The sequence below is a fragment of the Lynx rufus genome, unplaced genomic scaffold, assembly GCF_022079265.1.
Source record: "Lynx rufus isolate CCGP_SWC_20201006 ecotype Redwood Valley unplaced genomic scaffold, mLynRuf1.p SCAF_21, whole genome shotgun sequence".
In the NCBI taxonomy this organism is placed as follows: domain Eukaryota; kingdom Metazoa; phylum Chordata; class Mammalia; order Carnivora; family Felidae; genus Lynx; species Lynx rufus.
The window spans coordinates 26,478,358-26,548,880 of NW_025814836.1; the positions used below are offsets into that span (position 1 = coordinate 26,478,358).

Below are 70,523 nucleotides of genomic sequence, written 5' to 3' on the forward strand. Positions count from 1 at the left end.
CCCGAAAGAGGCCACCGGTCCCCCCGGGCCAGGTCTCCTCTCCAAGGTGATTGGAGCCAAAGGCCAGAGCTCAGTTCTCAAGGAAGGCCCAAGAGTCGAGTCGTAAAGCCCAGGGCCCGCGTCCCCGACACCTGTGTCTCCTCCTTCTGTCCTTGGCCTCCGCGAGGACCCCGCCTGCAGCTGACATTCATTCTGCCCTGCTGACGAACAGAGGACGGCCTCACATCTGGGCTCCTTGCCACGGCCCCCCACTGCCATTCCCACCGCTGCCCACGTTTTCACGGCCCTTCCCCCGCACTCGCTTCTGGAAGGCCTGAGCCTCCACCTTGGGTCACCGGCCCTGCTCCAGGCTGCTGCACCACAGGCAGAACTCCCCGCTCACCTGATAGGCAGATAGGGCCCAGAGAAGTCGATACAGCCCTACAGCACACCAGCAGATGGCCTGAGACCACGCTGGTAACAGGTGTCACAGAGTCAAGGCTCAAATGCCCTCCAGGGTGTCCTCGTTTCTTGAACGCATCGAATCTCCATTCTATAATCAGAAAGGACAATTTTCACCTCTTCCCAAGATGCGTTCAGCAGACAGCCACTGAACGGCAGCCGGGCTGCGTCCTCAGGAGTTTTCGAAGGGAGAATGACAGGGCAGGGAGGGGTCAGAGGCTGCCACGTTGTCGTGGAGTGGGGTTTAGGATACGTCTCTCCCTGGGAGATTTGGGAGCACAGAAGCAGGCACAGACCCCACACCGTCAGGTCAGAGGAGCCCTGGGCTCGTGGGTTGATTCCGAAGGTCAGAAGAGCTGGAAGGCGGGCCTGTCTGAACCGAGGGACTGAGTGCACCGCGGAACGGGGCTGGAAACAGGATGCCTTCAGGAGGCACCAGTCGATACGTGGAGATCGTATCTGAGACCCCCGGTGCCTTCCCTCCCGACACCATCACTGTGCTCCCCATCACCCAGCCGAGCACCCGCAACTAACCCCGACTCCTGCTTTTCCTTATTTCTACTTTTTTTTATTTCTAATTTTTTTAACGTGTATTCGTTTTCAAGAGATGGAGAAACAGAGCATGAGCGGGGGAGGAACAGAGAGAGAGAGACACGGAATCCAAAGCAGGCTCCGGGCTCTGAGCCGTCAGCGCAGAGCCCGACGCGGGGCTCGGACCCACGAACCGCGAGATCGTGACCTGAGCCGAAGTCGGACGCTTCACCGACGGAGCCCCCCGGGGTGCCCCACCTTAATTCTACTTTTAAGTCAAGTCTCGCCAGTGTGTGTTCTGAACAGCTCTCAGGCACAGTGACTTCTCTCGGTTCCCTTTGCCGCTTCCTGGCCGAGGCTCCCCTACCATGGGGCCAGGGTACCCCCAGAGTCTCCTGGCTTCCCTACCTTCCTCTGCCCCAAGCATATCCTCCCCCACAGACACAGAAACTCAGCCTTTACGCCGTGTACGTAACACTCCTCCGAGAGTCCACATAAGCTACCCGGTAAAACCCAAACCTATGAGCTGGGGACGTAAGACCTCCGTTCTCGGGCCCCTGTGCCCCCTGCAGCCCCACTAGATACCCCTGCCCAGGCCCGCTCCCCCGAGCATACTACTCCTCACCTCCAGGATGTTGCACGGCTCCCTCCCCTCCACGCCACCCAGTTTCTTTACCTCATCCTTTCACCCATCGCCTGGGCATCACCTTTCTAAATCCCCCCTTGGCACCCCTGGTCCCCCACCCCCACCCCGCCGCCCCACCAGTGTGATCTGGGCCGCGTGAGACCCGCTGTGCACTCCCAATGCCGCGGCCTCCATACCCACCCACCCCACCGGGTTGTCAGTATGTTGAGGGCAAGAACTAGGCGTTCTTCCCCTCTGTGTCCCCGTACCTAACTCAGTGGCTGGCACACAGGGAGAACTCAGACTTCTCTGAGCGAATTAAATAGTGGGGCCGGTGTCTGAACGATCGGTGCTTTCGGTGGTGAAAATAGCGAGCGCAGGGGAGCAGCTGGAATGAGGGCGGTTTGCATGAGGCGGTTTGGAGCTTCCGGGGGAGCGCGGAGGGGAGAGGTGTCTGGTGGGCACGTGGACGCAGGGACTGGAGGTCAGGAGCGAGACGGGGGCTGGGGGACAGCCATCCGACCATCATCAGTGTATAGACGGCAGTCAAAGCCAAGGGCTCAGGTGGAAAATAACCTAGAAATTCCACCCCAGGGGCGGGGGAGCCGTGGAATGGACGAGGCACACAACAGCCAGGCAGGAAAGACACTGAAGAAAGAGACGGAAACATTTTAGAAGTTCCAGCACAGAAGCCAAGGGGAAGGGAGGGTCCATTCTGCATCTTACTTAATCTTCACTGGTTTTGGGTCCGAACAAACAAACCCCGGGAACCTCTGGCAAATTCACTTGGCCTCCCTTCGTTCCCGGAGGCCCCTGGAGTTGAACAGCTGCCATTTCTAGGGTGCTAAGGAGGGGACCTGGGGGGCGGGGAGGGACGGCAGATGGACACAAACGGACTGAAGATCAGGTCAGCCATTCAAGCGATTTCCCAAAACCTAGCGCTCACTTGTGCAGCCCACAGTCCATTTCCCATAAGTTGAAATCCCCGTTCGACTTGAGCGGAAATATAATCCATGTGTTCATGATTCATTTGCACTTTATGTAACCAAATGTTGGGCTGTCGCCGCTTGATGTCCAAGAGACCACGTGGAGACGCTTTGCAGCCAGAAGTCGTGCGTTGCCAAGGGACGAGAAGGGGACGGGGTTTGGCCCGCCTCGTCCGTGATCGAAGGCCACCGGCAAGGGATGAATCGGTGTGGTGCGAAGGCGGAGACATCCAATCCGCCAGCTGTGACATCGGATCCACGTTCTGTGTCCCGGCCGCAGGCGTCTGATCTAAACAAGCCACATCAACGAGCAGGCAATGGCCGGAGACAGGGTCTTCCTTATGTAACTATTTGCCTACCGTTGCACAGTTAGATCCTTCCCAGCTTTGACATTATAAATAAAGCTAGAACAAAAATCGTCACCCATCCAGTGTTGCCCACATCCCCTGCTTCCCTAGAGTGAGTTTCCAGAAATAGAATTACTGGGTCAAAGGGGATACGCAGGTTGTTAAGTTGCGTATCAGAAGAAATACATCGGGGCGCCTGGGTGGCCTCAGTTGGTTAACTGGCCAACTCTTGATTTCAGCTCAGGTCATGATCTCATGGTTCGTGAGTTCGAGCCCCATGTCGGGCTCTGTGCTCACTGTGTGGAGCCTGCTTCAGATCCTGTCTCCCTCCTTCTGGCCCTCTCCCGCTTGTCCATTCTCTCTCTCTCTCTCTCTCTCTCTCTCAAAAATAAATAGACATTTAAAAAATTGAAAAACTACATTAAATTCCTCTTTTACCGGCAGTGAATGAACTTGTCTTTCTCACCATACCTTCCCAAGCACGGTACACGATCAATGAAATAACCCAGGGAAATACAAGGAAGCTATTATAAGTCGCCTTTTCAAAGACCGTTTTACGCAGGACAGGAGCTATTAATGACAGATATAAAACTGTGTCACTGAATACCAATTGTCTACAAGTATAAACTCAATTTTATTTGAATTATGACGTGGGTGAGATGTACTCTCTACCAGTCAGAATGGCAATTTTGGAGAGAAGTTAACCCTCAAATCTCAGCACGTAACCCCAAAGAAGTTTCTTCCTCATCCCACAGAGTCTGATGCTCCTCTTCAAGGCAGCACGTAGGGCACCAGACCGTCCCTTTCTTGTGCCCCCACCATCACGATGTGTCCCCTCCAGAGCTCCACGACGGGGACGAGACAGCATGGGGGACCAGACAGGGGCCTTTCAGTGTCTCAGGTTGAAGTGATGCGTGTCATTTCTACTCGTGACTTACTGTCTACACCGCCCCCCCCCCCAACCAGGCCCAACCTCAAGGCAGCTAGAAAGAGCACATGATATTCAGTGAGCACCCAATGTCCCCGTGTCGGGTCACTGACACCCCTTGCTGCCCTCTTTTCCCCACAAACAAAACACTCCCACTCCGTGGACGACAACCCACGGTCCCATCCAACCTCAGCGCCCGGCTCGGGAGATCAGAATCTCTGGCCGATGCATCAGGTCGACTGTGGCTCCTCCTGGTCCAGAGGCCTATCTTTCTAGAACAAGCATCAGCAGGCTTCTCCTTATAGGGCCAGAGAGTCAGTATGTCAGGCTTGTGGGCCGAAAGGTCTCTGCTGCAGACACTCAGGCCTGTCCCACACACCCGGTACTCAGTGATGCTGCAGCGACACAGCAATACCCAGAAAGAGTCCCTTTCAGAGCAGAGAAAACTAGGAGACCCCCAGTAATCACTGGTCCACAGAAATTCTGAAATCCTACCGGGCGGCCGCTGGGAAGCCTTCCAACCTGAGGACGGAGAACGTTCCGGGATTAGCCCTTCATTCTGCTTTGGGGAGGGCACTGCCTTATTCACTGCTCTCCAAGGACACATTCTGGAAGGTTCTTCCTCTTCCTCTGCTCCCTCGGCCTCATCCGAGGCGGGCTTTGGAAAGCACGTCCCCCACGGGGGCCGCAAAGACGCCCCAGCCTGCGCGCCGCCCGTGGACGGCGGGGGTCTCGGGGCAGCCAGAGAGTTAACGGTCTCCAAGAATCGCAGGCTTTTGTAAGGAAGGTTCTTTCTTTCTGGCAGTACAACTCTGAAACTCAGGGGTAGTTTCAAGTCCAGGAACCACACCCAATGTTCTTTCAAGACTTGGTTCCCAGATCGGCCTTATTCCTTCATCCCCGGCCCCTAAGCCTCTTCCCTCCGTGCGTGCGAGAGTGGCTGCTCTAAGGCAATAGGGAGGGAAGGGGAGGGAGAGTTTCAACAGGTGTTAGAGCCTCACCCTGAATCTGAGCTCCGCCCTGGTTCCGACTGGGCACCACCCGGGCACCGCACCCTCAATCTGACATTTCCCTTTGGACCCTCAAGGTCTCGCCTCATCCAGTTTCTTACTTTATGGCCGAGAGGCAGTTAGTTTTTTCCGATCTCCTTCATTCCCTCGCATTGCTATGGGAAATCAGTCCCTTCGGGAGGCCACGTCTCCCCAGTCGCACCTTGCTAAGCGGCCAGGGACAACCGGCTGGGACCAGCGGACCCCGTCCCAACCCAACCTCCTCCCCTGAATCTGCGAGCCCATCGGGAGCCCAGGCACCTTCCAGGTCACCGCAGGCAACCGGTCTCACCGGCATCTGACCACCGCGGGCCGGGGCCGCTGGTCTCCTCGCGTGTGGAGGGCCACGTGTCTCTGAATCTTGTTACAACAGCATCTCAGTTCCGCTACTGATTGCTTTCTTTCTTTCTTTCTTTCTTTCTTTCTTTCTTTCTTTCTTTTTTAATGTTTATTTATTTTTGAGACAGAGAGACAGGGGGAGTGTGAGCGGGGGAGGGGCAGAGAGAGAGGGAGACACGGAATCCGAAGCACAGAGCCCGACGCGGGCAAGGAGGGAAACTGCAGCCCACGCTTCTGGTCCCAGAGGACAATGGACGTGAGGGGAGACGGGCCAGGAAAGGGGGGAGGGGGCTGATAGGTTGGTCTTGAGGTTTGAGGGAAGATGAGGAAAGTAATTTTGCCCGGTTCATGCGGGACTCCTCCCGCGTCTGGCCATCGGGAAGTCACGGTCCGCACGGCCCAGAGGAAACCCCATCAGTGTGAACGGGAGCTGTCTCCGGACTAGGGACATGGTCCTCGAGCTTAGTGGTAATGAGCTGTTTCCCATTCCCTTGTGCTACGCCACCCAGAAGTTCCAATGTCCTGGGGCGCCCGGGGGGCTCAGTCGGTCGGGCGTCCGACTTCGGCTCAGGTCACGATCTCACGGTTCGTGGGTTCGAGCCCCGCGTCGGGCTCTGTGCTGATGGCTCAGAGTCTGGAGCCCGCTTCGGATTCTGTGTCTCCCTCTCTCTGCCCCTCCTCCACTCACACTCTGTCTCTCTCGCGCTCTCTCTCTCTCTCTCTCGATCTGTCTCTCAGAAATAAACATTAAAAAATATTGTTTTAATTAAAAAAAAAGAAAGTTCCAATGTCTGGAAAAGGACAAGCAGAAGTTGGCTGGTAGCCTGTACCTGACGATGCCAGGAGAGCCACAGCTCTGTCGAGATCCGAGCTGACGCTGGGCCAGCCAGCGAGGACCGTGACGTCCTGACCAGGCCAGCAGAGACACCAGATCACTAATCACTGTGGCCTCACACTCCCATCGCCCATATCCGCAGGATGTCGGCGGGGAGGGGGGCGTCACCCCTCATCGGTCGCCAGCCCAGGAGGACCAGGTCCCCGGGGTAGGGCTCAGCGACGATCTAACAGGGCAGCTCGCCGAGGCAAGGACATCCAGTCACACCCTCTTGGTCCCTGCTGTCAGGCACACCTGGGGAGCCCCCGTGCACCCCAGATGCCCTCGCGGGGGTAAGGAAAGACGGTGGGGGCAAACCAGAGATCAACAATTTTACCAAAGGGGACTATTTGAATCGTTGCGTTAGAATAAGAATCCAGGGTTGGAGGCCAACTGACGAGCCCCTTCCTTGCCAGCCCTTTACGGGAAGGTAGGACTTGGTGAAGAAAATCACAGAAGCTGCGAAGTTCTCCAAACTGTACCACCGAGGCACCGCTCTCGGAATCCCCATGGCCAGGAGCCCACGTTAAAGGTAGGCATCGCAGCCGGTGGTCCGAAGGGAGCACGGAGCGAGCGGGCTGCGGGAGGAGTCACTCGTGGGGAGCAAGCGTTCCCTGTTCTGTCTGGTGCACGTGCGTGGGGCCAGCACCAAGTGCAAGTCCGAAAGGAACACGCCGGCCAGGGTCCATCTGCCTGACTCTTGTGTCCCCAATACCTGGGCCACAGCCAGGGCCTCGATGAACGAGTGAGTGAGTCAATGAACAAGCCTCAAAATGAAACCATTTCGTTGAAACAGCCGTTTCGTCCCCAACTTGTCTTTTCTTTTCTTTTTAATATTTATTTTGAGAGAGCGTGCAAGCAGGAGAGAGGAGAGAAACGGAGAGAGAGAGAGAGAGAGAATCCCAAGCAGAAGGAGGCTCCAAGCTCCAAGCTGTCAGCACAGAGCCTGACGCGGGGCTCGAACCCATGAAACGTGGGATCATGACCTGAGCTCAAGTCGGACGCTTAACCGACGGAGCCACCCAGGCGCCCACACTTCATTTTAAAGTGCCCTCCCCCGGTCCACGCTGACTTCCGCAGACATGGGACACACAGCCCCGCCGTCCTGGACTCGAGGCTACTGGCCCAGCCCCGAGCCCCCGTTTCCCCTGAGTATGATAATCCACAAACACCGAAGAGGAGGCGGGGGGCTGGCCCCGGCCCTCAACACCAGCCTCAGTTACAGATTCCTCCGAGGTCCTGGTGCAAGCGTCCGGCTCAGTGGGCACACCCCAGGGAGCCCTCCTGGCCCCAGATGGCGCCCGGCCAAACCCGAAGGGCTCGTTCAGCCACTCAGCAAACACGTGCTGAGCCTCAGCTAAATACCGGGCACGGGGATGCTCTCCAGGGACACCGCCGTGACGGCTCATGGTGTCCCCTCGCTAGACCGGAGAGTTACCCTGGAGTCCTGGATTGGGTGCCAGGCAGGGGAGGGGCCCCTGGGGAGGGGGGCACTGAGGAGAAAGCACCCGCCTGCTTTGAGGGTAACGAGAGACAGCCACCCTGGGATAGGCCTACACTCCCAGAGTCCGAGGGACTCGAAGCATCCACGGCGGCCTGCGGGCCAGATGGAAACCACGCACGAAAACGGGGTGCGGGGTCACTTTGGCGGGGGTCCCAGAAGAGCACGCAGACCTCGGCAGGCAGAGCCCAGAAGAAAGGGGGGCTGATTGGGGGCTGAGAGTGAGCCTCGGTGGGAGGAGGGACACGTTTCCTTCAGCAGCAGCGTCCCGGTGAGTCCCCGGGAGTGGGGGGGTCCCCCAAAGGTCTCAGCAGAAACCCCAAGGCAGACGGATCCAAGGCGGAGAACCCGGGAGCTGTCTCCCTGCAGTGGCTCTCAGGGAGGGACTGTCCCTCGATAAAGAGGAGGAGAGGACCCCCCAGGAAGTCCCGCCAGCAGAGAGCGGGCAGGGATTGGGTGTGACAAGGGAAAGTAACACTGTGCCCGCCCGACTGAGTCTGCGTTCGAGCGGTCAGCGGTCGAAGGCCACTTTCCCCGCCCAAGGGAGCCTCGGAGTCTTCCCCCAGGGGACAGGAGGGAGGTAGCCCGCAGGACAGGATGAAGGGAAGGAGGAAGGCCCATGCCGGGGCTTGGGCTACGTGTGAAAGCAGAGGAGAGGCAGGTACGAGGGGCAAAGGAGAGGAAGACAGAGGCAGAGCCAGGCAGACAGGAGCTTACGTCCTGTAAGGGGGTGGGAGGGGGCAGGAGACCGTGAATGGGGGGATCTGACCACGGGTCAGCACCCCAACTACCCGATGGGCCTTTCCCCTCGCGGCACGGGCTGTCCCGTCCTGCCCACCGTCCCTGTGTGTCCCCACCGCGAGCACCCTAGGCTCCCTCCCCACCTGCTGCACGCGGGGCCAGGAAAGCCGGGAAGCCGATGCCCGGAGCAGCTGCCCTCAGTCGGTGGCAGGTGGGCGTGCGGGACCGTGCTCGCCCCCGGGGGGGTCCCTGAGGCTCCCCCCGTCTCCCAGGTCCCTCAGTGGGAGGGAGTCCCGGTGGCCCTCCGTGTCCATCACCTGCTGACTCAGAGGCACTCGACCGACTTGCCGCTCCCCCGGCTTCCCAGCCCCGCGGATGCACGCACGTCAGATGAATGCTCGCGCTCACATCTTTGTCGCAGGCTCTGCTTCCTGAGGAACCCACACTCGGGCACGCCCCGCGCCCACGCCTGTCCTAGGAGTAGGGGTGGGGGCTCCGCGGCCCCTCCCGCCCACCCAGGCCACCCCTGTCCTCTGTCGAACGTCCCTGACACGTAGCCTCGTCCCTTCTGGGGAAGAGGGGAAGGATGCGGAGCCAAGAGGGCTGTCCCGCCTCCCTCCCAGCGCTCCCCCCCCAGCTCAGGGGATCCCCTCAGCCCCCCAGCAAGCCGGGCAGCGTCCTGGTGTGGCTGCTCCCCGGCCCTGGGGCTTCAGCTCAAGGGTGGTGACGCTTCCTGCCCGTCTGCTCGGGAGCACATTCAGGAGACATGAGCAGATGCTCGGCCCGTGTTCAACCCTGCTCACGTCAGCCAACAATAACACAGTGCAGAGACGTTGCAGGGAGGGGGGAAGGGAGGAGGCTCCTGCCCAGCAGCTGGGGACAGCTTCAGGACACTCCGTGCCCACTCCCTCTGGGGGAGGGAGTGCCCGCCGTAAGGTGGGGCCGGGAGCACCCGGGGCCAGCGTTCTGGGCTGGAGCCCTGGCTCGGTCAGCCTGCTGCTCTCGGCTCCCAGACGGAGCCCGCAACCCCAGTGCCGGGCCCCCCGACGGCCCTATGGGGCCCGGAGGGGCTGCAGGAACTGGGGGTCTTTTCAGAAAGTCACTGGGACCCAAGTGACTGGCCCCCTCACGGATACAGGGGGCCACCTCTAACGCCCGCTCCACTGGACCGGACACACTCCCAGTCTTGCTGGGCACAGAGCTCTAGAAAGTCCCTGCCCGCCCCCCCCCCAACCCCCGCAGGGCTGGTGCCCAAGACGAAGCCCACCCGGCATCCGGTGTGCAGGTGCAACAGGTGACCGAGCTCCCAGGGCTGGGCCTTCTCAGAGGGCGGCTGCCCGTGGTCCCACCACGGGCTCCCGGTGCCTTCCAGTCCTCCTCCGTGGCCCCTGCCACTGCACCCCGCTGCCCGGGACTGGACAGCTACAGAGCGGAGAGGTTCCCCTCACGGCCTCGCCCCTACTCATGCCGCCGCACCCCGCAGGCTCGGTTCTCCTGCCCCCCTCGCCCACGGCACGTCTAAAGCAGGTCTGAACGTAGAACTTAGACACACAGCCGTGGTCGCTCCCCACGTACACCGCGGTCTGTACGGATCGATTTCCAATCTTCCGGGTTTACGTCGAGCCAACAAAACCGCACGGAGGGCTTCCTGCCTGGGAGGCCGTCCAGCTTCCTGGTTACGTGCTCTGGTCCTGGGTCTGGGGCCCCCTGCTCAGCTGCTGGACGTTGAGTCAACCGTTGCGTGTCTCCGTTCCCCCCTCTGTCAAGTGCTCATGACGGGGCCCGTCTCAGGGGCTGCGTGTGGGAGACCGAGCGGCTGATACGCGAGAACGTGCTTGGAGGGGCGCCTGGGGGCTCAGCTTGGGTTCAGTTCACGTCACGATCTCACCGCTCGTGGGTTCCAGTCCCGCGTCGGGCTCTGTGCTGACAGCGTGGAGCCTGCTTGGGATTCTCTCTCTCCCTCCGTCTCTCTCTCTGCCCCTGCCCCGCTCTCTGTGTCTCAAAATAAATAAATAAACTCTTTAGAAAATGAGGCATGTGCCCACGCAGCTTCTGTCTGAAGAGCTCACAGCCGCGTGGGAGATGCGAACCAGTCAGCAGCAATGCCAGACGGCGCACGAGACGGCGGGGATGCCCAGGGCACGGTGGTCAGTGTCGTCGTTACGGGCGGAATGCGGCCCCGAGCCTGGGCGCCTGGCACGCACCGGGTCACCTGAGGTGCACGGCAGGCCCCGGGGACGGCTGATGGGGGGCCCTTCTTTACCCCAGGGGCAGGCAGAGGCTCATGCTGACTTCCAAGGCCACCCGGGCGAGCGGTGACCAGCGTCCACACCGGAGCCGGGCCCAGAACCACTCCTGCTCCTGCCTTTCCCACGTGCATGTAACCTGGGGGGCGGCTGGGAGAGGAAGTCCAGGGGCCCCAGAACTGGGCGAGGCTGAGAAGTAGCAGCCAGGCCTTGGGTCGGCTCCCGCGTCAGGCTGCCGTCACTCGGGGCCGTTTCCGGAGTCCGCGGGCCTGGAGAGAACCCCAGACTTCAGAGGGAATGTCTGCCCGGGGTCCCGGAGGGGCTGGGCTTGGCCCCGGGTCGGGGGTGGGGGGGGGGGTGCAGGTGCCCGGGACGCCGCGGGGGAGGAAATGAACGGATACTCCGGCCACGGCCACGGGGTTTTTACGCTTTTTCCTCTCTTAAAATTACACGTTTAAAACTGGAATCTCCCTGGTGTTTCGAGATGAGGCTCGGGGTTGAGCAACGGCCCGGGGTTGAGCAACGGCCCGGCCTTGACTTGTTTGCGGTTTCCACATTGACACCTGGTGGCCATTCCGGAGAACTGCAGGCGGGGACGGGGGCTTTTCCAGGAAACCGACCCCCAGCCTCCTCCGGTGGGGGGGGAGGGTAATCCCTGTTACCTCCACTCCAGGGGCAGGGGCGGGGTGAGACTGACCAGCCCAGACCTGTCCTCGGTCACAGCACCCAGCCCTCGTCCTCCCCGCGGCCCGGGGCGCGTCCCTTCTCTGCTCTGGGCCCCCTCCCTCCCCCGTCAGAGGTCCAGGCGAGGCCGAACCAGCTGGGACCCCTGAGGCCACTGTCGCTCACTGCCTTCCGGTTGGAGGGAGACAAGTCGGCACCCCAGCCTTCAGAGGAACACAGTCTGCGGTGCTTGGCGGACCCTCGCGGGGTTTCTTCCACGAGCGCCAGGTCAAGCCCTGGGCCTGGTGTTTCTGCCGGGGTGTCTGTGCGTCCCCGTGAAGGACACTTTGCGCAGCGGGCAGGCGCGTCGCCTGTCCTACCACATGGTGTCCCCTCAGGGACCCCACTAATGCAGCCAGGCTCTCCTCACGCGAACTGAGTTAATGCTGAATTATTACCGCGTCTACGATGACGCTAAATGGTTATTCTTACCAATAAAGCGGCCACGTCCCTTTTTCAAATGCTCCGAGTGGTACCAAAGGACACTGTGTGAAGTTACTGATGGAGAAAGCAATGGTTTCTGCTTTGGGGTTTTTTTTTTTGCCTTTGGTGAAGGGACAGCAGAAAAAAATTACTTCGTCTGCTAAACCCGTTAGAGGGCCGGCTCTGCCCTCCCCACGTTCGGGCCTTTGGAGACTCTCGGGACTGTGACTACAGACTCAGAAATCCCCTGGTCTTTGGTCTCCCCACACCGCTCCCTCTGGGTCAGCCTTCCTTTCTCGTCCGTCCCTCTCCTGCCCAGAGTCTCGCAGCGACCCCTCACCGCCCGCCGAGGGAAACGCAAACTTGCACACCCTGCCTGTCCCTGTCCCTGTCTTCTGTCCCTCTGCCCCTCTCTGGCTCCGCGTCCCAGCCACAGGCGGCTGCCGTCAGCTTGCCAAACACAGCCCGCGTTTCCCCAGGGCAGGCGCTCCGGCCGACGCAGGGCCAGCTCGGCACCGGGTGTGGGGTGCGAGCGGGAAGGAAGTGGGGTCCGGTCCCAGGTTGGAACCGAGCGGGGTGATGGAGACAAAATCACTTCCTGGCTTGGACGCCCCCCCTGACTCCCACACGAAGGACGAGGGGAGACGGGGGAGGCTTGCGCACACACGCACACACACACGCACACGCACACACACACGCTCACACGTGCGGAGCACCTGCTCTCTCGTAACCAGGCTGCTCCAGAGTCACAGGTGATACACCGATTCCCCGAAAGGTGGCAAGTGGCCGGTCCCAGCCCTGGGGCTTGCTGGACTTCTCCGTGCTCCCCGTGCCAGGAAGTCAAAGGTACTACTCAGTCCTGAAGTTGTATTTGCTACCAATTACTAAGCTCGGTTCCCGCGGGGCCGACCCCCCAACAGAGGACCGCACTGCGGCTGGGATGTGTCTACATCCACGGAAAACCCGCCTCCACTCGGGGTCACACACCCCAGGCACCTCTCCTGCCCGCCCTCCTGTGCTCTGAATCTCGGGGATGGGCCCCTGTCCAAACCTGGGCTCTGCCTTCTCGTCCTCTCTTGGCCTTAATCCACCCAAGTATGGAGTCCTCTCTCTCTCACTCTCTCTCTCCTTCTCTGTCTCCCTCCCCCCCTCCACCCTGGACATCTCTCTCACCCATCCTCCCTCCCCAGGCCTCCTGACACCTGCCTTAGTTCAGAGCCTCATCTCTCCCCCCAGGACCCCTCTCCCTCCCTGCTGCTTCCATAATCTTTCTAAAGCAAAATCATGCCACTTTCCTCCTCAAAACTCTTTCAAAAGCGGACCGTCGCCTTTGAGCTGCAATTCGACTTCAACAATTTGACACGCACAGCCACCAGTGATACTCAAAATAGTTAATGACCTGCCCCGTTTTCCCTGAAAATCACGGGGCACCAAGCAAACAAAACAGACTCCAGCCACAGTGTCCTGAAGGCCCCTTGCTGGGCCAGACGAGAACCCTTCCTTCAGTTGAGGGGGGGGTGTAGTGAAGTGCAGGGGTCCCCTCCCCCCCCCAGGGAGACGCCGGGGTTGCCGGGGGCACCTGTTAAGCATCAGCTCCATACATGGCCCGGCCCGCAGGAGCCACCTCTTGCCAAGTCCCTGCCTCTCAGCAAAGCGACAAAAGCTGCAACCCAGGCGCACGGAATGCCACCCTCCCCCCACCCCCGGCCCTGGAATGCTCCGTGTCCTTTCCAGCTCAGATGGCATCTGGTCCCCAGGCGCCAGTGACCTCCCCACTCTTCCAGGGCCGGCCGGGCCGGAGCGCTCTGCGCAGAGGCTGGTCTCCTGCCTCCCTCGCTGCAGGATCTCGTGCCGTTTTCACTGTGTCCACCGCCCCAACAACAGAGGCGGCACACCGGGTGTGGCCCACAACCACTGAGCCAGCGAGCGGTGGGGCTGGGGGAGCCTGGGGGCCAAGACTCAGGGCAACGACGCTAAGCAGCAGCCGTGAGCCCGCGGCTCGTCCCGTGTAAAACCCCCACGTAGGCACCGAGCACACAGCCGCCTTCTCCACCTGCTACTGTGAACCTGCACAGGAAGTTCTGAGTTACACACACACACACACACACACACACACAATTTGTGTTTCTAAATTTTACACATGCCTATTAAACTCCTATGTACACTTTTTAATTTTTTTAACATTTATTCATTTTTGAAAGAAAGAGACAGAGCATGAGAAGGGGAGGGGCCGAGAGATGGAGAGACACAGAATCCGAAGCAGGCTCCAGGCTCCGAGCTGTCAGCACAGGGCCCGACGCAGGGCTCAAACCCACGGACCGAGAGATCCTGACCTGAGCCGAAGTCGGATGCTCAACCGACTGAGCCACCCAGGCGCCCCTAAACTCTTACGTACGTTTAAAAACTAACATTTTGAACATTAGAAAACACATGTTAATGCACTTTAAAGAGTAAGAAAATGATAGGCATAGAAGTTCTAAGCTTTTCTTTCCACATCTCAATGGGCCGTGTTGTGTGTCCCACACTGGAAGCCACCGCTGAGGTGCTGTGTGCCTTTCGGACACTATAACTACATCCAGAACAAGAGGTCACTCTGCACAGAAAAGTCTAGGTGTCCACCAAAGCCCAGATCAGATGCTGTAGATTACTCATACAGCTGGAAGCTACCTTTAAAGGCACACAGGGTGTCTTCTATAGAAAAAAAATAGCTTTGGGGCACCTGGGGGGCTCAGTCGGTTCAGCATCCGACTTCGGCTCAGGTCACATCTCACGGTTTGTGAGTTCGAGCCCCACATTAGGATATGTGCTGGCAGCTCGGAGCCCGGAACCTGCTTCGGATTCTGTGTCTCCCTCTCTCTCTCTCTGCCCCTCTCCTGCTCACGCTCTGTCTCTCTGTCTTTCAAAAGTAAATAAACACACACAAAAATTTTTAATACATAAAAAAATAAATACAGTAGGCTTTGAGCTAAAAGGCAGCCTATGGAATGGGAGAAGATACTTGCAAACGACATATCGGATAAATGGTTAGTATCCAGAATCTATAAAAAACTTATCAAACTCCACACCAAAAAAACAAAACAATCCAGTGAAGAAATGGGCAGAAGACATGAACACACGCTTTTCCAAAGAAGACATCCACATGGCCAACTGACACGTGAAAAGATGCTCCACATCTCTCATCCTCAGAGAAATACAAATCAAAACCACAATGAGATACCACCTCACACCTGTCAGAATGGCTCACATGAACAACTCGGGCAACAACGGATGTTGGCGAGGATGCGGAGAGAGAGGATCTCTTTTGCACTGCTGGTGGGAATGCAAACTGGTGCAGCCGTTCTGGAAAACAGTAGGGAGGTTCCTCAAAAAATTAAAAATAGAACTACCCTATGACCCAGCAATGGCACGACTAGGTATTTATCCAAAGGCTACAAAAATGCTGATTCGGAGGGGCACACGCTCCCCAATGTTGACCGCAGCTCTATCGACGATAGCCGAATTATGGAAGGAGCCCAAATGTCCATCGACTGATAAATGGATAAAAAAGATGTGGTATATATATAACTATATGAAATACTACTCGGCAATCAAAAAGAATGAAATCTTGTCATTTACAACAACGTGGCTGGAACCAGAGGGTATCACGCTAAGCGGAGTAAGTCAGAGAAAGATAGGTATCACATGACGTCACTCATACGTGGAATTTAAGAAACACAACAGGTGAACACAGGGGAAGGGAAGGAAAACTAAGATAAAAACAGAGAGGGAGGCAAATCATCAGAGACTTCAATACAGAGGACACACTGAGGGCTGCGGCAGGGGAGGTGGTGGGGGGATGGGCTAGACGGGTGATGGGCACTGAGGAGGGCACCTGTTGGGATGAGCACTGGGTGTTTTATGGAAGTGACGAAATCACTAAGTTCTACTCCTGAAATCATTATTGCGCTATATGCTAACTAACTTGGATTTAAATAAAATTTTTTAAAAAGTAAGTTAATTTAAAAACCAAAATGAGTGTGGGGCGCCTGGGGGGCTCAGTCGGTGCAGCGTCCGACTTCGGCTCAGGTCGTGATCTCGCGGTCCGTGAGTTCGAGCCCCGCGTCGGGCTCCGTGCTGACGGCTCGGAGCCTGGAGCCCGCTTCGGATTCTGCGTCTCCCTCTCTCTCTCCCCTGCTCACACTCTGTGTGTGTGTGTGTCTCTCTCTCTCTCAAAAGTAAATACACGCTAAAAAAAATTATGATAAACACTAAAACCTTTTTTTAAATAAAATAAATACATAATGATAAAAATAAAAAGAGGGAAGCACCGCTCCCTCGCACTCCTCCTCACGCAGTGGGTCTCAACCTTGGCTGCATTAAATCAGTTTCCGGGCTGGGGCCCAGGCACCAGTCATTGCCAGAGCTCTCCAGGTACAGCCGCGGACGGGAACCACCACCCTGACTCCCAAAGCACTCGCTGGCAAAGGCCTCCCTAAAGAGTGTCAACCCACATCGGCTTGAAGGAGCGTCTATGTGAAACACGTCTACACCACCTGTGGCTTCCTGTCTGCCTCTTGGTAGATTTACGTGGGAGACAGCCTCCCGACTCATCGCTACCCACAGGGCTGGGGGAGTCTTCGTCCCATTAAAACACCCCACACGTCACGGGCCCTCCACGAAGGGTGAGGAGACGAGCAAACACGCGGAAGGCAACACGTTTATTTCATCAGGAACTTACTGATCGCACGGGCGCCGCGACTAAAGTGCCCGTTTCAAAGAGTAAAGGGGTTCTGCGGTTTGAAACTCATGACACCACAGCGTGACCAGGCAGGTAGAGGTCCTGACCACCCCGCCCCCCGCCCCCGAGTCAGAGGTAGAAATGAAAATACAAGGGGGAAAGCATTCATTTCCAAGGTAAGGCCACGGCTCACAGCTCCACACTGTTGATTTCTTAGTACGTTGTTTGGTGGGGCCGGTGTTGGGGGTGGGGGGGGGGCGGCGGGTGACAAAGATCCCGTGTGGTTCTGATAGCTTTATCGCACACACATAGCTTTCAAAGGGAACACACTGTCCTCGTAGAAGCTGCCACTACATGGGATCTACAGTTCTTCAGGAACTAGTGAGCAACAAAGAGTATCATCCGTCACCTTCAAATGCCACCTAGGAGCCATCTCCCCAGAGCCAGTTTCTTTCTGTGGCCCAGACCCCCACCGCTAATTCAAGAAATCTTCACACAGCCTTTGTTTTAATAGAGTGTTCAGGGACTTCTACGCCTTACTGAAAAATGGCTTGGGGCACGGCCAAGATCATCGATTTCTAGCAAAGCTACGTTTTTCCAGAACGCACCTGGAGTCACTGCGCCCCGGGGTCCGTGGCCTGCTCCAGGGCTGGGGGGTCCTCGGCCGGTGGCTTGGGCAGGTCCAACATGGCGGACGAGTCTTTCCTGGGATTCCCGGTCACCAACATCCAATGGTTGCTCGGCTTTTCGACTCTGTGTGAATCCAGATGTGTGTGGACGGCCACCTCAGCTTCCTTCCCGAAATAGGTACTGGGGCAAGAGAGAAGGGACACGGGTTGGAAACGGGGGGTAACGGCCCTGGGTAAGCTGTCCACATCATCTTCAACAGCCTCTGCTCGGGGCTGCCTCTACAATGCGTCTTTGCTGGATGTTTGACCTGCTCGGGCAACGCCGAAGCGCCTGGGGTCCCATTATCGCTAAAATCCTCTTGTCAAAGGGGCGCCTGGTGGTTCAGGGCCCAACTCTTGGTTTCGGCTCAGGTCATGATCTCCCGGTTCGTGGGTTTGAGCCCCGCGTCGGGCTCTGTGCCGGCCGTGCGGGGCCTGCTTGGGATTCTCTGTCTCCCTCTCTCTCTGCCCCTTCCCAACGTGTGCTGTCTCTGTCTCTCTCGAAATCAGCAAATAAACTTGAAAACAAAATCCTCTTGTCAGGGAAAAGCTTGTGGGACACAAGGGGCTCCGGTAGGATTTGCCACGCCACCAAGTAAGTCCTTGGTGACAATATTTCATCATCGAAGGACTTCTTGCGTGGGGGGGGGCACCCTCCCCCAGCTGCCTCGCTCAGAGGCACAACCTCCACGCCCATCGTGGATGCGAAACCCTGCAGCAAAGTTCCTTCCGTACCTCAAGAAAAGATGCCTGTGGACTGCCAGCCCCCGATTCGTGCGGCAGTGATAGATGAGGATCTTTGCATTTGCCTTTAAAGAGGAAGAGACAGTGCTGTTTGCATTATGCATTAAGGCCTCCGATTCCTGAAAAGCAAAAATTTGGAAACATACTATATATTCATTTGAATTTCATTTAAAAAAAAAAAAAAAGAAGAAGAGAGGGATTGGGATGGAATAACCTAGAAGCCAAAGCGTACTGGATCAACTTCACACGTCGTTGCAGGTGCACCCACAGCAGAATGTCGTAGGGCATTCAGAGCCACGTGGGAGCAGACCTTCCCCCAACGCGAGAAATAATCAGGGGTGTTTTTAAGTGGAGAAGAAAAGGATACTCCTGATGTTCTACTGGGAAAAAAAGTAAATGAAAACAAAAAGCAGGCGTGGGCAAAGAAATCATAAATGACAGTGGCTTCCTCTGAGAGGTGGAACTTCGCTGGTTATGTTCGTGTTACTCGTTGTGCTTCTCTGATTTCTCCTTGAGGGAGCATATATTATGTTTAGAATCAGAAAAAAATAAATAAATAAATAATGTTATCATTTCAAACTCCTGGCCGCTGTAAGCTGAACGCTGTGGAGGGAGACCCGAGCGGCCCCTGACCCCCGGGGGGACGGGCCCGGCACCCACAGCAGGGCCCTCGCGCTCCCGCGGGACGTCGCCGGCCGCGGGGTGCCCATGTCAGACCAGGCCACTTCCGCAACCCGGACGGTCGAGGCACAAACAAGACAGTCTGAACATGGACGAGCCGTGAGCACGGTCCGAGCCCCAGCACAGCAAACGTCCGCCCCTCCGGGCCACCGCGGGCGACTGCCGCTTCTGGACCAAGGACAGCGTGAGCCCTCGCTCTGGCCCGCCCCGTCCGTCGCTAAGATGCGCTGAGATGCGCCACGGCAAACAGCACGGCGGACGTGCTCCACCCCGGGGGCACCGGCCGTGTGGGCTGGACGGCGTCGCCCGGCACCGTAGCCCGGCCAGGGGTGAGGCGCCAAGCGGGGTCTGGGTCAGCAACGGGCCGGGCGCCCCGCTTTCGCACGAGCACAGCCGGGACCGCGGCACGACCACGCGCGAGCCGCCGGCAGCCAGGCACTGCTCCCCCGAGCGCAGGGGACGCACTGGCCACCTACTCCTCCCCACACCTCGTCAGGCAGCCGCCGTCTTCACCCGCGCTCCACGGGGAAGGAAAATGAGACGCTAACGGTTGAGATCATGGCAACGGCGAGCGATTCAAGGAGAGCAAAGCCGGGCCGGGGGGCGCGTCGCCGCGGACCCCGCGTGCATTCTCCGTGCTAGAGGAGAGACCCTGGTGAGCGCGGGTCCGCCTGCAGAGCCCGGCAGAGGGGCGCACGGGGCCGGGCAGGCGCAGGTGGCCCTTAGCTGGGGGCCCCCTCCCGCGAGGCCACCCCACTGGTCACCCCTTCGAGTCCCTGCCCGCTGGGGTTCCGCACGCTCCCAGCGACTCCCAGCAACCCCCACTCTGCGTCCGCGGGAAGCGTCAGGAGCCAGCAGCAAAGCGCCTGGCCCAGCGGACTCGCCTTCCCGTCAGGCCCGTGCGTGGGGCCCCAGTCCCGCAGGGCCCGGGCTCCCGAGAAAACGTCAGCAGTTGGAACAGGAAGGATGGCCCCGCAGGACCCAAGCTTCCAGGCCCTGCAGAAATTTTCTTCCTGGAAGGAAGCAGGACATGACCCTCACCGTCCCGGGTGAGGGGCTCTCATCCTGACTCAGGGGCGGGCGCCCAGCCTGTGTGTGTCTACAGCTGGCGGGGGCTGGGCGGAGAGAGCACACAAGTCACTTTAGGCCCTGGCGCGCTGAGAAGCCCCGGTGTACAGACGGGAGAAAATCGCATCCTCGGAACAGCGCCCGGGTCTCCCCCAGGCAGAGCTCACCGGAACGGGGGCGCCTTCGTATTCCAGGCGCAGCTGGGGGTCCAGGAAGGCGGCCTGCCAGCAGCTCAGGTAGGAGACCTCATCCGTCAGGTACGCCTCCTGGAGCAGAGATCTCTTGGACGACTTCTGGAGGGTCCTGTGGTCACTGGATAAATACAGCTGAAAAGGACAGCACACAGATGAGCTACGTCACGCTCGAAAAGCTGGGGACACGAACAGCTAACTGGCCGACGTCAAGGGCGTTCAAAAGCAGCTTCGGAAAACCCCGTTCTTGCCGACTTTTGAGAATACTCTGTTTTCCTCTGCCTTCGAGACGCCATCTCAGAATGCTGAGGTCGCCCGCCGCCCGCATCAGCTCCACTGCCTTTCCTTCCTTTGAATTTTGTTCGTGTTTATTTATTTTTGAGAGAGAAAGAGACAGCATGAGCAGGAAGGGGCAGAGAGAGGGGGAGACACAGAATCCGAAGCGGGCTCCAGGCTCCGAGCCGTCGGCACAGAGCCCGACGCGGGGCTCGAACTCACGGACTGCGAGATCATGGCCTGAGCCGAATTCGGACGCTCAACCGACTGATCCGCCCGGGGTTTTCCTTCCTTTGAATACCAAACCCTCTGTCTCCTCCTGATCCCGCCCCCTCTCCTCACTCTCAGGACCTAGGCCTGGACCACTATTTTTCTTCTGAGAAATAATTATGCATGAAACTTGTTCCATGAAGCCAAGTGTCCTTAAAACCGTCACTGTCACAGCTACGTTTACTGTGAGCCTCGGAGGGGGGCCCACGCCCCCGTGGAGCTGATGTCCACACTTGGGATTTATTTAGGCCGCTCTCTGGCCACCTGTAACTGGGTCAGGAAGCACGCCATCCTGCAGAAAACTCCAAAATGTTAGTTGTTTGTTAGTCCTTTACTGATTCCCCTTGACCCTGAACCTGGAGGCCATCTCTGCAGATTTCGGTAGGTTTTCATGTGCAAAGCTGTGCCGTGAGGCGCTACGGGGAAGGCAGCAACGGGTTGCCATCGTGAAGGTGTTTCCTGACGAGCAGGAGAGGGGACGGAGGAGGTGAAGGGAAAGCACCCGTGAGGCATGGTGGCCAGAAGGACGTGCAGAGCTGTAGGCGGGCACACGTGGGGACATGTGCTCTCCCAGGGGCTCACAAGAGCTCTGAGGAGGAAGCAGTGTGGTGCTGGGAGCCCACGGGCAAGGTTGACGGCGTGTGGACACGGGACATGTCACAGAGGGCCTTAAATGCCACCGTGGTGGCAGCACTTACCAAGCCTGAGCCCCTAAGGGATCAATCTGGCAGCACGCATCTGCTGTGGTCTGAAGTCAGGACAGACCGGAGGGGTCAAGCCGCGGGGGGCCTGGATTGAGGTCCCAGCACTGGGGATGAAAAGACAGGGCCAGGAGCACTGCAAAGGGAGAACCGTGGGCTCGACCACAAGCTAGATGTGGGCAGGGAAGCTGGCTGGGCCCACACAGGCAGACAATGCCGACGTCAAACCACAAACCCCACTTTGTCAAAGAAAGATGATAACGACTCAGGAACAAGTCTAAAAGGTGGCGATTACCAGATTTTTTTAGGAACGCCCCGGAAACACTTGCTAATTCAAAGACAAGGTCCAGAAATATGGGAATTTGGGAAGAGAGGCAGTCGTCATCCCTGGAAAGAGAAACTACTGTCTGCCCAGAAGTCATAAGAGAACCAAGTGGGGGGCCCCTGGGGGGCTCAGTCGGTTGAGCGTCCGACTTCGGCTCAGGTCATGATCTCACGGTCCGTGAGTTCGAGCCCCGCGTCGGGCTCTGCGCTGACAGCTCAGAGCCCGGAGCCCGCTTCGGATTCTGTGTCTCCCTCTCTCTCTGCCCCTCCCCTGCTCGAGCTCTGTCTCTCTCTGTCTCTCAATAATAAATAAACGTTTAAAAAAAGAGTAAGAAGAGAACCAACTGGAAAACCACTGGAAGCGATAGGAGTGAGTGACTTCATCAAAGGCGAGCATAAACATCAATGACTTTGTCACATTTTTGTTGCAACTATGGTAACACCCAGTGGGAGATACCAAGAGACAACCTTAACGGGGATAGGCGTCAGGTCCACTTGAGGAGAACCACAAAACTTCACTGAGAGATAGGAAGAATAAATGAGTACGCGGCGGGGCACCTCAGAAGAGCATGCGTGTCATAGAGCTACTAAATCCGTGAACTTGCGCAGTTTTAGTGGCCAATCAAAACCGCCGCGTGATCTTTCTCCCCATCCAGGGGCGGGGGGGGGGGGGTGGGGGCAGAGAAACCTGCAACAGTAGCTGCATCTAACTGAGATGTTCATTCCTAATGCGATGCAGACGAAGAGGTGTGACGAGAGAGAGACAGCCCTAGAGCTGTCCGAATGTAGAGTATACCCCTCGGACAAAAATACACAACTTGAGCTCAAAGCGTCCAGATAGGAAGCTGAGAGAGCTCGTGGATGTATGGGGACTTAATGGGTGCTACGCAAGGCATGTGTCAGTGAGGAAAGAGTAATTATTCAAGAAATAACACAAATGTGGCTCTTTAGTCATTGGGGGGAAATCACATGTCTGCACGGAACCCTGTGTCAGAATAAATCTCAAGCGGCTAAGAAGGACCTGGGGCGCCTGGGGTGCTCAGTTGGTTGAGCCTCCAGCTCTGGATTTTGGCTCAGGTCATGATCCCAGGGTTGTGGGATCGAGTCCCACGTGGGGCTCTGTCCTGAGCATGGAGCCTGCTTGGGATTCTCTCTCTCTCTCTCTCTCTCTCTCTCTCCCTCCCTCCTGACCCCTCCCCCACTCTCTCTCTCTCTCTAAAATAAAAATAAATCCATTAATTAAAGAAGAAAAAACTCCAGGGCACCTGGGAGGCTCATTCAGTTGAGCATCGGACTTCGGATCAGGTCATGATCTCGCGGTTCGTGAGCTTGAACCCCACGTCGGGCTGTCTTCTGTCAACGCAGAGCCCGCTTCGGACCCTCTGCCCCCCCTCTACCCACATGTTCTCTCTCTCTCTCTCTCTCAAAAAAAAACATTAAAAAAAAAAAAAGAAGAAGAAAGCAAGAAGAAACCCCAGCACAAGGTCAACTTGAGCCATCAAGAAGTCGATGCAAGTTTCCCTTTCTATAGTATCTCTGGGGCAGGGGCAGGAATTGCAAAGGGAAACACTGATCCGTTTACTCAAAAATCCGGTAAAACAACTACCATGTCAAAGCCAAGTAGCCAAAAAAGATAGATAAATAAATAAATAAATAAATAAATAAATAAATAAAGTAAAGTAAAATAAAATAAAATAAAATAAAATAAAATAAAATAAAATAAAATAAAATAAAAATAAAAGCCACATAGCAGGTGGCAGGAAACATTACCTGCAAAATGACAGAACGTTATCGTCTGTGGAAGGGCAGGTAATAAACGCAAATCAATGCACAGGCGGAAAAGAGATAATTCATAGGAGACAAAGGAGTTGGGAGAGTTAAGGAGAGAGTGGAGGAGAGAGAGGTAGGGAACAAAGGAGGGAGGGAGGGAGGGAGAGAACAGACTATAAAAGAAAGTAAGCCAAAATGTTGGGAATGTTAATCTCTGCATAGGACAACTGTGACTTACTCCCCTCCTTCAACGATTTGGTATTTTCTCTACTTTCTACGTTTCAAGTCAGGCTGCAGCTGACCACCTGTGGTGTAGGGGTTCGACTGGCAACGCTGATTTTTCTTGGTAGCACAAGAGGCAATAATGCTACACGATACAGTGATGGAAGCTGTGATTCGGTGAGAGACGGTGCGGAGTACCCAGTCCGCCGCTTAACGGCTGAGCGACCCGGGGCAAAATCACCTGACCTTGTGCCTCGGTGTCCCCATCAGTAAAATGGGCGTAAAACGGTCCCTAGCTCACAGACTTGTTCGGATATCGAAGTGAGTTCATACAAGTGAGGCAGTTAAGCATGTAGCAAGGTGCAACAATCCCACGTTATAGACGACAAAGACTCAAGAAAGGTCAACAACTTTACCCAAAGCCCCACCCCATAGATCGACATTTCAGCTGGAGTTAAACCCACACGTAGCTGGTTCTAATCCCCAGGGGAAAGAGAAAAATCAAGTTTAAAAAAAAAAAAGTGATCAGATAATACGCCTTGCTGGCCTTGGTGACATTGACAGGTGTCAGATGATTATTGATTAATCCAATCATTAACTTACAGGTGGAGCAGTGTAAATTTTGGTTTTGCGTCAGCTGCGTAGCAAAGGAGGGTTTTCTCCCTTCCTCCTTAGCGCCTGAGGGTATTCGCTTCGTAATTGGAAAAGCGACGAGGCAAGAAGTGACCCGACACCGCGTGTGCAAAGCTCCAGGCTGAGACCGGGACGAAACCAGAGACGCCTGCAGCGTTCCCTGTCCCCTTCAGCCGGCGGCCGCGACTCACCATTTTGTCTTCAAACCCTCCCGTGGTCGCGAGGCAGAAGTCCTGTCCGTATCTGAGGACTTGACCCGTGGCGTTTCCGTCTGCCCTGCGTGTCAAGAATAAGCATCACGTCAAGTCTCTGTAGTGCGATCCCTGCCACGTTCTAGTTCTGGTGCGTGCAACTCTGTTTATGACCCACGTTCTCGCTAATGCGTGTCCACACTTCCGAGATGGCCGTTTCTGTTGGCCCTCAGATCCGGCTGGCACCCTGTCCCTGCGTCCCGCCACAGCCAGAACGCACAACGCCCCTTTATCTGTGGGCCCAGAGCACGTCACGCTGCCCTGCCCTGAGGAATTCTGGTCAGGTGCGCGGACAACTGTAGAAAGATCCAGGGTGACACATTGATTTGAACACACCTAACACAGCCTTCCCCCTCAACCCTCCGGGACGCGGAACTTGTGCTCGGCGTTTGGTTGTCTCAGCATGAATGAATTACCGGTATTCAAAAGAAATCTGAAGACTAAGAGGTCGGGCTACATTTTCGTAATAGAAACATTGCTATCCTTATTTCACGAGCAAAGTGAAGGCAAGGCTTTCCTCCTGTAATCACGGATCTGCTCTCTGAGGATTTAATCGCTCATTTTGAAAACCTCAGGCACATTTTTGGTAAACAGTTCATTAAAAAGAGCAACTCCCCTTGCACCGAGCTATCTAGTTTCGCTATAAAAGCAACAGAGTGATTAAAAGCCACAGAAACACCCATAATGAGCTCCGAGCACCCCGAGAAGCTGTTAGCAAAACCCAGTCCAGGCGGAGTGTAAATTTAGTTCTCTGGATCCAATACCTCGGAAGGAAGCCTTTATAATCGAACACAAATTAGCAGTTGCCCTGAGGTTTAAGGTGAAGGGTGTGTAAAGGGCCCCAACGGCGTCCTCAGGGGGGGACGGCAAGGCGGGAATCCCAGAGAAGGTTCCCACCGCCTTGGCCTCCAGGCACCCTGAAGCTCTGCGCGCAAACACATTTATGGCAAAAACGCGCGGACAACGGGAGCGTCTCTACCTCAAAATGGTGAAAGTGTTTCTGCCAACCGGGTTCCCGGTTTGAGCTGCGCTCAGGCCACACGGCACCTCTAACTCGTCGCTCAGATGCGCTTTAATTTCATCGGGAGTCGCGCACAGGCTCAGGTCGCCGCCCAGAAACAGGTGGGCCTCCACCACCGCGTGGGCGGGGTTCACGAGCATCACCTTGTCGCCACAGCGAACATACCCATCCTCCGACACGGAAAGCTGCATCTACAACGGAAATGGGAGTTTTTCAGACTCACCTCACTGCCACGTGCACCTTCCTTCCTTCACTGTCTAGGACCCATTTCGTTGGCGGTAATACCACTCGGACCACTTGGGTAATAACCACTCTGGCTCCGTCGAGTTTTCCATTTCCTTCCTTTTCCTGCCACCAATCCCCTCCCCATTTCGTTGGGGGTAATATCACTCGGACCACTTGGGTAATAACCACTCTGGCTCCCTCAAGTTTTCCATTTCCTTCCTTTCCCTCCCACGTCGCCAAAGTCCCCCCCAAATCCCCAGTGAGGTAGAAAAAGCCGATGAAAAACCACTCAGTCTGACTCCACCACTAATGGATTCAAACTCACTGGAAATGCCTTCAGCACCAACCAAAGGGTGTTTTACATATTCCTGCACTGATGCGTTCATTTCTTCACTCGGAAAACGAGGGTAAACATAATTAAGGGCAGATTTCTCCTCTGTTCCTAAAATCTTAGGGAATTTTAAACATGGTGGTTTTCAGATCTAAAGGAAAAAACACCACCTGGTCTTTTCCAAATGATAATTCATTTATGGAACGTTTGCTTGCCTGACTCACAATTCAGTAGAATTTTGAAAACAGTGCTTGAGTTTAAAATTATCAGTCTCAGTAAGAGACTCTTTTTTTTAATGGTTTATTTATTTTTGAGAGAGAGAGAGACAGAGTGCGAGTGGGGAAAGGGCAGAGAGAGAGAGAGGGAGACACAGAATCCGAAGCAGGCTCCAGGCTCCGAGCTGTCAGCACAGAGCCCAACGCCGGGCTCGAACTCACGATCGGTGAGATCATGACCTGAGCCGAAGTCAGACGCTTAACTGACCAAGCCACCCAGGTGCCCCACCATCGTTTTTTTTTTTTTTTAATGTTTTAATTATTTTAGAGAGAGAGAGACAGAACATAAAAGGGGGAGGTGCAGACGGAAAGGGAGACACAGAATCCAAAGCAGGCTCCAGGCTCCGAGCTGTCAGCACAGAGCCCGATGCGGGGCTTGAACTCACGATCGGTGAGATCATGACCTGAGCTCAAGTCCGACATTTAACCAACTAAGCCACCCAGGCGCCCCAATAAGAGACTCTTAAACACAGAGAACAAACTGAGGGCTGACTGGGGGCAGGGCAGGGAATATGGGGGATGGGCCTTGAGGAGGGCACCTGTTGGGATGAGCACTGGGTGTCTGTATGTAAGTGATGAGCCACAGGAGTCTACCCCCAAAACCAAGAGCACACTTTATGCACTGTAGGCTAGCCGACCTGACAATAAATTATATTTTTAAAAAATTTTTAATAAAATAAAATTACCGGTCTCAAGAGATTCTCTTTGAGTCTTCTGTTTCTCTGTATGAGAAGCTGTCCTTTAGCTCTCTTCTCCAAGAAGTCCTTCATGAGCTCCTGGTGAAAGAGGGAGAGAACGTGACCCAGAAGGACAACAGGCCTGAACGATGCAGATGCTGGTGACAGGTAGGTCAGAAACACATCAAGTTGAAAGAGCAAAATTTGACCAAAAGAAATGTGAGCATAATGGGGAAGGGTGGAAATTCTCTTAGCATTTTTTTAATATTTTTGCTTCATTGTAGGATGTTTGAAAAAAATGAGAAAAGCACAAAACAGAAAGAAAGAAAAGAAAAAGCAGCATCACCTTGGAGGACTCCAGCCAGAGACAGTCCTGAGTAACCTTTGGAGGCCATGTGTCCCCCGCTGAGGTCTCAGCAGGTTGGTCGGTGATTGTGGCTGAAAGCCCACCCCCCCAACCCCCCCCCACCCCATACACACACACAGCTAGATGGACACGTGATGGCCCAGGGCCTCTTCTGAGCCAGTGTCAGTGACAGGGACACCACGGGGACACCTAGGAGGCAGTGTGTGACGGGTGGGGGAGTGCCAGGGGGCAGTGCGTCCACGTAGAGCCCCCTCCCCGCCTGGACGGCGGCCTCTGGAGCCCCTGAGTCTGTAAGGACGGAGGGAGCGTGATGGGCTCTGGACTAACCCGGAGGCACCGAGTTCGGGACGTGTGACCGGGTCAGCGGGCGGCAGGTGAACTTTCTGGGCGTTCGGAGATGCGCGGGGTGAGGGGTACTGGGCGCCTGCGGGGTGAGGAAGGAGCCCGGGACGCTGGACTTGGGGCGGGGAGGGGGGTCCCCGGGACGTACCTCCTCCAGGTAGATGTCCTCGTTCCAGTTGCCCATCCGCACTCCAGGACCATACAGGTTCTGCGCCATGGCGCCCTCTCCTCTGTCGGCCCCTGACACCGGACACCGGCGGTGTTAGCGTGCCTCGTAGTCATGGCAACCGCCCCCCCCCCGCGATTGGCCAGGCTCGGGGCCTGCTGGCCAATCAGTGACAGCACAGGAGCCAGGGGCGGGGAGGAGTGAGGGTTGGAGGCGTGGGCAAAGGAAGGGTGGGGGTAGGTGAGGGTTGGAGGGGTCGCCCTCCCCACCCCCTGCGTCTTCCACCCCCCAGGGGAGATCTACCTGAGCTGGGCTGCAGAGCAGGGGGGAGGAGAAACTCCAGCGGGCAGGCCTCTTAGAGTTAAACACGTCAAACCTTTTCCTTCTGCGGCTCTGGGCAGGCTCAGTCCGGGAAGGGTGGGGCTCTTGATCTCAGGGTCGTGAGTTCCAGCCCCACCTTGGGCGTAGAGATCAAGATCTTGAAAATAAATACGAAACCATTCTCTGATGTGGGGACCAAAGGCAGAGGAAATGTAGATGAAATCAAATTGCCCTATAACCTGCAGCCCGCTGACAAATACTTGAGGCGGGCAGAGGAGGATTTTCCTTCTGGAACTCTCCGCTGTCCTAATGCTAATGCTTTGCCAGAGGGGAGAACATCCTTAGCTTGACAATAGCCAGGCCTCCAGGACCCTGTGAGTCCTTCTTAGCATATGAAAGTCCTTCTGGACGCTTCACCCTGTGTTTACCTCCCCCAACTCCCAAGTATATAATCAGTCTCTCCTCAAGGCCCTGTCTGTCCCCTAGTCCTCTCCCTTCCATGAGGGAACAGAAAGAAAGCTGACACCCCACCCCACCCCCATTCCTCAGGGGGGCATGTGTGACATTCCTCAGACACTCCCAGATGCCCCAGGACAAAGGAAAGAAAAAGAAAAAAAGCAAACAAAGGGTTAACTGATAGAGATCACAGCCCTGGGGAACCTGAGTCCCCATCAGTTTACATATGTCTTGGTAAATTACAAGAAAAAGGCAACTTTGCCCAAAGCCTAAGCTCCAGAAACCTATAGGCCGTTTCCTGGAGCCCAGACATCACCCTCCCCTCCACAGTGATGTGGGAACAGAGACCAGAAGGAAATGGCAGGTGACATTAAATTTCATCAAAACCTGCAGCCCCTTGAGATACTTGAGGCAAATACGTAGAACCTTCCCCACCCCACCCCCCCCCAAGCCCCTGCGGTCCTAGAGTTAACTTCTCAAGAGAGGGAAACCGGCCTCAGCTTGACAACAGCAGGGCCCCTGGCATCTTCCCAGTCCTCGTTAGCACATCAAAGTCCTTCTGGAGGCTTCCCTTAGGCCTTCACCTCCCCAACTGCATAGTATATGAGGAGCCACTCTTCACCACCCCAGTGCAGCTCGCCCGCCCGCCCATCCTGTCCCCTTGCTTTCATAAAGTCGCCTTTTTGCACCAAAGACAGTTCAAGAATTCTTTCTTGGCCGTTGGCTCCAAACCCCCACCTTTTCCACATCATTTTCCTTTTCCTTTAACTTTTCGAATCTGAATGGAAAACACAGCGCAGGTAAAGGACCTGTCACTCGTGGACACAAAGAGGAGCTTTTGGATGGAAACCCACCCCCCCCCCGCCCCCGCCCCCGCCCCAGCCGTCTGTCTTGTGGCGGCAGCAGCAGCACAGTGACCTTGACCCTCAAAGGATGCATCCTCAGTGCAGAAATTTGGAACCCAAATAACATCGAAGGAAGCGGGAAGGCAGAATTACAATGTCACTGCCTCAGAAGTAGGAAACGTGTCATGTTAGCCTATTTCTGTTCACGCGGTTCTGAGGCAGGACAGCGCTCCCTGGGCTTCACGGCATCCCTACCTCCCCCCTCCCCAGCCTCCAAGTGACCGACAAGCCTGTAGTTTGCAAGAATTCCTGATAAAGCTAGAATAGGCCGGAGCCAACGTTTTCAAAGATCGTGACCTGAGCCTAAGTCGGAGGCTCAACCTACTGAGCCACCCAGGCCCCCCGGTCTCCGTGTAACTTAATGAAGTTGCAATGAGTCGGTTATTTGGTAAGAACTTACCCCAGTGCAGCTGCGCCCCCCCCCCCGCCTCCGGGGCACCGCTCTCCTCAAACATGCTGCGTCTCTGCGCGTTATGGGCGCAACAATACGCTATGTACATCCTGTTTGTGAAACTGCTTTTTAAATGAGCCAGGAGGGGTGCCTGGGTCGGTTGAGCGTCTGACTTCGGCTCAGGTCATGGTCTCGCGGTCCGTGAGTTCGAGCCCCGCGTCGGGCTCTGGGCGGACGGCTCAGAGCCTGGAGCCTGTTTCAGATTCTGTGTCTCCCTCTCTCTCTGACCCTCCCCTGTTCATGCTCTGTCTCTCCCTGTCTCAAAAATAAATAAATAAAACGTTAAAAAAAAATTAAATGAGTCAGGAGAAGACCTGGGCAACCTCAGACCACGCCTCCTCCCCTTGAGTAACCTCCCGCTCACCCTATCAAAGTTCCCAATCAAAACACGCCCGGCGACCTGCGTCACAGGACTCCGGCCCTTCCCCAGCCAATCGGCCGAGGCCACGACCCTTCCCCAGCCAATCGGCTGAGGCCACAGCCATTACCTCACCAACTGCCCCTAGACCCCTATAAAACCTTTGTGCGTTTGAAACTCGCTCTCTCTCCCTGCATCTCACCGCTGCGCCGGTGCAGGTAGGGGCTTGAGCTCGAGCTACCTCGAAAAAAGGCTCTTTTGCTTTTGCATGGGACTCGGCGGTCTTGGGGGATCGCGAATTCTGGGCATAACAGGTACAGGTCACTGCCTGGCGTTGCTACTGCGACCTGATCATCCTCTGTGTTTCTTGTGAGGCGCGTCTGGCCACACGTTCTCTCAGCTTCTGCTCACCTCCTTAGGTTGCCCTCTGTGCTGTAAGGGAGCTGACCGGATGTGCGATCCATGGGGACGCTTTTGTCTTTCATTCACCGCCCGCTGACCTCCACTGTTTCCAACTGGAAGTCAGCCGTCAGTCTTCAGGCTGTCCCTGTGCCATCGCTAAGGTTGTGTGCGGGCTCCTCTGCTTTCCAGATGCTCTCTGCGTCTTTGGCTTTCGTCACTGATTGCGGTCTGGGGGGGGATCTCCGGCATTCGTCCCTCTTGGAACGCACTGAGCTGCCTGAGCGTGTAGACTGGTTTCTTTTTGAATCAAATGTGGGATTTGCCATTATTTCTTTGAATTTCTGTCTCCTCCTTTTTACCTCTCCTCTTCTCCTGGGACTCCCATTACGCAATGTGGGTGCACTTCGTGAAGTCCTACATTTCTCTACGGCCACATTCATTGTTCTTCCTTCTTTTTCTCTCTGGCCCTCAGATTGCATCATTTTCTATTGCTTGATCTCCAAGTCTGCTCACGTTCTCTTTTTCTTTTTTTTAATTTATTTTTGAGAAAGAGAGTGTGTGAGTGGGTGAGGGACAGAAAGAAAGGGAGAAGACACAGAATCCCAAGCAGCAGAGCAGGCTCCAGGCTCTGAGCTGTCAGCACTGAGCCCAACACGGGGCTCGAACTCGTGAACCATGGGATCATGACCTGAGCTGAAGTCAGACACTCAAGCGACTAAGCCACCCAGGTGCCCCTCTGCTTACTTTTTCTTACGCCAGCTCAAATCTGCTGTTCCACCTGTCCAGTGAATTCATTTCGGTCACAATGTTTTTCAGTTCCAGAATTTCTGCCTGGTTCTTTTTTTATCATTTCTTTATGAGTGTTATGGATTTGATGAGATATTGATGTCATACCTTCCTTAAATTCTATAATATGGTTTCCCTTAGTACTTTGAACATATTTTTTTTAACGTTTATTTACTTTTGAGAGAGAGAGAGTGTGTATGAGCGAGTGCAAGTGGGGGAGGGGCAGAGAGAGAGGGAGACACAGAATCCCAAGCAGGCTCCAGGCTCTGAGCTGTCGGCATAGAGCCTGACACGGGGCTCAAACTCACAAACCGTGAGATCATGAGCTGAAGTCGGACGCTTAACCGACTGAGTCACCCAGGTGCCCCTAAACATATTCTTAATCACTTTGGAGAGTTTCCCTGATAAGTCCAACATCTGGACCCTCTCAAAGCCTGTCTTTTCCCCCCAAATATGACTCACATTTTCCTGTGTGTTGGCAGGTTTCATAATCTTTTGTTGGAAGCTAGACATTTTCGGCAATGTGCGATAGCAATTCTGTGCATGACCCTCCGCACTTGGTGCCTATTGTTTGGCGACCTTGGTTGGACTGGCTCATTGAGACCTGTCTCCCCTCCCCCCAGCAGTGTGCAGCCCTCTGATGTCACCATTCAGGGGTACCATTCAGGAGGGCACTGACTCCCCCCCCCAATGATTCTTAATATGATAAACAAAGTACCATAACAGGGCATCTCACAACTTACAACAGATGGGTTTACAGGTCAGATAATAATAACAAAATGCTAAGGAGCCTGGGTGGCTCAGTCAGGTAAACGTCTGACTTCAGCTCAGGTCATGATCTCGCGGTTCATGAGTTCGAGCTCTGTGCTGGGCTCTGTGCTGACAGCTCGGCTTTGGATTCTGTGTCTCCCTCTCTCTCTGCCCCTCCCCCACACTTGCACTCTGTCTTGCTCTCTCTCTCAAAAATAAACATTAAAAAAATAATAATAACAAAATGCTAAACAAACATGCAAGTTTTTTTCTTACTTTTCCAAATGTTTACTTTCATTTTTGAAACATTAGAAAATGCTTATTTTCTACATAATTATTTAACGTTTTTCATTCGTAACCCTCCAAAACCCTCAAAGCTAAGGTTAAAACAGAGATACACTCATGCCTTTCTGGCCACTATAAAATTGGCTCAGTTCTTATTTAGCCATAAATATCTCCTTGAAATCAGGCCATCACTCCTTCCCCTTTCCAGTTACTATGATTTTGACGTAGACCAGGTATATACCAGAAAACATATCTGCTATTTCTTTTCATGCTTTGATGAGACCCTTGGAAAAATTTAATTGGAACCTTTTGTTACTTACTTGTGAAACATCTGGCGGGAAAAGAAAAGCCAAAGAAATACTTGGACGCGATCATGTTTAGAAAAGAGAAGTGGGACAAAGTTCAGCTATTAGGAAAGAGAACTGAGTTATAGTCTTAGGAGCCAGTAAGTCCTGGGGTCCCAAGGATAAGCTTTCGAGTCCTCCCTGGATGACAAATATCGGAAGTCATCAAGGCATAGTAAAGAAAATCACGGGGTTGATGCACCTTTCACTCTGCTCGTGTGAGCATTTCTGTCTCAGAGCCTCGGTTCTTTCACCAATAAAAACAGGTTAAGGCTTACCTCCCCGATAACTCTCCAGGAAGCCTTTCCCAGATCCTCTGCAGTGTGTTAATAGATCAGAGTGGGGAAGAGCTCTGTTGTCAGTATGTTTAGGAAATGCATGTCAGAGGGGTGTCCTCATAATAGCCTGCCTTGGAACCTCAGACATCATGTTGTCATAAACCCGCAAAGATGTGATGACACACAGTATTGCCCCGGCTGAATTCAACGTGGAAGCCTTTTGAAAATACTTTTAACATGTATCTGTTTTTGAGAGACAGAGAGAGAGAGCATGAGCAGGGGAGGGGCAGAGAGAGGGACACACAGAATCCAAAGCGGGCTCCAGGCTCTGAGCTGTCAGCACAGAGCCCGACGCAGGGCTCGAACCCACGAACTGTGAGATCATGACCTGAGCCGAAGTGGGACGCTCAATCGACTGAGCCCCCCAGGCGCCCCTGCAAACATGGAAGCCTTTTTAAAAGGATCAGCTGGTAAGACCAATACTTTAAGACGGACTCAGAGATTTTGTGAGGCTCAAATGACATAATAATATGAAAAACAGGTAGGATTGGACCATGCTCTTGAAAGAACCAAGGAAAGATTGGGGTGGGGGAGGGGGTACGGGAGAGGGGTGGGGGTTGGGGAGGCAGGAGGATGAAGCCAGCACAGAAACAGGGACTCGGGGAACACCTAAAGGACCAGAGAGGACCATGGGGCAATGAAGGTGGACGGAGGGAGATGGCGAGGGGCCCCCGGCACCACCGTGGGGGACAGGGATTTTCCTGCAGAGAGCCACCGCAAGGTCCTGAAGTCAAAGCCACCACCGGCAGAGGCCAGGCACACCTCAGAGACGTGCAGAGTCCCTTCCAGAACACTGCAATAAAGCGAATGTTGCAATAAAGTGAGTCACAAGAATTTTTTGGTTTCCCAGGGCATATAAAAGTCACGTTCACACCGCACTGCGGTCTATCAATCACGCAACAGCATGGTGTCTAAAAAAAAACAATGCGCCGACCTTAATTTAAAAATACTTTATTGCTAAAAAATGCTAACCATCATCTGACCTTTCAGTGAGTCACAATTACTGAGCACAGACCACCATAACCAATATAAGAATGATGTCAAGAGAATGTTGGAAATAGGGCGAGAGTTACCGAAATGAAACACAGACACAAAGCGAGCAGACGCTGCTGGAAAATGCAGCCCGCGGACTTGACTGACGCAGCGTGGCCGCAAAGCTTCAGTTCGTAAGAAATGCGAGATCTGCGCGGTGCGGGAGAGTGAGGTGTGCCCGTCGAGCTGGTGGGGGGTTTGCTGGGGCCACAGGCTGTTGCACAGACTTGGGGCCAACAGGCCAGGCAGTGGGCAGGAGGCCCAGCCGGGAAACAGCGTCGTGATGAGCGCACGTAAGTGTGGTGGCGGCAGTGAGAACAGAGGCAGAACCGAACGAGGAAAGAGCCCGCGTGGCTACCGTCATCGGAAAATGCGCGTTGGGGAATCCGTTCAGTTCGTTCGACCCAGATGCGTCGTGTGCCGAGCTCCGTGCTCAGCATTTGGGACACGGGGATAACGGAGACGCACCTGCTAATGTGGCTGTTGAGTCAGAGGAGACGACTCTGACCAAGTGCACACGTGTGAGGCACGCTGCCGAAGGCCCGGTGAGAGCAGACTCCTCCAAAGGGGTATCGGCAGGTGTTTTCCCGCTGAACAGCGTCCTTCCGTGAGCTAGGCAGGGCGACTGCACAATCACTTTCTAATGCCTCGTCTTATCAGGCGTCTCCAGTCCTGTCCCAAGAGCGTAAGGTAGTGTCTGACCAGAAAGAGGTCTTCTGGTCTTTTTGTCTCCATCTGCTTTCCTCCTGGTTGCACCAGACCCCTGTGGAAAAGAACTCCCACCAGTGCCCCTCTAACTCTCCCCAGCCGGACGTGAGCACAGAGCCCGGCATTTGACACAGGGACGGATCCGAGGGACTCCTTCTCGTCTTCTCCTCGTCACCCCTGTGCCAAAGGCCAGTGCCCCTCCGTTCAAGCTACCTCTTGGGTGATAGACTTGCGTGTAATCTGAAGTCCAGACAACAGAAGAAATTTCCTTCCGTGTACAATCCCGGCTTCTGTAGAGGGCGGACCCTGTTGGGAGGAAACCCTTGCGTTCTACACAGCACGCTGGTGGGGTTGGAAGTACCAAGGTGGACCCAGGGCTGGGTGTGACAGCAGGGGAGGGAAGGAGCCAAGTGGTCCTGCCTAGAAGAACGGGAAGAAAGCAAGTTTCCCAACGGGGTGGAGCATTCTGGAAAAGTAGCTCGCGCCAGAGGGAGAAAAGAAGTCCCCTGAGACCCATGGAGTCTGGGGAGGACTTTGGGCTTCCCAGGGGCATGAAGGGGGACGTCCAGCCACCTGTTCCACATCTCAAAGAGCGGGGATGCCTGTGATATTTAGGTTACAAGAGCATTCCTCTCTTAAAGTCACCAGAAATTTACATCAAACTTTCTTCCCCTTTTCTAAAAAAAATGTTTATATATTCCTGAGACAGAGACCATGAGCGAGGGAGGGGCAAGGGAGGGTGGGGGACAGAGGATCTGAAGCAGGCTCCTCACTGACAGCAGCGAGCCCCATGGGGGCTTAAACTCTTCTCAGCCCTCAGCGCCCCGCCCACGGGACCACTCGCCTGTGCCCCCCTGCCTCTCGGCCTGCCTTCCTCGTCAAAAGAGGGGACCTTTGCAAGCCAAAAGCCAGTCATTCTGGAGGCATTGCAGTCATTCCAACACTGTGGGCACAGAAAATGAGCTCGTTCCAGGAAATCCTCCAAGATACCGGGTAAATGCGCCCAGGAGGGAATCAGGACAAATGCATGTTTGCCCAGAACGGCCGCTTTTCCAGCGTCGTTCATCCGATGGGGAAAGACAGGGTGTGTCCTTTCACAAACAAGGAAACAGAAGTGCAGAGAGGTTGTGGGAAATTCCCAAGTTCGCATCAGAGCCAGAACTGAAACCTACCACAGTGCAGGGAGAGAGGCGGAGGGGAGAACGGAGAGAAGACAAAGTACGGCCCCAGCGTAAGCTCACGGCGACCACGGGTCCTACACCGCTTCTATTCACACATCATTTCGTTCCGGCTTTGCCCTTACAAGGGCTTGGAAGATAATTCTAGGTTCTGGGGCCAGCTCTGTGATTTCAGACACAGGCTGCGGAGTCAGACATTCTCAGTTCAGGTCCCAGAACCAACCCCTCATGGGCTGTGTGACTGTCAGGCCGAGTCACAACCTCTCTGTGACTCAGTCTCCCCGCCTGTAATACGAGGAAATCATAATGCCCATCTCGCGTGGTTCCGGTGATGCATAAGAAGATGCGTGAAACCCGGTAGATACTGCTGCTTACCGTTTTGCAAACACTGCCTTCTGGAGGGGCGCGACCGAGCAGTTTTCTGTTTGCCAGACTTGCGAGTTTCGAGTTCAAGGGAAACTTCATTTGGCTCATGGGAAAACGAAGACCCAGCCAGGGGAAGATAAGTGTCTAAGGTCACAGCTAGTGTTGTCAGAGCAGGCGCCAAGACCCAGAACTCGTCGTTTCTTCCATTAGACTATAAAGGTTCCAACTAAGATGCTGAAAGCTGAAGCGTGTCCTCGATACAAAATTCACAAATACTAATGGCAGCGATGCTGAATACGAGGGCTCTATGACCTCGAAGCACGAAGAAAAAATGCAGCACAAAGAAAAAATCTAGCGGGGAGTTCATGCTCTACAAAGGGATCATCGTCCTGGCTCTTGGGGTGATATCTGTGGCTCAGTGGGGAGACCTGAACTTCTCGAAAGCATAAAGCCAGTGCCAGGCTATGGTGTGGCTCGAGCCCCAAGACGCTCGGACCCCAAGTCCAGGGCTCCCTGAATCCTCCAACCATTAGAGCCCCAAGTTACAGGCACAGCCCTCCTTGAGTTCCTGAGGCTCACCTTCAAATACCCACCCAAGGATTACTGGCAACTCCACGCCCCGGTGACTTCAGCCAGGACAGGGATCTTCTGTTTATCAGCATCTGACAAATACCCTGAGAATATCCGGGAAGCCCTTTTATCCGCAGCTGTTGAGACAGGAAACCACGGTAATGATTCCGGAAGGCAGTTTTGCATTATGGTATCAAACACCTTAAAATTAAGTGCCTGTATCTCTCAATTCCACTTCAACCATATGAAACCAAGGAGATGTGTCGTATAATAGAAAAAACAATTTGCAAAAAAACACAACCCAAATATCCAATACTAATGGGTTGTTTCAGTAAATTACGGAGCATTTATGTTCTGGAAAGTTATGCAGCTATTAAAAATCATGATATAAGAACATTATTGGGGCGCCCAAGTGGCTCAGCCGGTTAAGTGACCGAGTTAGCTCAGGTCATGATCTCGCAACTTGTGAGTTCAAGCCCTGCGTCGGGCTCTATGCTGACAGCTCACACCCTGGAGCCTGTTTCAGATTCTGTGTCTCCCTCTCCTCTTCGGGCTCTGTCTCTCTCTCTCTCAAAAATAAATAAACATCAAAAAAAATTTTTTAAAGAACATTATTTAATGATCTGGGGACTTTTCACCATATATTAAACGAAAACAGGATTGCAAAACAGTTTATAATGTAAGACGTCTATTTTGTAAAAATGTGTATCCTAGGGAAAAACCTATATAGTTTATAAATTTGTGTGTGTATCGTGTGTGTGTACATTTAGATGTGTAACATGCATGTGTGTTATATAATATAATATCTACTATTATATGGAATCATATGCATGTATATAAGCATATAATCTATATACATTTAGGATCCTGGTACATGTAGCTGGTGGGGAGGGGACATCAGGCGTTCTGTATGAGCCCGCATTTTGTTGTAATCATAAACAAAGAAAATACTCTGAGAGCACTGGCCCGGTGCTAGTCCACACCTACCTAAACGGAAGCTCTGATCTGTATCACAGTGGCAGGAATCATAGACAGAATGTTTCAGGGGGGTGGAGACATTAGGACCGAGAATGGGAGCCAGTTTTCCGCCCAAATTCCTCCAGGCACCTCACTCAGCAGATGTCGGTGGCTTTAATATAATCAGGTGGGACAGTTTCATGCACTCCTTGGTCACTGTCCTGGGGAAGAAGAGCTTTTGAGGACAAGGTCTTTCCTGACCTTTCTTGGGGGGACTTTGAGTCCATCGTGGGGCAATTGTGCCCTCGTGTGGCTGGTCTTGAGTACAGCTTTCTGTCTGTACCAATGACACCAGGGCAAGACGGTCTATGGGCTTGGGACAGGAGACCCAGTTTACAAATGTTCCCAAAGGGAGATGTTGAGCAGGGCTTCTAGAAATTATAATGCATCTTCCCTCCAAATGACGAACACTGACGTTGAGAGCCAGCCACATGTCAAAAGCCTCGTGAGCCATTATCCACTCCAACAGTCTTGTGGTAACACGTTTCCTATTAGATTCCAAGAGTGTCCGAATATTTGAGGTCCCCAGCACAATGCTTTTCCGGCTTTGATGTTCCCTCGACTTGGATGTCCTTACTCAAGATGCACCTTCTCTGTGCAGTATCTACCCATTCGTCAAGACTGACCCCAAGGCCACCTCCCCGACAGCATCCCCAGACTGCATTAAGCCAGGTCCCCACCTTGGGCTCTCATGGAACTTTGTATTTTCTCTACAGTCCCTAATGTACGCAAGTTTTCTTAGCAACGAGCGATTTGGACGAGTGTGAGCCCCGTGGGGACAGCGGTCTTTGTTTCCGTGGCACGTCCTTAGCACAGTGCCTGACAGAGCAGGTGCTCAGAATACACATTACATCAGTGAGCGGCTTCGTAATATTCTTCCTTTCCAGCTCTCTTGGGACCAGACATGGCCCGGTCCTGTACCAGCATCTTGCCCCAGTCATGGACAGAAATGTTAGTCCCTGAAAATACCCAGCTGCTGAGTAAACACTGAGAGTGTCTGCACGGGGACTCGACAACTTCCCATCTGCTGACAGCCTTTGAACACCTGTCCACTCGGGGCTCACGTGGACGCTTCAGCATTAGGCAAGCCTCAGTTTCCCCACACTGTGGGGGAAGGATGCTGTCTTCTTCCTCTCGTACTCAGAGCGCGCTCTGAACCCAGGGCGGGCAGAAAACCCTCTCCGGCTTGTCCCAGGCGAACTGCTGTTCTTCTACTTCTGTCCCCAAGCTTCTGGAGTGACGGTCCTACGCGCGGCTGTCTTCTGAGCTCCCCGGGCTCACGCACCTCCTCCACCCGTGCCCGCAAACCGAGGCTCACTCCCTCCCCCCGAGTCTGGGAGCAGAAGGTGACCGGGTTTTGTCTGATAAGCGGATTCCTCTGCTCCCGTAAGCTGGGTGGGTGCCTCGGGGCAGGGATCGTGACCCCATCTGGTCTGAAAGCCGTGCAGAGCCCTCGATGGGTGTCGGCCGCTGCCGTCCTGGTCTGACCCCAGGCTTGTTAACCAACGTCACAGCACAGCCTACTGCCAGAGCTGTTCCCTTGACCAGACATTCGTGCAGACGGTGGTTACGGGCCCCGCCACGACAGTGCCAGAACAGACCGCCGAAGCACCTGCTCCCCAACCCCAGCCCCCATGCATTTGGCGTCCGAGGAAGAATCACTGCGGAACACGCAGAAATCTCTTCTCTCTGCTCAGTGTGGCACTCAAATAAACTATTTGTTTTTTGCTAGGGAAAAAAAACGCTGTTTTTCATAAACACCCATATTCACTTGATAAAACTCTTTCAATGCCTGCCATGCGTCAGATCCAGAAGTCTCCTGTGGCCTTGAAATGGGCTTCCGGTGAGGCTCTGGAAATCCTCGGGAAACTATCCCAGTTGGTGTGTAACAGAAGAACCCCTTGCAGACTCTGACCCCACTCAGCCGTTGCTGGGACCATCCTCCTTGGGGGTCAACAGACGTCAAGATAATAAAAGTCCAAGCCCTTTGGATCACCAACCTATTGGTAGTTTTTCTCTAAGAAGAATACACAATCATAAAGTCTAAGTACAAGGGTGTATATCACACAGATGCTAAAAAATAGCCCAAAGATAAAATAAAATAATCTAGATGTAAATCCATAGAGATTATAATATAGGTCTCCCGTGAAATATTATCCTGCCCTTTAAAAAAATGGGTGTCTACATGTATTTACATAAAGAGATGGCCAGGTGTCCTGGATGGAAAGCCGTCCCCCCCCCCCAAAAAAAACACACGTTTACCTGGTTTCTATGAGTGTGACATTGTTTACATATAGGGTCTCTGGAGATGTAATCAAGTTAAAGTGAGGTCATACGGGATTAGGGAGGGTCCTAATCCAATGACTTGTGTCCCTATAAGAAAAGGGAAATTCAGCTACAAACACACAGGGAGTACGCCATGCGAGGAGGGAGACAGAGTTCTCCGTGCAGGGACACAGACGATTGTCAGAGACCTCTAGAAGCTGAGACAGAGGAGTGAAGCATGCCCGCCTCCGAGCCTCCAGGACGAACCCGCCCTTTAAGACCTTGATCTCAGACCTGCAGCCTCAGCCGTGTGAGAGCAAACTCCCCTGGTCGTTCCCTGGCTGGCAGTACTTTGTTTCACTGGGATGTGATCCCTGTAAAATGTTATGCAAATTGATATCCATGTATGGAAGCCCAGAAGGATCCCTGGGCAAATGTCTGGCAAATCCATCTTGGTGATAGTCTCTGGGTAGTGGAATCCGGAATGGTTTCTCCTTATTGCCTTTGTTTCATGCCACTTAAATTTTTTGCAACACTTCTTTTTCGAAAACAATAAAGCTGTGTTCGTAAGACAAATATAGAAACTTACCTACTAGCTTGGGCTGCTATCACAAAGTAGCATGGGTCAAGCAACTGAAATTAATTTCTCATAGTTCTTGCACCTGGGAAGTTCAAGATCAAGATGCAGACAGGTTTGGTTCCTGGTGAGAGCCCTCCTCCCGACTTGGAGACGGCTGTCCCCTTGCTATGTCCTCACGTGGCAGGGAGGGGAACCTCTGGTGTCTCTTCTTCTAAGGACACTAATCCTATGTTGGAGTTTCACCCTCGTGGCCTCGTGCATAGCTAATTATCTCCGCAAGACCCCACCTCCGAGTCCCATCCCACTGGGGTTAGGGCTTCAGCATATGAATTTTGAGGGGACATAGACACTCAGTCTGTGACAACCTATGTGTCCAGCGGTGGGTGGCCGGAAGGCACGAAGATAATCTGGCGATTCTCCGATGCAGGAAAGAAATCCTACAGTTTATTCTATCCGTATTCTTCAAGCTACGACAGCTGTCTGCAGAAGACAGAGCAGAGCAGCAAGGAGTAGGTGAGCTGAAGGGCTCTGCAGGTAAATGCAGCTGGGTTCCAATCCCAGCGCGCTGTGAGCGTAAGCCACTTCCGTCTCAAAGCTTCAGCGCCCTCCTCTGCAAAATTACGAGATAAACATCGGTCTCCCAAGGATGTCATAGCGGTCCAGTAAGTCAATACCGAGAAGACTTTGCCGCGGTCATGGGCAGAGAATAAAGTTCTGCGAAGGAACATTTAAAGACACATTATTTATTTATAGTTCTTAGAGGGATCAGCCCTAAGCAAAACTTCTGCATCTGGGTGTGACAATGCTTCTGGGTCCCTGACTCTGTTTTCTTGCTTCTGGGTCCGTGACTCTGTTTTCTCACTTCTGCCCTGCTTTGTCGGGGGAGGGGGGAGGGGGGGAAGAGGGTTGTGTAGATATATATACACATACATGTATCCATGTATGTATATATATATATATATATTTCTATGTAAATATATTTCTGTGTATATATATGTCTGTGTATATATGCATACATTTGCTAAATATATACATATATATGCATGTGTGTATATATATGTGTATATGCTGAATCTGACTTGTGAGTTTAGTGACTTTGCTGATGGTGTTCAGATGCCAAGAGAAGAGGCAGATGACATCAACACAAGCTGCCGCCATCTTGCTCAGACCTCCTATCACTCTTCCACACCCAACCCGACAGATAACCCATCTGGACCCCTCACGTAGGCTGGTGGACACCCCGGGTGCCACTGTTTTATTCATGGTGAGCAGCCGTCCAGCCGGTCCACAAACCCAAGCCACCTTGGAATTCAACATTTAATGACACCTTACACCTGACACTGAGAACCACCGACCCCTTGTGACTTGGGGACACAGAGAACTCTAGAGTTCGTAGTGAATCCTCTCAGTAGGTTTTGACTTTTCCAGACTTCCAGATTGGAAGAGTGTTAAGATTTAGGTATAAAGACATTTCAAAAGAATTCCTTTAGATGGTTCCTCAGTGTGTGATCTCCAAACGCAATCATTCTAGAACATTCCACAGAAGGTTAGACTCGTGCCTTGTAACTCACGGGTGCTGCGTCCCTTTGGCACAGCGTAAGGTCCACTCGTGGGAGAGGACACCTCCCTTGTGGCTGCTAGCTTCCCTTTGTGTGTCTCCTACATCTTGAGACTTCCCAGATGAGGGCTATCTAGCCTCATTTCCTCACCCCACCCCCGCGGGAGACAGACAACCGGTTCCCATCGTCCTCGGCCCCTATGTGACCTCAAGAGCTGGTTGGCGCATGAAGCAGGAGTAGGGAGCAGGGCTGAACTCAACTCCCAGCCTCTTGGCAGTAGCATGTCTGCAATTCCGGCACAGTCTGGACTCAGCGACTCCTACCAGACCTTATACAACCATGCCCACTATTTGCCTCTCACACCTTGTCCAGAAACTCCAGCTTCTCCAACACGCACCTGCCCCGTAAGTTCTGTCCAGGATCATGGCCCAGTCGCCTGTTGCAGGATAAGGTGGAAATGACCTCCTGCCCAAGTCTGCCTGGCAAGTGTCTCCACCCCTTCTGTTCTTGGGCCTTTGCCGGTGGCCTTGCCAACCCCAGTGGAAAGGGCTCCACGTTCAGGACAGCTGCTCGGTGGGAGGAATCTAGAGCAGCTGCACGGGACTGGCCCTGATGGGGTGTGACTCGAGCCAGCCAGAGCCCTTGATCTGCAACGCTTTTCTAAACGACACGACCGACCTACCCCGAGGACGGGCCCTCCGAGGAAGAGTTCCAGTTTGCCATGTGGTGCCCGTCTCTCCACACTTACTGTGGCGAGACCTTGAACTTCATCTCAACCTACCTCCTCCACCGGGTGGTCCTGGGTCCCCACTGTCTCTCAAGTAGGGGCTGGCACTTCTGCCCACCTCTGTCCCGTTAGGCCTGGGTCAGCCAGCAAGGCTTGCTAAGGGTCTCGGAGCAGAGCCCCCGCCGGCCCCCGGCCTGCTGCCGTGCCTTTCCGGATGCCACCCCGGCTTCTTTGTGTTCGTGGAAAGTGAAAAACTGGGCGAGGGAGTTGGCTAAAATCTCCTGCCTGTGGACGCCTCCTGGCAAAGTTCGACCGAACCAGTTCCCGTTCCTCGTGCTGAAATCTGCTCTTTTCCCCGTGTCGCGGAAGAATCCTGACTTCTGCGACTCGATTGGGAGTCTGCTGGCTCGCTCTCCCCCCGCGGGAAAGAACCTGATTCCCCTGTGCGCTTGCTGTGTGTTTTGAACAGGTTTTTGCTCTTCTCTGTGCCTCGCTTTTCTCGTCTATAAAATGGGGATGGTGATACCACCAGCTTTGTTCCCTTGCTGCAGCAAATATGTGAGCGCGTGGATTTTCATGGCGTCAGGCTCCTTGCACTAGGTGCTCAATAGATGTCATCTGTCATCAGCACCGTCGTCATCGTCACCATCACGACAGGCTTCCTCCGTCCTTCCTTCCTCTGGCTGCCGGGCCCGCAGTGGCCTGCAATACTTAGCCTTGCAGCCCGAGCACCTCCCTAAGGGTCTGTCCGGCGCCCTCTCAATACCCTCCTTTATTCCCACCCCTTGGGATGCTCCATGCCCATAGCATGAACCTCTTGCGGTCAATCCCATCGATCAAGTTCTTGCCTTCTAAATTAATACCCAGGGTAACAACCCGACACCATCTGTGTTTCTTGCCCCGTCACCTGCCCTGGCCCATCGGCCCTGGGTCTCAAGGTTATCTGCAAGCTAAGCCGGTCTTCCTTTGGGTTTGCCTGCCAAATACAGCAGCCGCTCTCTCCAGAAGCATTCCAAATGTCTACATGATTGTGAGCCAGTTCTGCACTGCACTCTCCAGACCATCGCCTCCCATGTTCCCCGAAGGAGGCCTTGCCCGGGAGCTGGCCGAGAGAACCTGGCCGTGGCTTAGTCCTACCCACTTTCCAGACCCAATCTCACCCCACGGCTCAGGTGCCAAGATCACGGCCACTGTTTTCCTGACCGCGCCCCCCCCGACCCCCGACCCCGTGCGAGAATATTCTGAGTACGTCGCTGTTTGTGCTGATGGATCTGTACATCTTGGCTCTGTTCTAACAGTTTGGCTGCCGTGTGATAGAGCCGTTCTCTGGCTCGGTTCTAGGGGGTGATGAGATTTAGTAGCAGTTAAATGCCGATCTCGGTTCAATACGCATATGGTGGTTACCATCCCCCAGAGTACCCCCGGAGCTGTACCTTTCACCGGGGAGGGGGAGAGGAGGGAGCAACGTGCAGCGGTGTGGGGAGGGGAGTCCCTCAGGCACCTGCTGAGATGCCTGGAAAACGTGCTGTCGTTGTCTGTCCTTCTCCTGGCTTTGAAGGACGCCATTGACATTCAAGTGGCCTTGCAAAACATCCTTGCCAATTGGACCACGAGCAAGCAGACGTACTGATGGAGAACGTGGGGCACAGACCAGACGAATGGCCCCCGACGCTGGAGGCTGGACGTCACTGGCATGGCTATTCTGTCTTCAGTGGACGATCGGCTTCCACACCGGTTACAAACACTGTGGCCCCCGAACTGCCTCAGTGTCCCTCTGCTACAATGGCTTCCCCAGTCCCTCCCTCTCAGGTCACCCGACATCATCCCCCTCCACCACCACCATTCCTCAACAACTAAGGGTAAAGACTTGGCACAAGAGGGGGTCCCTAACACCTCTGCCCCCATAACGACCTCTGCTTCTTTCTGATTGGCTGGGACAGGTGGTTAAATGTCATGGCTGCCAATGCCAGCTGGACCTATTCACAAAAGGAAAGCCAACTTGATCAGAAATTTGATCATGGAATGCTTGCCCCAGTCAAGTAGCATCATGAAAAACAAAACACACAGACCTAGGGATTTTCTGGACTCCTTCCTCAAGCCAACCAAGATGGTAGCCAGATTCCTGAGGTGCGAGCACAGACGTGACAGCCAGCCCTCAACCCCGGGGGGGAGAGAAAGAAGGCACTACCCACCTCCAGGACCTCCCAAGGAGATCGAGCGTGAACGTTTGGGGGGGGAGTTATCTGGCCAGGTCAAACCTGTTTTTGTTAAGAGTGAGAACTTTTAAGAGATAAAAAGTGGAGACTTTTTTTTTTTAATCTCAAGGATAAAGGGAGACGCCTACCCTCATCTAGGCATATAAACATCAGGGGCGAGGGAAAAGCAACGAAACCAGCCTCAAGGAAACTCTGTCGGCAAAGTGAGACTTCAGAGCCCAGCAAGTTGGTGTTTGTGGTTCAAGCAGTAGAAAGACATTCTAAGGCATAAGTCAGCGCAGAACATGCCTCTTAGGTAACTTTCCTTGACAATATTGGGCAAATGGGCTGTAAACCAAGTTAAAGCACTCAGTAATAGGGAGACTGAATTATGGAAGGGCTTGTTCTGTATAAATGGGGAAAATATATATATTGCAGAAGCGTGGGAATACTTTGGGCACAGAATCAGACATAATAATCCCAGGGACAGACACTGACAAAATCACCCACTTCAGTAACTCTTGAAGAAAAAAGGACTTATTAATAATGAGCATTATTAAACCTCGTCCAAAAAAAAAAAAAAATCCCAGACTTATACCCAAAACCTGGAAAGCCGGCTGAGGTGGAAGAATTTAAAATGGGAGATTTTCTCCCCCCTCACGACAGCTTCTCTCAAATGTTTGCAAAGTGCTTTCCACCCCACACTCCCACTGCTGTAGGTACTTGAATCCTGCACTCGTCCGCGGCCAAGATCACCCCCACTTCCTAAGTGACAAAATGGGTGCGGAGAAGTCAATTACTTGTGCAAATAAAAGGAAAAACCCTTTAGAAATATGACAGGCCAAGGAGGATGAGGGCAGCACAGGGAAATAAAGTAGGATTTAGAAACATTGAAATGACACTATGGATAAGCTTGACTGAGTATCTATTTTGTCTCTCCGTCTTCGAGTCCCTTATCTGTAAAAGGGGCAGGGGTCCTTCCTGCCGCAATGTTCTGAGTGCGCTAAGAGGATGCCTCCTCTCAACAAACAGCCTGCAGGTTGGGGCGACTGGGGGAGCTTTCTGAATCTCCAGAGCCTGGTTTCCAAGAGCTGATATGATCACCCAGGGATCTGGGACCCAGTCGGAAGAGAGGACCCAGATTCCCCTGTCCTCTCAATTACAGAAGTGAACTTCGCTTCTCCGGCTGGAACACGCTGGAGGTCCTGGGAGGAGCTGCTGGGATGCCTCGGAGGGTCCCCAGGTCCCGGGAGAGTCTGGCAGGGAGAAGCCCTCCTCCTGCACAAAGGAGAGCGGGCTCTCCTGGCCGGTCCTCAGCTGGTCCCTCCCCTGGCCAACTCGTTCCCTCTGGGGTAAAGGATTGGGCAGGGCCCCTCTCTGGTCATCTGCTTCTGGAGATAAGTCCTTGATGACTCTCTGCAGAACCCCATTCAGGAGATACATTTCCTATTTGGGAGGAAATCACACCCCCTCTTCCCCAGGGGGGCCGCGGCAGGTCCGCCTTGGCAATGGTGGGAAGTGACCACACCCACCCTTCCCAACCCGGGGGATTCCAGCATTTGAAAGTTCAGAGCTGGAACGATAAACATCACTGCGCACCCCTCACTCCCTCATTGTTCCTCTTCTGCAGCAGAAAAGGAACAGAGAAGCCGGCCGCGCAGAGATCCACCCGTGTGCGGGCGTTCTTAGGGGACCTGGGCTGCGACTGCACCCGGGGGCGCCTCCCTTCGATTCTCGCCAGCACCCCGCCCGCCCCTGAAGGAAACGCAAAGCAAACCTCTGAATCTCCTCTCCGAGGTGGGCCCCCTAGCCCGACCCCGCGAACCCCTTCCTCCAGCGTGTCCAGAGATGGAACAAGGCAGGGAAACCAGAGCCAGGTTTGGGTGTGGGGCCCCGGGTTTCTCTCTTCCGCGGGGTCTCTGCGAACAAGTGACTTAACGGGTCCGTAGCCCCAGCCCCTGACCCCAACGAGGGCACAATCAGTTTTGCTCTGCCTGCTTCATAGGGTGGTTGGGCAAAAGGATAGATCGGGCCCGATTCCGCTTCCAAATTGCAGAGTACAAGAACGTTATCCTCAGCTCCCGGTGCCTCCGCCACGTGTCTGACCTGCTAGCTGAACTAGATTCCCAATGTTTTTGCCAAACGCGCAGGGCAGCGTATTTTCCCCTTCACAAGACTTTGTGCAAACTGTTCCCCTGTCAGCAGTGTTCCTCCTCCGTTTCTGCCTTCGAAATCTGTCCCGCCCTTCCCCGCGAGCCTCCCTTTCTTCCAAGAAGTCTTCCCCGTGCTGACGTCTCACGTCTACTTCTGAACGCTGCCAGCTTCTCCCCCCGCCGCCTGGTTTCGGCGCGGACCCGGCTGTCCTGCACCTTCAGGTCCGTTCTCCGTCGGCCTATCTGCCCCGTCGGCCAACCGCAAGCCGCTCAGGGCAGCGTGGCCACCTGGCGTGCAGCCCGGACCGGGGACGTGGCGGGGGTGACGGTAAGAAGTGGGGACGTCTGTGCCTTGCACATGTGCGTGTGTGCGTTGAGTGTCTCTGGGGGGAGGTGCATCTCACTCTTTCCCAAAACGTCCCACAACCTCTAAGGAAATTTGACCAGCTGAACAAAACTCACAAAAGGACAAGGGAGGGTAAGAGAGAAACACTAGGTCTCGAGCCACCTGCGATGAGCTGTTTACTACAGCCGAACGCTGGATTTATCTCTGAATTTCCTGGATGAAGGGGAAACAGGCTGGCTCATGTACTTTTCGTTGGACAATGACTTTGGAATCAGATTGGAAAGAGAAATTTTTCCTGGCACCATGTTCAAGGAGAAATTTATCAAGCGAGCCCTTACATAACAGACATGAGGTAACACAGCAGCATCTCCAACGAGCTTTTTGCAAAAGCACCCAGATGTCTTCAGAAGGGCAATTCTTGTGTTCGACCGCGGCTTGGAGACCAGGGATTTCTGCAAGGAAATGAGACCACGTGGCCCATATCCAGGGCTTTCTCCGCAGCTGTAGAGACCTTGAGAACATCGGAGGAAGAAACGTTGGTGTGAGTCTGTTTAATATCAGATCCCAAAGACCACATCTAGGTTCATCCCGGAGATGGTGGTGGCCAGCGTGCCCCAGCAAGGGGTGTCCTGGAGCTGGGACAAGGGTCACCCTTCAAGGGGCAGACCGCAGAGGGGCTGGTACCCACTGAGGCAAGCAGGGCTCTGTGTTCAAGTACAACCAGTGTCTGTCCCCCATGGGACCCCATGCTGAATGATGTCAAGGGATCCATTGCTCATCAGACTCGGAAGAGGTGTGGGAGCCTCACAGATGTCATGATGGGCAATGAAAAAGACTTGAGGAAAGACAGTTAGTTCGTGAGAGAAACACCAGGCCCCAGGTCTGGCTCACGACCGAGTGCTGGGACAACCAAGGTGGCGGACGAAGACGTCTAGTCCCACAGGTGGGGTTGAACCGGAATATGGGAGCCTTGGGCTGTCCAACTGTGAGCTCCACAGGCAGGAGAGAGGTGGCCACTGACCATCTCAACCGACCTCCTTACCTACACTGGGAAGCACGGAGGCCCAGGGACAGAAACCCGAGCGTAAGCGCTCTCTTCCGTGCCTACCACTGAGGAGATCCAGTGGGTCACTCGTCTCCACGGAAAAGATCCCTGTGGGGCCTCAAACGTGCCCGAGGAACAGCCATGCCCCCCATGAGTCAACCGCTGAGCTCCCTCCAGGGTTTTCAGCCTCAGATTTTTATGTCCAGAAGGAATCGTCTCTGTCTTTTCTCTCTTTCCTTTTCGTGCCTTTTGCCACTACAGCAGCTCCTGAAATGCCAGCTCATCCCTGTCACTCACCCGACTGCAGAGGCCCGTCCCCTTCTCTCCAGGTTGGGAGAGACCCCAGAATGGAGGTCCCGGTGCCCACCCCAGGCCTGCACACATCCGGCAAGATTGGCAAAGAGCCACTTCCCTCTGTCCTCAGCGGCAGGTGGCCACGGGAAAGGAGAGGTCAGGCGGAAGGAGGGACAGCCGGGATGGCCGGAGGGAAACATCGCTCTGTACCCGCTCCCCGTGCGCAGGCTGTCACTCCGTCCGGGGCGGCCCTGGTGTGGACGCGGTGCAGCCCGGCAGGGCGGTTCTGTGCGGCGCGTTCCCTGAATCTTGCTCAACAGGATCCAGTTGATGACTGAGTCTCGTCCCATAGGACACGAGAGCCCTGCCGGCGCCTCAGCGTCTCATCCCCGCCCCTGCCGCCGTCGTCACTACCGCTGACAGCGACGACGAGAATGACCTCGTGGGGAGGAGCGGCCGGGCCCCCGGGCGCCGAACTGTGTTGTCCCCCAAAGAAAGTATGCACGTTTTCGTTCAGCTGGAAAGTCCACAGCCTCAAAGGAACGAACTGGCCGATCGAGTGACTTTTTAGAAATTCTTCATCACCCACCGGAGCGCACAAGGACCGTGTTGGGCGCCTACTGCGTACCCACCCAGCGTCGGGCGCTGTGCCTTCGTGCCACACGGGGCCACAGCGCTCGGGCAGGTCCGCCCCTCGCGGTGGAAGACATGGCTGCGACAGCGGGGATACCGAGGCAGGGCGGCTCCCAGGGAGCTACTGTCGCCTTTCCGTGGTGGCCCAGAAAGGGGAGGCACAGGGGCCAGACGCCCTCTCCACGCGCCGGCCCAGAGGAAGGACGCAGGGGACCCCCAGCGGCGCAAGATCCCTGAGACAGACCCCACAGACACCCGCGGACCCCGAAATCGTCTACACGTGTCCAGTGAGACCTGGGTCAGGCAGCCTGCTCGGGCTCCTCCGAGGGGCCCTCCTTCATGCCCACCCCGCCCCCCACCACGGTCCCCGCATCCTTCCGGCACCCCACACGTTATCTCTACTCTGCTGATAAGGGAGAAGAAGCACCAGCCCTCAGGTGAGTCACTCAGGATCCTGGTCACTCGGCGACAGAGTTGGGACCCCGGCTCTCTCCTGGCGGGCACGGGGATCTTGGCCATTACTGCAAGACGACACCTGTGGAGAACTCACTTCCCTCTTTTGGGAGTGTCGTCTAAAAGCAGAATGGACGGCTGTCTTCGGGGGACAACAGCAAGGCACTGGCGACGGACCCAGTAGACCTGGGCAGCCCTTCTACCTCCCCGTCCTGCCCCGTTCCAGGCCCAAGGCTGCATTCCTTGTCCTCTTGCCTGCTCCCTTCCTTCCTGTTCCTTTCACCTGCTCTCCAGCTCCGTGTCTGAAAGGGTCCCCACGAGACCAGACACCCCCCCCCCTTCTGCCTTCGGTCCCCGGCCTGGGGTCATCTGGCGCTCACGTGACACGGGCTGCTGTAATCATGAGCGTTTGCAGGGCGCCGGGTGGAGGGAAAAGGCAGCTCACGGAGAGGCCCAGGCGAGGAATGACCTTGATGTAAGCTGCAGCCTGCTTCTAATTTTAGCACCAGCGAAGCTGAACTTCCTGGAGGTTTCGGATTGCCCGGCCCTCCCCTCCCCGCGCCCGGCTGACACCACACATGTGGAAGAGATTCAGATCAGAAGAATCCCCAGATCAGGCCACACCCAGGGCTCATCCGGTCAGCCCCTGTCTCGGAAAGCGGGGACAGAGAGTCTCCGATCACCAGAGTGTAGCCGCCTCCTTGTAAAACTCCTTTAGTCTACAGACTAGGCCAGAGGTACAGAGAGCGAGAGACGGTGGTTGATAACGAGTGGCCTGCACGCCCAGGTCTCGAATCTGGGTCTTCTCGCATTTTCTGCCAGTTACCTGTCAGGTCCCCCTGTCCAGGTTGGCACTGTAGCCTGAGGACATACTCTTTCCTTTTTGAAGTATGGACCATGCAGGAATATTTCTTTTTCTTTTTCTTTTTTTTAATGTTTCTTTACTTTGAGAGAGAGAGAGAGCAGGGGAGGAACAGAGGGAAAGGGAGAGACAGAATCCCAAGCAGGTTCCGCACGGTCAACACAGAGCCCAACGCGGGGCTCGAACTCACAAACCGTGAGGTCAAGACCCGAGCTGAAACCAAGAGTCGGACGCTTAACCGACTGAACCACCCAGGCGCCCCCACGCAGGAATATTTCTAAATAATCTCCCCCACCGTTTCTTTATTTTTAAATATCTATTTAAAACTTCCTTCACGGAGAAATGCACGTATCTTACGTGTACGCCTGATCAATTTGGAAAGCACACACACCCCCGTCAGGATAGGGAACTCTCCCGCGGCCCCAGAGAATTTCCCAATGCTGCTCTCCCAGTCAGTCCCCAGTCTATGCCCCCCGCAACCACAGCTCCGATGGTTTTTCTGGTTCTTAACTTCCCTGTTTGAAGTGGGGTCCCTCCCTGGCTGGTTCCATCTGTCCTGTGGGAGCCCCTTCTCCCTGGGCTGAACGGGAAGGACCCTCGGCTCTGGGTGTCCATCCCACGAGCCCACGATGTGGAAAAGGGACTCAAAAAAGAGGCCGCAGAGGTCTGTGTCGTGTCTTCAGGTTACCGGTCACTCATTCAGGCTGGCTCCCTGCCCCGAGTGGGACGTGCGTGTCGGGGGCTCCTTGATCCCATCCTTCCCGATCTCCAGGGACAGACCCTGCCAACCTCCGACCACTTCGGTGATGACCTCACCCTGCAGCCAGCCTGAACGGTTTTCTCATCGCAGCGCGTGTCTGTCCGGGGTCTCCTCCCCAGGGAAGGGGTCAGTCGGTAGACAGTTACTCGGTGAGAACACTCCCTCAGTTGAGTGCCGGGCACCCGCCGGGCAGGGGTTTCCCGTCTCCTTTCTGAAACATTTAGCACTGAATGCGCTGGGTCTTCTCGCCTATGGAGCCTGGCAAACAGCTCTGCCCGTGACGGCCCCGTTCTTGAGACTCGTCACCGTGTGTCCTTAGCAGCCTGGTTTTCCTCAGTGGAGAACATGTGTGTATAAGCGAGTGGTACCTCCTTGACGGCCTCTCTCACCCGGCCTCTCCGGGGGTCTCCTGTGCTGTCTCCCCCCCATGTCCCTCACGCCCGGGTGCTCCCTTCCTGAAGGCGCTGACCCTCGGAAGACCCAGGACCCACCTGTCAGGCGATCGTGACTCTGTGCTCCCTGAGTCCCCTTTTACAACCTCCTCCTTTGTCTCTGTCACAGGCTTGGCTTGGGTACCCAGCTCGCCAGACGGTACTCACCACAAAACAAAGGAAGAGGCAGGTCCTTAAAGAAAGTTTTCCATGGTCTTTATGCTGTTTTCTGGAACTGTGATCCATCCGCAAAACACCCTGTTCGGTCCATCGCAGGCTTCGTTGAACCCCCATCTTCCCCGACATCTTCGACGCTTTTTGCCTGGGCTCCCCAAATCTGGGCGAACGGTCCTCTCCGCTGCCTCGAGTAGGAGAAGGAGAAGGCTCCTTTCCTCGCCTGCCTCCTGAAGCCTGGCCCTACATCACCAGAGCCCTCGGTGGTTCCACGAACACGAGCTTTTCATCCACAAGCAGAGCCTGAGTCCTGTTCGTCCGCTCTGTGCTCAGACGCCGAAACGAATAACCACCCCTTGTAGGGAAACTGCGCCCCGGAGCCCGGGGCTCCAGGAGGCAGGAGCTGAAGCTCCTGACTCTGCTGCCCCGAGAGCATCTGAGCCCCTCCCTGGGCAGCAGCAGCCATCACGTGGCACAGCGCTGCGATGGATCCCAAAATAGAACTAATGAGAAGGATTCGTGGGTCATGAGTGATGGAACCAGAGCCAGGAGGGATCTTACAAATCTCCTGGCTCAACTCTTTCAAGGTTGTAAAGGAAAAAGACTGAGGCGTAGTGATTTGCCCGGGTCACCCAGCAAGCAAGCGCCCAGACGCCCATCAGGTGGATTTTACTCCAGCCACTGGGGACTGTCCTGGGGTCTTCCAAGGGTCAGGACCGTCAGGAAGGGAGCACCCGGGCGTCAGGGACATGGGGGGGGGGTGGGGGGGAGACACGCGGTGATGCCACTAGGCATGCTTGGTACCTTTCCGCTTAACCTGAAGCGACGAACGGAATCTTCCGGAAACTTAGAGATGGGAAAAGGCAGCTCTAGTGTATACAGACGCTCGGTGGGCGACGAGGCAGAGGTTCCTGGGGGAGCCAGTGTGGAAGTAGGTGCTGCACGGGACAAAGGCGCCCTGCGTCAACGTCCTGGGAAGGCCTGGCCTGGGTGATGCCCAGAAGGGCACGATTCGGCTCAGGCCAGAAAACTCAGCTTTGGCAGGGTTGGCGGGTGGGTGGAAGGGGTTAGGGCTGTCCCCGCCTCTCGTTCTGGAGTAAACGCTGTGGATGCCAGTGGCTGGGAGAGCAGAGGTGCTAGGAGGCGCACGTGAGCGGGCGTGCGATTGGGCGTGCGTGAGCGTGCGCCAACGTGTGCGTATGTGCGTGTGACGGTGTGCGTGTGAGCGCGTGCTCCTGCGTGCGTGGGTTGGGACGTCAGAATGGGCGGGGGAAAGAAGGAAGTGAGCTGGGAGGTCCCAGGCAGCGGACGCCTAAAGCACGCGGAGTCTCTTTCCTTTGGGAGCAAATGCGAAGTCAGCCTATGGCAGCACTGAAGAGAAAGGAAAAAGAGAGAGCAAAACCCCCTGTTCCCACCCTGCGTGTAGCAACCCTCCTAACGACTTCCAGGCATTGTCCAAAGGCGGACGTGTTTGCACGTTGCTGCTCCCGTGCACGCATCGTTTTGTGATCAGAGATTGGTCAGCATGGCGATCTGAGCGCTTTTCCTGCCGGCAGACACACTGAGGACTGGCGCACCGTCGCGCTCTGACTGTGTCCTGAGGCCTGGCCGTCTGAGCTGCCCCACAGATGCTACGTAGTAAAGCCATCGGGAAGGTGCAGCTGCTTCTTCTTAGGAATTAGTTGACTAGGACAAATTCCCAAGAGTCGGGATCAAGACGGCTCTTGATGTATGGCCTCAAAAGAGTCAAACGCAAGAGGGTCCGGCCGGGGACACCCTCACCCGCGTTGAGGACAGACCCGGAGCCCTGTGGTTTCAACGAGGCCGTAAAACCTCGAGGATCCAGGAGGATAGAGTCCAGCCCCACCAGCACGGCCTTGCAACAGCCAACAGCAGATGACCAAGGGCCGAGCCAGGCTTGTGATGCCACAGCTTCAGCCAATTAAGACACCGTCTTTAAGAGAAAGGAACACGGAGGCCCTTGGGTGGCTCAGTCAGTTGAGCCTCCGACTTCGGCTCAGGTCACAATCTCACGGTTGGTGGGTTCAAGCCCCGTGTCGGGCTCTGTGCTGACGGCTCGGAGCCTGGAGCCTGCTTCGGATTCCGTGTCTCCCTCTCTCTCTGCCCCTCCCCTGCTCACACTCTGTCTCTCCCTCTCTCAAAAATAAATAAACGTTAAAAAAAATCTTTTTTAAAGAGAAAGGAATACGATGTCACTAAACAAGAACTAAGTATGAAAGTGAGTTTTTCCAACGAGGGAGGAGAAAAATTCAAAACAGATCGCAAAAGTTTAAAAGACGTCAATGCCACAAATTCGCAAAATTGAAAAGATAATTTTCACTAATGAACAGACGCCCCTCTGTAATACTTTTTCCTACCTCTTCGGTTCCATACTTTGCAATGTCCTGTTCACATGATGGACGTGTTCAGTATCATCGTATGTGGCAACAAGAGAAATTTAACTCAGTCTTTCCTCTGGCATGGCCAACCAAAATTGCTTATTACTATGAACAGGTTAAAAATTTCCTTCCAGGTCCACAACTCATCGTTAGCAGAATCACATAGTTTTACAACTGCTATACAGTTTGGGAACAGCTCCGTCAGGTGTTTTTCGTATATAAAAGCAATTCGTCTTCCTAAGTTGATAACTGCGTTTATCATAAATTTATTTACTTATTCTTTATTTAATATAATTAGAGAGAGAGAGAGTGGGTGTGTGCACACGAGTGGGGGAGGAGCAGAGAGAGAGAGAATCCCGAGCAGGCTCCACACTCAGTGCAGAGCAGGACGTGGGACTCCAGCCCATGACCTTGGGATCATGACCTGAGCCGAAATCCAGAGCTCAATGCTTAACCCACTGAGCCACCCGGGTGCCCGTCTCATAAATTTAAACCAGAACTGGCTTTCCTAATCTGGATGGATCCCTTGGAATCTACTTTATGTTACGGTTGGATATAGACAACCATCTAGGCTGAGTCGGAATATTTTTCAAACCTTGTTTCTCTACCAATACCATGCACTTCCTGTGCTGGCCGTGCTCTGTGTCCCTACGGGTGGTGACAACACAGCACCGATGAGTCTTCCTGAAGGCCGTTCCTATACGGATGTGGGGAAGGACAGTTTCACTGGACATGGAAATGACCGTGAATCACGTAAATAGGTCCCACCAAACCCAAAATAGATGTATCCCTCCTCAGCCTATTCCAGACCCAAATATACCTGCAGCCACTCCTATGCCCGCTGACAAAAAACGGAAATGAGCAGAGGGGAAGTCCGAGTGGAAAGACACCGTGGTCTTAACCAAACGTGGTTAAAAATACCTTGTTTGTTCACATTGTAAAACAGCTTATGACCATGAAACGCGTTTGGAGGGCCCCTCCCAGGGCCTTGGGAGGGGTCCACGCGGGAGAGGCCCTGACGAGCTCTGTGCACCGTCTAAATTAATTCAGACCTTGGTTTGATCCCGTGAGAATCTTTCATCACCTGAATCGCAGCAGGGTGTTGTGTGGGGCTTTTCCACCTGTAATGGGTGGTCCCAGATACCCAGTCACAGGGAGTGGGGAGCTGGAAAGAACGGGAAACGGGCATCTTACTTCTGGTTACATGGCTGCTTGCACGGAGTAAGCAGTGACACGTTTCCAGCCTATGGCAGTGCAGGGGGGAGAGAACTGGGGAGAAAGAACGGTGGAAAGTGGGGTAGCATGGTCTGAATTCCCCAGTTTGGAGAGTCAAGGCCGCGTGAATTTCCCATGGGGAGGCGAACACCACAACAGTAGCCAGGACTGAGCCTTCTTACCCATAAGCCTCTCCGAAGGGACGGCCAGCAGGTGAGGAAGCCTCTCCCGTGGGAAGTTCTGGAACAGACCATCCAAGTGGGAGCTTCTGGGAATCACAAGAGGTCACCCCGGGCAAGAATGGATCTCCTACATCAGGGGAGTGTGCTGGGCAGAGGCGCCTTCCAAGAGGGCCCTCCTTCCACAGGACTCACACGTGGACCCCACAGAGGAGGCTCCGCCCGAGCACCTGCTACCCAGACGGCCGCGATGGAGACAGAGCAACAGAGGAGGGGCTGTATCAGCATCAACGCCCAGCGTGCCCGGAGGAGAGGGTGACCCCCGGGAGGGAGAGCAGGGCTGTAAAAGGCAGGCCGGACCCAGATGCAGTGAGCGCTGAACTCAACATCATCACCAAGTTTTGTTATTTTCTCAATTATTTTTTTTTTGAGGGGGACATAAGTGAGCGATGGGACAGAGAGAAAGAGAAGAGGAGCTCACCGGGGCTCGTGCTCACCCGACATGGGGCTTGAGCTCACGAACCACGAGATCATGACCTGAGCCGAAGTCAGATGCCTCCCCACCGAGCCCCCCGGGCGCCCCATCACGACTCTGCCTGAGACGCCACGAAGGGGGGAAAGACGGGAGACTCAGCACAGAACAGTCGCGGGAAGAGTGTAGGGTTTTAAAAACACTTCGTCTCTGCAACAAGTTCAAGCTGTTCCATAAATTATTCGTGAGCTTGAAGAATTAGGAAACCTGCATCCTTGCCTGCGACACGCTGGCCCAAAGCTGCCTCTACCATCCATCCTCTCATGAATTCCCCAGTCGGTGGAAAATGTTTCTCTCCAAATCTCTGCTTTCTTCATCAGAGGGACAGTCGTGAAACATAATGCTCGTGAAAGTGGGTGCTTTTAAGTGCGTCGCGTAGAAGCCTTCCAAGAAGAAAGGAAGCTCAAATTCGCAATGATTTTCTGGCTGCACTTTGGGAATCCTCTGGGCCTTCTCCCTGGTGAGAGGCCGTAGGAGGGCCCAAAGAAAGGGACATTAAGCCGGACATTGGCACTCCTGGCCCCAAGTCCCACCCTGCCCACCGTCAGGTGTAGACGTTGGCCTCTCCTGGGAGCCTGCCCCAGCCTTTCAGGAACCCCCTGGAGTTTCTGAATTAGCGACGAGGAGACCGAGGTCTCAAACCTGGGTGTTTTGCCTCCAGATTGACTTTGCACATACACTCGTTCAGACCCCAAACCACTGCGTGGGTCTCTCCTTTCCCATTCCGTGGGCTCTGAGGGATGGTGGCAGCATCTGTATCCCCAGCACCTGTCAGTGTCCTCGGCATCGAGTAGACGCTCGGAAAACGTTGAAGAAATGAATGTAAAAGCCACGTACTGTGAAATGGAAACCGCGAGCCCCAGGGTTCTCTTAAGCGTCCCCCGTGATACCCAGTGATGAGCCCCACTTAACCTTCTAAGTAAGAGAAAGAGAGAGAAGGAAGGAAGGAAGGAAGGAAGAGAGAGAGAGAGAGAGAGAAAGGAAGAGGGAAAGGAAAGGGAAAGAAAAAGGCAGAATGTGAGGCACAGGGTCTCTCGTGGCGTGTGTGACCAGGGACAGCAAGAGTGTCGTTGACAAAACTGTACCCACCACTGGTAGCAGGGAAGGAAAAGTTTGCTCCAAAAGCTGGCTGCTGCTTGAGCCATTTCCGTATGTTTGTTAAGGAGCCGATGACCGTGTGTGTGTGTGTGTGTGTGTGTGTGTGTGTATGTGTGTGTGTGCGCGCGCGTGTGTGAGAAAACACCGATGGGACTCCCTCTGCGGGGAGAGGTGGCCTGGGTAGGAAACCAGCAGGGATTTGGACTTGTCCTCTCGCCTATGGCAGAAACGGGCGCAGGGTCCCCCCGGCCTTGGAGAAGAGGGGAGATGGGAGAAAGGTCTCCTGCATAGACTGGGTCCCAGCTAGGAGGCAGCAATCCCGAACCTAGAAAAAAAATCTAAAACCAGAATCTAAAAGGGGCCCGGGTGGGGGTGGGGCAGTTATTGGCTCTCCTGAGTGTTTCCAGTTCGCATCCGATGTCCCCAAATCTCTCTGCACACGAGGGACATCAGTGCTTCAGGAGGTGTGAGGGGAGAAGCCGTGCCGCTCTTCGGACAGAGCAGCGACAACCCCCCGGGGAGAACTGTTGGGGGGGGGGTTGCATTTCGCCAGAGAGAAAAGAAGCAGGGAGAGGAAGGGGTGGAAGGGGGGGACCCTGCAGGGCGGGCCCTGGGGAAGGGGCTCCTTTGGAGGCAGGCGGGTGGGACGGGCACCGGCTCGGATGGAGAGGGGTTCCGGGCTCTCAGTGCATGGCTTCGATTTCCTTAGTAAGTGGGGGGCCGGCGGGCCTCGCCTGAGTAGGGGAAGGCCAGTGGCTGCCAGACGGAGCCCACAGGGGACGCGTTGGATGGCGGGGTGGCCACAGGACTGCGTCCGGCCCCAAGGCGCGTCCAGCCACGGCCGTGGACTTGAGCGGTCGGTCCTGTAACCTTAGGTGGCCAGAGGCTGGTGCAGGGAGCACGCTGGTTAGAGAACCAGAGAGGCTGGACGGGAAGGCAATAGGGCCCCCCGCGGGGGGCTTTCCATCTGTGGTGCAACCCGCTCGGTCCTTCTGCCCACTGCCCCTCCAGGCCCCCAAGGACAGAGACAAGCACGAAGAGGTCTCCAGAGACTCTTGGGATCTCGCACCGGAGGAACAGAAAGGGCCAGGCTGGGTGGGCCTTGTTCTCCAGCCCCCGCGGCCAGTAGGCAAGCCGTCGTGGATAAAAACATCCCGACTCCGTCTGACTTCTTCTAGAGGATGCCTTAGGGGTCCCGCAGATGCAAGAAAGGATGCCCTAGGTCACCCGCAAATGGGCAGCTACTCCGACCCATGCACACCCGCGCGGGGTACTCCGAATCTTTTTTGCTGCGGATGCAGAGGGTGAGAAGGGTTTGCTGCATCATCAGGCTGCCCGGCTGTCATCGGGAGGTCCCCCAGCCGTCCAGCTTTGCGGGGTTACGCCATCATGGAACATCCGGCTTAGTTTGGGCTCCCCCGGAAGGAGGTCCTGCCACAAGGATTGTGTGCAGGTGTTTTACAGGGGAGGTGAAGAGAGGGCCTGGGGGGCGAGGCCACAAAGGGCGGGAGCCTGCCCAAGGTGCTTTCTCAGGCCAGCGGTCACCGACAGTGGCCAGAGCTGGGGCCGGCAGGGCACTCCCCGAAGCCAGTGCGGAAACACATCTCCCTCCGCGAGGGGCTGGGCCCCGGGTGCTCTCCGCTCAGCAGAAGGACGGGGCTCCACTGACTTCCTCGGCCACTTAACCGGCTCTCTGTCTGGGGCCTTCTGACCCCAAACCGGTGCCCGTCGGAGCTGCCTTCCCCGGGGAAGAAGCTGGCTGGAGACGGGTGGGACCATCGTGCCAATCGGCATCCCACACTGCGCTCCTTGCAATGTCTGGGGCGTCCCTCTGAGCAGCCGAGCCAACTTCTGCATCGCGGCTAACTCCGGCTCCTTCTGTTCCGTACCCACGGCCGCAGCGAATGCGCTCTTTGAGGGGCCCACGGATCCCCTTCTCCTGGAAACGCAGACATCGGAAGGGAAGACGCCACCTTTGCTCTTGGCGCTCAGGAGACTCCGGAGGTCCGGGGACCTGTGAGCCACCAGCACTGGGCAAAGACCCAACGTGGATCTCTTATGGGAGCCCCGCAGGGTCACAGAACCACAGAGAGGAAGTAACTCGCCCAGGGCTGAGCAGGGAGATGGGGCACAGCTCAGACAAGGAGGCGGGGCTTTTGTCCCCGAGACACCCTTCCCGCCCCCCCCGCTTCCAGGAGGAGCTCGATCTCCTCCTTAGAGAGCAGAGGTTCAATCGGTAGTCGCTTGGGGACCCAGCACATCTATTCACATGTCCTTGTACTCATAAAGTGAAACCATAACCCAAAAAGAAGCGCTCAGCGCCTAGGAAGGGGCAGAGGCGACCCCCCGTGTAACACACAAGCAGGACAAAACTCAGGTCAGGGCAGCTAATGCTGCTACCCAAACTTCTTAACTTTAGACGGATCAGTTAACACTCCTACAACAGTCTACTGAGCACCTATTCTGCGCCAAGGGCTCTGCAGGCAGAGGATAAGATCAACACAGGGACTGGAAGGTGCCCCTAAGCTCCCCTGACTTCCTCCCTTTCTGGGGTCACCTCACGTCTCTCCCACAGGGTCACGTGGAGGAATTCTGGGGTCCCCTCAGCTCACCCGCCAGCCAGCCGGTGGTCGGACGGCGTTGCCTTTCCCCACGTCGCCTCAGCAAGGCGCTTCCCCGACAAGAAATGACCACTTCTCGTGACAAACGCCCCTCTCCGAGAAGGCGGCACGAATGCAGACCGTTTCTGTCTCAAGTGGAAACGGACGTTGCCCCCTCTACCTGGGACTGGAGCAGCCCCGAGGGGAGGGGAGGAGAGCACTTTGCTGAGCGTCACCAAAATGGGAAGGAGCGCGTGTGTAGACAGAGGCTTCCCGTCACTTTCCCAGAGTCCGATGGCGTGACTTTCCCGGGCCCTGGTGCCGCTAGGTTGCCATCTTGTACCCGGGGTTCCGTGGAGTCTGACCCGACAGAATGAACGGAACCCTAGGGCGCCTTGCTCTGCAAAGAAGGCCTGGAGGACGATCTGGGGACCCGTGACTCCTGGCCCCACAGGCTACCGATGTCAGCCAGACAGCAAGAAACAAACTCCTCCAGGCCCCGCGGGGGCCAGCTCCGTGCCCGATGAGAACAGAGGTTCTCACACCCAAGTGCTGCAAAGAGAAGGGTGGCCATTCTTTCCTTCCAAGGCAGCCCTGCCTGCCGCTCGCCTTCATCCACAGCAGAGTTTCCACTGTGACTCGAAAAGGCAGAGACCAGAGAGAACTCGGGGGGCTGCCTTGGCTTTGGACCTCACTCGACAGCTCTGACTTCTTCCCTCTTCGCTTAAGCAGATAACTGTATTGCCAATCAATAACAGCCCGGTGCGCCCTCTGCCGAAAGCTGGATTAGACGGGGTTTTAATAAAGTCCAAAATTATGTTCAGGGAAAGGACATCTTACGTTTCACATAAAATGAGAATCCACCGAGGGCAGGAAGCTAGGCCTCGAGCCAGGAGGGAGGGCAAGAGGGACACAACAGAGTAACTGAGCAGAATCGTTGCCGGCCGCGGAAAGCAGCCTTCGGCGAGCGAGAGGACGGAGCAGCGCTCCGGATGCGACCGCGGCCATCGCTGGCTGAGGGAGCGGCCCTGGAGCCCCCCACCTCTAGAGAAGAGTCCTCCGGGGTCTGCAGAGAGGAGGCCTCCTTTCCTCCAGACAAGTGATTCCGTTCATCGCAATCGCCCGTAACGGCGTCTGCCAAGACCGAGGTCTGAGGTTAGGTGTTGATTTCCCTGCCTCCCGAATTCCAGCGGGGATGGCCCAACCCCCACTTCCGCCTGGGAAACGCACGTGAGCGGTAGCAGCCGGGACAGGTGAGCTCTCAGCGGCACCCACCCCGCCGATCACGGCCGGTCGCTGGAACGCGGTCTCCACGCGCCTTCCGCGGGCAGCTGGCGGGCCGTCCTCCCCCTCCCGGCTCCCAGCTGGCCTCACCCTCTCTCTGACCTCCACCGGCTGGGGGGCCATGGGACTCCGTCCTGGGACGTCTTCCCCGTCGATAGTCACTCGCTAGTGGACCTTGTCCAGTCCAGGGACTGGATATGACCTGTCCATTCTCCCAGAGCGAGCCCTGTCTTCCTGGACTCCTGCAGGAATCCTCCCGCTTCCTTTCTTGTCCCCCGAATCTCCACCCCTCACCCAGCGTCTAGAGTGCTCCTTTTCACCCTCAGCCAGGTTATCCCACTGGCCCCTTCAGGCCGTACAGTGGCTCTCATCCTAATCAGGGTCAAAGACAAAACTTCTCCGGATGGTCCACGGGGCCTCGCCTGGTCAGACCTGGCTCCCTCTGTAAGCGTCTGCTGTGCCTCCCTCCCTCACCCCAGTCCAGCCACACCGACCTTGCAGAGGATTCTTGAACTTGCCGGGCTTTCTTCTGCCTCAGGACCTTTGCATATGCTGTACCTCTGCCTCGAACACCCTTATCCCAAACACTTACACTTACCACCCCTTCATTTCCTTCCAGTTTCTGCTTAAATGTCACTTTATCAGAAAAGCTCTCCCAGGTCCCTGTTTGAACTGACGTAGGCCTTCTTTCCCCACTCTCTACCCCTTTAACCTGACCTGATTTTTTCCCCCACTTAATGGGTTCCCACCCGTCATGACATCATGCACGTGTGCGTGTGTGTGTTACTTTGCTGTCTGAACACTGTGTCTACAACCGCCGGACCCACGCCCGGGGACACTGAGGCACTCAACAAACATGCGTGAGCGAACACGAGTCGGTTCATCTACATGCCAATAACCACAGACAGTTTTTTTCCTTGCGACACGGAATACAGACAGGACCAAACCGGGTGGAACATGTGAGGGAAAAGCATGCCTAGCGGCAACGGACGGCACCTGCTGCGGACTTCGAAGCCCTCCACGCTTGCTTGCCAGGGGCTGCGGGACAATCTGTGGCTCCGTGGCTCTTGGAGAGCCCCGCCCTCGGGACCGTTGCAGAGAACGCCTGATTCTCAAGGCGGAGAAGTGACGAGACAAGGGCAGCGGACGCCGAGATGCGCTGCCCACGTCCCCCTTCCGGGTGGAAGGCCCGAGCCCCCAGCTGCCGGGCATGCCGTCCGTGCTCAGCCCTCTTCTGAACGAGGCTGGGCTGAAGCCAGCCACTGTGCCCAAAGCCACGGTGCCGGCCAGGGTGGGGCACATGGAGTGTTGTTAGATGCGGGGGCGGGGGAGGCCCTGATGCCCACGCCAACTCCCAGCAAGTCGGGAGGTCCTCCTCGCTTTGGACGCCTCCGGGGGGCTGGCAGGGGCTTCCTGAGGCTGAACCAACGCCCGGTTTTCCCCTGTCCACCTGCTTCCTTCCCTTCTCTTCCACCAGAGTCTTACCCCCCAGTCCCCTCCTGCCCGCTGGTCTCCTTCTCAGAGACCCCACCTTCGAAGACAAGCCCTCAGAGGCCCCGCCGTGTGTAGGCCGAGCTGGAGGCCAGCGGCTGGAGGTGCCCAGGTGCTCCCCTGGGCACAGAGTAGGGGACGGGGTAGACTCACGCGCCCGCCCGGCACGCCGAATCCCATAAGCTACAGCTAAGTATCCCAGTGGATAAATCCCAAAAGCAGGATCTTGGGTTACAAAAACAAAAGTTGCAGAATATATCCATATAATAGGATTTTTTCATCTTTTCTTTTTTAACTTGTTTAAATGTTTTTATTTATTTTTAAGAGAGACAGAGAGAGAGAGCATGAGTGGAGGAAGGGCAGAGAGAGAGGGAGACACAGCATCTGAAGCGGGCTCCAGACCCTGGGCTGTCAGCACAGAGCCCGACGGGCCTCGAACCCACGAACTGTGAGATCATGACCTGAGCTGAAGTCAGATGTTTAACCGACTGAGCCCCCCAGGCGCCCTTATTCATCTCTTCTTTTTAATACATGAAATAATACTCTATACAGTTTTCAGGGTGTAAAATAAAATAAAAGCATAGAAACACGGCCCGGGGGTGGGGGGGATGTCCACAGATTTCATGGTGGGTTCGCTCTGAGGAGACTAAGGCAGAACAGAAAGGGGGTTTCAGGGACCTTTGACTTCTGACATGGTAAAAATCGAAAGAGAATGTGCCCAGATGGCGAAATCTGTTCAATTCCAGTAGCAGGCTATAAGAGTATGCATTAAATTAGTCTCTGCACTTGCTCTGTTTCTGATTTTGTTGTCAAATTTACAAAAAAAATTTTTTTTTCAGAATCAAAAATGTTAAAAAAAATGAAATCATGAGATAATCAAAATACCATATAAGTAAAGTTTAATCCATATAAGAGCTCTCTGAGAATAAACGCAATGAAACAAAATCACAGCAAAAGATCAATTTTGACTTTAAAACAGTTTGAGGGTAGGGGCACCTGGGTGGCTCAGGCAGCGAAGCGTCCGACTTCGGCTCAGGTCATGATCTCACGGTTCGTGAGTTCGAGCCCCGCGTCGGGCTCTGGGCTGATGGCTCGGAGCCTGGAGCCTGTTTCCGATTCTGTGTCTCCCTCTCTCTCTGCCCCTCCCCCGTTCATGCTCTGTCTCTCTCTGTCCCAAAAATAAATAAAAAACGTTGAAAAAAAAATTTAAAAAATCAACCCCCACGACTAATCCAACAAATGCCAGTTAAAATATCTTTTGTTAATCCATCAAATTGGCAAATATTTTCTTTCTTTTTAAATATAAGTTATTGTCAGCTCGGCTTACATACAACACCCAGTGCTCATCCCAACAAGTGCCCTCCTCAACGCCCATCACCCATTCTCTCCGCTCCCTTCTGGCCAGAGTTGGAGGGTTCGATCGGTAAAGGTAACAAGGGAAATCATCATTCACGCAGGGCGAGAGTATAAAATGGGTGAATCTTTCTGGAAAACAATCTGTCCATGTGTAATAAGAGCCCAAAATCTGTGTGTCCTCCTTGAACTACCTCTAGAAATCTAGCCTAAGGAAATAATGGGACACGAAGCAAAGACTCACTCAAGGATACACGGAACCTTGTTCCATACTCGCTGCCATGGAACATTTAACGTCACGAATTAGAGAGGGTTGAATGCCCACTGCTGAAACAGATAGTTTTTGTTGGCGTCCACACGTAGCAATGTTGTACGACGCCGAAGGTGTATTTCCAGAAGCTACAATAACGACATGTATGAATTGCGCACAATGAGACGGAGGGCGCAATGCGGCTACGTGTATCGCGTGCTTCTAACGTCGTGCGCATCTACGTGCACATTTTATGCTCAGAAAGCATACACATGAGAGAAATCAGGTTGCCAGATAAAACCGTGCAATCCCGGTTTTCAAAAGATACGTGCATTTACTAACCTGGAAAATTGTTAATTAAGTCATGTGCATCCTGTCTGGACTTTTTTCCCCCTTCTCTATCTACCCTACACTTTTATGAAGTCTAAAACTGAGTTGAAGGGGGAGAAACACGAGTGTAACAATTTCCAGAAACCCAAAGCTCCCCTGTGAGTCAGAGGAAAACCAGGAATCAAGGTCCAGAGATTGGGGAGCCCAAGCTCTTCCTTGTTAAAGCGCTACCATGGCACGGGCACCCACTTCTGGACAGATTCAAGATGGCACCCGATAGACCTCTCTAAGCTACTCCACGTTCACGGCTGGAAGGAAGGCAGCATCTGCACAACCTGCGGGTCCTCACACGGGGGCTTCCTCCTCAGAGCCCCCAGCCAGCCGCCCAACCGACCATCAGCCTCTCTGCCCCGGGGCCTGCGCCGTCCTCCTCCTCGGCATCCCGAAGCTCAGGGGTCCCCTGCTCTCCCGTCACCTGTGCCGCTGTCTTCCTGAACGAGATCACATCTCAAAGGCTCTGCATCTCCGACCTGCCTGGTGATCCTTCTGTTCGCCCACTTACACGGCGAACGTTTGATCTTGGGTTCTGGAGTCTTATCGTGCGTTTCAAATTCTCTTTTTAGCTACTGCTGGGTCAGACAAGCAAAAACAAAGACAAGAACTCAGCACACCCACTGTGACAAACCTCCAGTCACGGAGCCTAACTGAATCTTGAGCCCTGAGAATTTCTCACAAAAGCAACAAACCAGAGACAGCTTGTCCGAGCTCGCCTGAGCTTTCTGGTTTGGGCGCCGAAAATCCCACCTCTCGGGAACCCCTTCTTTTCCTGAAAAACCGGGGCAGGTAGGCGGTCGCCCTGGGAAGGGTCCGAAATCCTTCGGCAGAAACTCAGGGCATCATCTCCGATACTCAGAAGAGAATCTCTGGATCCCCCACGGCTCTCCCTGGTCACAGCCCCTGACCTCACTGCCACATCACGTCCATGGGACTCAGAAAGAATCCTTCCTTCTTCTGATCCCTTGTTCTCTCAAGCTTCTACCTTTATAACCCTTGTTTGGGGGCAAATATCCAAAATAAAAACCATGCCCACTAAAGCACTAGGAATCACACCGAGATTCTAACAGAGAATCTGCTCTGACATCTTCCGTGACAAATCAATGGCTGTCATTCTTCAGGAATTGGAGGTATGGAGCCAATGTGAGAGTCGTGATTCCCCGCAGCCCCTAGCTCCTGCCCCCGCGGGGGCGTCCATTAGTCAGGAGCCTGTACATTCTCCAAATCCAATCCGAGGGAGCTCGGTCAGGTTGGTATGATCAAGTCCACAGCCGGATGGTGGCAAGGCAGCTTCGGAGATGACTGGAGCCTCAAGTCTCTCCGTCTTGGGCCCTTTGTGTTGGTTTTACTCCCTGCACACTCACTTGTCACGGCCACGGCACTCTGACACTGGGAGAGGCAGCCTGTCTGTCCCAGACCCCATCTGAAAAATCCCACTAGAGGACTTTCTGATTCTGGCTGAGATCATGTGTCCATCCTTCCGGCCAAGAGGTCAGGTTCTTTTGCCGGATGGCAGAGAAAAGGACTCAGCAGATGGAAGCAACAGGTTCCCACAACAGCCCCCTCAATGATAGCACGTGTTCATGCCCATCCTGAGAAGCTGGCCTCAAACCTCACTTTCTGGACACAGAAGCACCAGATCTGATTCGATCCGGTGAACACCCGAGGTTCTGAGCTCTGATTTGGTCTCGTGAACACCCAAGGTTCTGAGCTCTGATTCGATCTGGTAAACACCTGAGGTTCTGAGCTCCGATTCTATCGATCTGGTAAACACCCGAGGTTCCGGGCTCTGATTCGATCTCGTGAACACCTGAGGTTCCGAGCTCTGATTCGGTCTTGTGAACACCTGAGGTTCTGAGCTCCAATTTGGTCTCGTGAACACCCAAGGTTCCAAGCTCTGATTCGATCTGATAAACACCTGAGGTTCTGAGCTCTGATTCGATCTTGTGAACACCCGAGGTTCTGGGCTCTGATTCGGTCTGGTAAATACCTGAGGTTCTGAGCTCTGATTTGGTCTCGTGAACACCCAAGGTTCTGAGCTCTGATTCGATCTGGTAAACACCCAAGGTTCCGGGCTCTGATTCGATCTCGTGAACACCCGAGGTTCCGAGGTCTGATTCGGTCTCGTGAACACCCGAGGTCCCGTCGTCTCTGTTCCACCCTCAGACACTCACACGTCCTTTCTCAACAAGGAGTATATCTACACAACGGAATCATTTTTCACAAAGTCCTTTGTCTAGAGGGCTGAGTATTTATCTAAATATAGAGTTAGTTGTAGGGTAACCAGAAGTCGTGTCGCAGATCATGCAACACACTCACCTTCCTTCCCTGGTTCCTGACCAACGGGGGCAGCATCCCCACCCTGGAAAGCATTTATGATCATTTATTGCTTTCCCGCCTGCCTCCACAAACTTCCAAAAATGACGACAAATTGTAATGATGCAAGATGCCAGAGCGGGGTGACGGGAATCCCGGCTCCGCTCCTCCGCCCTCCAGGCCGGTGAGAGAGAGAGAGGAAGCCGAGTGAGGTGGGAAGAAGCCTGAGACTCTGGAGTGACGTTGACCCCAGTGGGTCACTGCACAGCCGGGACAAGTGCATAGAAAAAGCCCTCGCTGGCTGGGCATCCAGTGGAAAGGAGAGGACGTCGGAGGGCCGTCAGATCAGCGTCCAGGGCCCTGCACTGAATTGGGGGAGGGGCCGGAGGTCAGAGATGGGTCTCTACCTCCCAGAAAACAGACGCACACCCCTGCTTGGGAAGTGAGCCCTGCAGCGGTCCAGGAAACTATTTCAGATCAAAGGCAAGGCGCCCACGCGCTCTCTGATGTGTCCTCTCCCCACGCAGTGTCCTCAGGCCACAGGAAGGCCGGGGGACGCTGGAGCCATTCTTTCTCAGACTGCAGCTGGGACAGGAGGCCAACAGGCTCAGACGAGCCGGGAAGGGAAGCAAGTTTGGGGAAAAAATGGAAGAGCCACTGCAAACAAGCACCAAGGCCCGGGACTTTCACAGGTAACTCCTCCAGCCTTCCAGAGAGAGCGCCATTCCGTGCCAGAGCCGCGGTCACCTGAACACAAGGCACCAGAAGGGACAACTGGAGGCATCACAGCCTCGAATGACCTCACAGGCCGGACAGTGACTAAAATGTGTGACGCTGACCAACCAAGACGACGGGAGTGCACATTTGTGGGTGCCGGTCCCAAGGGGGGCCTCAGGCACGGCCGGTCCCAGGGGGGCCTCGGGCGCGGCCGGTGCAGAGGTGACCGCCATCCACCCCAGACCGTCTGCCACGCGGACACTCAGCCCCACTGAAACGACAGACTTTTCAAGAAAAGCTCAAGGGAGGGCGCCTGGGGCCTCAGTAGGTTTAGCGTCCGATCTTGACCTTGGCTTGGGTCTTGATCTCACGGTTCGTGGGTTTGAGCCCCCACATCGGACTCTACGCTGACAGTGCAGGGCCTGCTTGGTATTCTTTTTCTTCTTTTCTCTCTCCCTCCCTCTTCTCTCTCCCTCTCTCTCTCCTTGTCTCCCTCCCTTTCTCCCTCTCTCTCGGTCCCTCCCCTTCCTTGAAAATAAATGAATAAACTTTTTTTTAAAAAAAAAAAAAGGAGAAAAGCTGAATTGTATGTTTGACCTCCCAGTTCTGAAACACCGATGGGCTAAGCAAACTTCGTCAGCTGCCTGGACGTGTCTCACAACCCAGCGGTTTCGGACCCCTCCCCGTTGAGCCTGTACTTACAAATATTGGCCCAAAATCTTTTCTACAAGTCAGCAAAAATGTTTTCTTCGTGACCAAGTGGGCCCCATCATTGGAATAAAAACGTGGTTCGATATTAGGAAACCTATCAACACGCTATAGCAACAGCTCAAAGGAGAGAAAGCGTAAGAAAACGTTGCCTTCTAATAGGGAGCCTTGATTTTTGAAACAAAAGTAGCGCTTCGTAGAACAGACATGGCTCACGTCTTGCACGCTGCCGAGGACTTCTGATTGTCAGAGATAAAGCTCAACTCAAGAAACATACGAGGAGTTTTGCTTTGTTTTGCTTTGCTTTGTTTCGTGAGTTGCGCGTCTGAAAAGTCCAGATGCGGCTCCACTTTAGGTCTGGCTGGAAACCAGAGCGTAACGCAGGTCAGTCCTGACCAGTTTGCCACGACTCACCTTGGCCTCTCTTTTCACGCCGGCTCCGTTCTGTCCCGCTCCAGGTGGCTTTTTCCGTGTGGCCGGGAAAGACGAGTGCAGGGGCGTCTGGTTGAGTCCGGGCTTAAAGTGAACGTGGACGCAGCCTGTGGGAGCCAGAAAAACAAACAAGGCGCCTGCCCACAACGCGAGCCGCGAAGTCCCCAAGTGGTCTCCAATCTGCTCGGCGAGGGACACGTGCGTCAGGGGCTGGCACCCACAATATATACACACCTCTTGAACGCCGTAATAAAATGACATGATAAAAACTAAGCAAATGATCTGAATAGACATTCCTCCAAAGGAGATATGCAAATCGCAAATAAGCCGTTGAAAAGATGTTCCGCGTCATCAGTCACTGGGGACACGAGAACCAAAACCACAATAACGGACCCCTCACGGCCAGGAAAGTCAGAAAGACAGGCAATAGGGGCGCCCGGGAGGCTCCGTCGGTTGAGCAACCGACTTGAGCTCAGATCAGGATCTCACGGTTCGTGGGTTCGAGCCCCGCGTCGGGCTCTGGGCTGACAGCTCGGAGCCTGGAGCCCACTTCGGATTCTGTGTCTCCCTCTCTCTCTGACCCTCTCCCGTTCATGCTCTGCCTCTCTCTCAAAAATAGATAAACATTAAAAAACTTAAAAAAAAAAAAAAGACAGGAGATTGGTGTGCGGTTCCCCAGGATGGAGGGCATGGGGAGACAAAAGAATTTGACTTTTTGTCGTAAGCCATTCTGTATTTTTAATTTTGCAAACTTAGCCAGGAGCGTGTATTACTTTTATGATTTATCAAAGTGGCTCGATATTGTTAACTCTCTGTCCTGACACGGCCTCTCTCCGGGGCCTTCCACGCTGGAGAAACGGAGTCTGGTGCATCTGGAACGGGACGGCTGGGTGGGGGCCACCCTCCCACCTGGGACGTCCTCGCCCCGGCAATGGTGGGTGTGTGGCTAAAGCCGGCTGCCCCCACCTCAGGAAGACATGAAACGCTCTCTCCCCGTTCACGAGATTGTCCCGCGTGTCCTGCCTTGCCTCTTCTTACCGTCGGATGTCAAGGGCCAAGGGAGGGTGTGGGCCGTGGGGAAGGGGCCAGGGACGCTGCTCAGCCTTTGTTTCGTCCTGGCTGGGACGGGAGGAGCGGGAGAGTCCTG

At 54.7% G+C, this 70,523-nt stretch overlaps 1 protein-coding gene across 1 annotated transcript; it reads right to left on the reverse strand.

Annotated features, from left to right (window-relative positions):
• Positions 1-16,695: 16,695 nt before the first annotated feature.
• CFAP161 (cilia and flagella associated protein 161) lies at positions 16,696-27,725 on the reverse strand. The gene is made up of 7 exons (XM_047086841.1): positions 27,657-27,725; positions 26,809-26,898; positions 25,250-25,482; positions 24,211-24,295; positions 19,800-19,958; positions 17,875-17,948; positions 16,696-17,281 (listed from the first exon to the last, which is right to left on the reverse strand). The coding sequence occupies exons 1-7, from the start codon at positions 27,723-27,725 to the stop codon at positions 17,086-17,088; spliced, it is 906 nt and encodes a 301-aa protein (XP_046942797.1). The 3' UTR covers positions 16,696-17,085.
• Between the last annotated feature and the right edge of the window lie 42,798 nt (positions 27,726-70,523).

Excerpts from the sequence above, each read along its gene's own strand:
- CFAP161 (XM_047086841.1), bottom strand. The coding sequence starts at position 27,725 with ATGGCGCAGAACCTGTATGGTCCTGGAGTGCGGATGGGCAACTGGAAC. Across the intron at positions 26,899-27,656 it reads AGGACATCTACCTGGAGGAG|GAGCTCATGAAGGACTTCTT; the intron begins GTACGTCCCGGG and ends CTCTTTCACCAG. Across the intron at positions 19,959-24,210 it reads GAGGGTTTGAAGACAAAATG|CTGTATTTATCCAGTGACCA; the intron begins GTGAGTCGCGGC and ends TGTCCTTTTCAG.